The sequence below is a fragment of the Miscanthus floridulus genome, chromosome 8, assembly GCF_019320115.1.
Source record: "Miscanthus floridulus cultivar M001 chromosome 8, ASM1932011v1, whole genome shotgun sequence".
Lineage (NCBI taxonomy): Eukaryota > Viridiplantae > Streptophyta > Magnoliopsida > Poales > Poaceae > Miscanthus > Miscanthus floridulus.
In genome coordinates, this window is record NC_089587.1 from 188858918 (window position 1) to 188924362 (window position 65445).

General features: G+C 44.7%; 2 protein-coding genes, 1 non-coding gene and 2 pseudogenes across 3 annotated transcripts; all 5 read left to right on the plus strand.

The window, feature by feature from the left end:
- Positions 1–2885: 2885 nt before the first annotated feature.
- Positions 2886–5189, plus strand: LOC136474331 (RAN GTPase-activating protein 2-like). Its single transcript, XM_066471924.1, has 2 exons — positions 2886–3049; positions 3255–5189. Exon 2 carries the CDS (start codon positions 3285–3287, stop codon positions 4914–4916), a length of 1632 nt encoding a protein of 543 aa, XP_066328021.1. The 5' UTR covers positions 2886–3049; positions 3255–3284; the 3' UTR covers positions 4917–5189.
- A 32148-nt stretch (positions 5190–37337) lies between these two features.
- Positions 37338–41413, plus strand: LOC136470362 (uncharacterized; annotated as a pseudogene).
- A 480-nt stretch (positions 41414–41893) lies between these two features.
- Positions 41894–45068, plus strand: LOC136470364 (uncharacterized). The gene is made up of 5 exons (XM_066468236.1): positions 41894–42131; positions 42549–43091; positions 43475–44344; positions 44436–44488; positions 44658–45068. The coding sequence occupies exons 1-5, from the start codon at positions 41894–41896 to the stop codon at positions 45066–45068; spliced, it is 2115 nt and encodes a 704-aa protein (XP_066324333.1).
- Positions 45069–47497: 2429 nt separating this feature from the next.
- Positions 47498–47584, plus strand: LOC136478557 (small nucleolar RNA SNORD25; annotated as a pseudogene).
- Positions 47585–47707: 123 nt separating this feature from the next.
- Positions 47708–47849, plus strand: LOC136478929 (small nucleolar RNA snoR136). Its single transcript, XR_010764579.1, has one exon. It is a non-coding gene; the product is annotated as a small nucleolar RNA snoR136 (small nucleolar RNA).
- Positions 47850–65445: the final 17596 nt, after the last annotated feature.

Genomic DNA, 65445 nt, shown 5'->3' on the forward strand with positions numbered 1-65445 from the left:
GATCGAGGCAGTCCCCGAGCGTAGGTCGAGGAGCGAGCGACGAAGTCCCCGAGCCGTGGTCGGAGAGTGATCGAGGCAGTCCCCGAGCACAGGTCGAGGAGCGAGCGACGAAGTCCCCGAGCACAAGTCGAGGAGCGACCGACAAAGTCCCCGAGCCATGGCCGGAGAGTGATCGAGGCAGTCCCCGAGCGTAGGTCAACAAGCGAGCGACGAAGTCCCCGAGCATAGCTCGAAATTACTGCAATATAAACATGTAGAAAGGTAGTACATGATGTACAAAATAATAAATTATGGAGAAAAATCAGCGGTGAAGAAATAGCGTATGACGCTCAGCAGTCATTTGCAAATGAGCATGATGTGATAAAGCAGTTGGTGCTTTGTAAACATCAGTGTTAATGTGAAGTTTGTGTTTATACTTAATATAAACCGTCCGACCAGTTAGTATGTAGCTGAGTCTCCAGCCCTAGCTAGCCCGTTAACCATAACGCGGGGCGCGGAGCCCGTGCACGTGTAGGAAGAACAAAGTGTCGCTAAGGAGCCACTGCCGACCACCCATAACGCAGAGGGCAGACGCTCGTGCACGTGTAGGGAGGAGCCGGAGACAAGGCCGTCTCTGGAGGCGTCCGAGCGTCAACACGACTGGTCGATGATTTGCATTAAGTATAGATGCATGTTATATTCAAGATGGAATACATGGACAAACGTTATTTGAAGAATAATCATGACGAGGACGTTGTGGAGAAACGTCGTAATGAAAATTATATTAAATATAAATATTAGAAGTGTACTTATCTTTGATAGAAATCTGATCGGTGGCGATGAAGCCGTCCGGTCCTCAAGCTTTTCGACCTGTCGTCATGACTGTGGTCGCGATTGTCGTAGCGCCGTTCTTCGCGGCGATCATCATTGCGACGTGGTCTGGTGGTCGAAGCTCGGCGGAGCCGCTCAGGACGTGGTCGATGGCGAGGGACATCGGCGAAGGCCGTCGAGCGGTGACGACGAATCGACGGCGAGGGACGTCGGCGAACGATGTCGGCGAAGGCCATCGAGCGGTGACGACGAGTCGACGGCGAGGGACGTCGGCGAAGGATGTCGGCGAAGGCTATCGGCGAAGGCCGCCGAGGGCGGCGGCGGCGAGTCGTCGACGAGGGCTGATGAGACCAGCAACGGCGAGTCGTCGACGAGGGCTGATGAGGGCAGCGACGGCGAGTCGTCGACGAGGGCTGATGAGGGCAACGATGGCGAGTCGTCGACGAGGGCCAACCAGAGCAGCGGCGGCTAGTCGTCGACGAGGGCTGACGAGAGCATCGGCGGCGAGTCGTCGACGAGGGCCAACCAGAGCAGCGGCGGCTAGTCATCGACGAGGGCTGACGAGAGCAGCGGCGGTGAGTCGTCGACGAGAGCTGACGAGAGCATCGGCGGCGAGTCGTCGACGAGGGCTGACGAGAGCATCGGCGGCGAGTTGTCAACGAGGGCCAACCAGAGCAGCGGCGGCGAGTCGTCGACGAGGGCCAACCAGAGCAGCGGCGGCTAGTCATCGACGAGGGCTGACGAGAGCATCGGCGGCGAGTTGTCAACGAGGGCCAACCAGAGCAGCGGCGGCTAGTCATCGACGAGGGCTGACGAGAGCAGCGACGGTGAGTCGTCGACGAGGGCTGACGAGAGCATCGGCGGCAAGTCGTCGACGAGGGCTGACCAGAGCAGCGGTGGCTAGTCGTCGACGAGGGCTGACGAGAGCAGCGACGGCGAGTTGTTGGTGAAGACGACCTCGGAGGTGGTTCCGAGATCGGATCTGTTGTCGCAGGGGCTGGTGTAGCAGCGATGAATCGTCGTCGTGGACCAGGATGGATCTCCACGAGATTGACGACGAGAACGCGTTGTTGACCTGAGGTCCATGTGGCTCGCCATGGATCAAGCGCACACCCCCTACCTGGCGCGCCACTGTCGACGAAATATGGTCGGCAGTCCACCGAGGGGGGTGCCCGTGGTGGTAGATTATCGGTAGACGGTGCGTGTAATCAGGAACCAGATGGTGACACAAGGCGCAGAGACAGCGATTTAGACAGGTTCGGGCCGTCTGGTCGACGTAATACCCTACGTCCTGTGTCTTTGGTGTATTGTATTGAGATGTATACAGATTGACCTTGTCCTCTAGGGGACCCTTGTCTCTCCTTATATACTCCGAAGAGACAAGGTTACAAGTAAAGTATCCAATTTGGTACTATTACAATATCTAATACGACTTGTAATCTTGATGTGCACGCCTTGATCTTACGGGCCGGGCCACCTCGGATGGTGCGGCCCATGTACCATCTTGTGGTACCCGGGGGTATATCCCCCACACTAGGGGTACGCCATTTTATGGTACCCGACACATAGTAAATCATAGAAAAATCATAAAATAAAAAATACAATTTTGTTAGACTCCACATGAGTAGATCTACACAGTGCTGTATAACTTATTTAGATTTTATTATATGTTCACTGTGTAGATCTATTCATGTGTAGTCCAACAAAATTGAAATTTTCATTTTATGATTTTTCTGTGATTTACTATGATTTTTCAAATATTTAGCCGAAATAAATAAAAAAAGAAAAAGACAAAACCGCCATCAAAACTGCTTATAACAGGGGTCAGGGAGGTAAGATGAATGGTTTTAAAAGTCGAGGAAGGTGATTTGCCTAGTTTTAAAGTTTAGAGAGAAAAAACGGACTTTCGCAAAAATTGAGTGAGGTACCGTGGATTTTTTCCTTTATTTATCTTTCCTATATGTCCGGTGAGCTAAAACCCAGCCCATCCCGTATACCCCGAGTGGCCCAACTAGCCCACGTATATACTCCAAACCTAGCCCTAGCAATACATTTCGCTCTCCATACGGCGGCGGCCACAGCCACACGAGGTCTCGCGCGGGTCCTAATTCCAAACAGCACTGCCCTTTCGTGGCGACGACTGGGCGAGGGCGACCGCTGCCGCTGTCCAGGTGCCCAGGTCTCCATCGGTCCCTCGCCAGGTCTTCTCCGGCCCTTCGCCGCCGACAAGCTCCGCCAGGTACGCCCACCCTTCTCTTCCGTTCCTGCTGTGCGAAGCTGAGCACCCAAACCCTAATTTAAGCGATTTGTATTCGGATCTGATAAAATTAGAAGTGTAATACAGTTTAATTGGTTCATATTGTTGGTTTATTGTTGTGTTTTTTGCTACTGCGATATCTTATGTTATCAAAGCAAGGCTAGTAAAGCATGTTCTACTATTACAGGTTGCTGTGTTAAGTCCAAGCTTGTGTCACATGGATTCAACACAAGATTTCCAACCCAGGACATTCTCTATAAAGTTGTGGCCACCAAGTGAAAGCACACGGCTCATGCTTGTTGAGAGGATGACAGAGAATCTGTCCACAGAGTCCATTTTCTCTCGCAAGTATGGTCTTTTGGGCAAGCAAGAGGCTCATGAGAATGCAAAAAGGATTGAAGAACTTTGCTTTGCCTCGGCTGATGAGCATTTCAAAAGGGAGCCAGATGGCGATGGGAGTTCTGCTGTCCAGCTATATGCAAAGGAAACGAGCAAGCTGATGTTGGAAGTTCTGAAAAAAGGCCCAAGGACTACTGCAGAACTGGAGGCACCTGTAGCTGATACGCCTCCTGTGCCTGCTGATATTGTACTAGATATATCTGGTGGCAAGCGTGCATTTATTGAGGCAGATGAAGCAAAGGAACTGCTGAGTCCACTTACCAAACCAGGAAATTCGTATAAAAGAATTTGCTTTAGCAACAGGAGCTTTGGTATTGGTGCTGCTCATGTTGCTGGGCCAATTCTTGAGGCAGTTAAGAATCAGCTCACAGAGGTTGATATCTCAGATTTTGTGGCAGGAAGGCCTGAGGAGGAAGCCCTTGATGTGATGCGCATATTCTCCAAAGCATTAGAGGGTTCTGTCCTGAGATATCTGAACATCTCTGACAACGCTTTGGGTGAGAAGGGTGTCAGGGCATTCAGTGAGCTCCTGAAATCACAGGAATCCCTGGAAGAACTCTATGTGATGAATGATGGCATATCAGAGGAAGCTGCAAAAGCTCTATTTGAGCTTATTCCTGCAACTGAGAAGCTCAAGGTTCTTCACTTTCACAACAACATGACTGGAGATGAAGGTGCTATGTATATCGCTGAGATGGTTAAGCGTTCTCCAAATGTAGAGAGTTTCAGGTGCTCAGCAACAAGGATAGGATCTGATGGTGGAGTCGCATTGTCTGAGGCATTAGGGACATGCACTCGTCTGAAGAAACTTGATCTCAGGGACAACTTGTTTGGTGTTGATGCAGGGTTAGCTCTCAGCAAAACCCTTCCAAAGCTTCCTGATCTTGTCGAGCTTTATCTCAGTGATCTCAATCTCGAGAACGAGGGTACAATAGCAATTGCCAAAGCCCTCAAACAGTCAGCACCACAGTTGGAGGTCCTTGAAATTGCTGGAAATGAAATAAATGCAAAAGCAGCCCCGGTTTTGGCTGAATGCCTAGCAGCAATGCAGTCACTCAAGAAGCTGACCTTGGCTGAAAATGAACTTAAGGATGATGGTGCTGTGATAATTGCAAAATCATTGGATGATGGCCACACAGATCTCAAGGAACTTGATGTGAGCACAAATATGCTGCAGAGGGTTGGAGCTCGGTGCTTTGCGCGGGCAGTCGCATATAAACCAGCTTTTGTGCAACTGAACATGAATGGAAATTTCATCTCTGATGAAGGGATTGATGAGGTGAAGGACATTCTGAAGGCTGGTAAGAAATCCCTAGATGTGCTGGGCTCACTGGATGAGAATGAACCTGATGGAGAGCCTGATGATGAGGAAGAGGACGAGGATGCTGAGGACAATGAGGACGAGCTGGATTCAAAGCTGCAGAGTGTGAAGGTTGAGCAGGATGATTGACCGTCCTTGAGTTAAGATATAAGCTAGTAGCAGAGTCCTGATTACCGAGTTAATAATTCCTTCTTTCCATGTGTTAGAAATATAGTAGTTTTCTGCACTGCTGTTGATCCTGGGTTCCTTAATCAGTTTTTGTTATGTGAAACCAATTATCTTGTGCAATCTGATTATAGATTAGAACTGCTCTTATTTATTCTGTTATATTCAGGACACTTTTCCATTATAAATGGTCTGATTTATAGATCCTATGTATTTTCCCAACATTTTTTTTGGGTGACTGCGCACTGGTAGTTGACCTACTATTCTGTGACCCCTGCTTTGATCAGTAAATTCACTTGTATGTTCACTCTAATATAAGATTCCACCAGTCACCTGAATTTGACCCAAGGGAAAACATAGCTGCTGCCGACGCCTCATTGGTGACAATGAGCGCTGGAGGAAGCACTGGTAGTTGACCTACTACTATAGGTTGTTTCTGTGACCATGCTTTGATCAGTAAATTCACTTGCTAGGTCTGTAATATGTTCACTCTAATCACAGATTCCACCAGTTACCAGAATTTGACCAAGGGAAAGGGTAGCTGTGCTGATGCCGAAAATATTTGTAAGTTCATCTGTGATGGCATGTAGTCCATGCTTGTAGGTTGATAGTGTTGCTTTTGCTTGACTTTGTTTAATCTGAGTCTGCATCAAGTGTAAAGTATATGGTTACATGGCATATCATAGTCCTAAATGCTGTTGCTTTGTTGCATCTTGAGAGAGGGAGGGCGAGAGGGAGAAGGGAGAGAGGATTAGAAAACTCAGCGTATACTTGCAAGTTCCAATAAAAATGTTAGTTCAGGAGGATTAGAAAACACACCCTTGTATCGACGCAGCTTTTTACATGACATCTGGTTAGCTTTGTATTTTTGTTCATCTAATGCAAGTTGGTATAAGCTAGCAGCAGTCTTGATTACCGTGGTTCCTTAATCAGTTTTTGTTATGTAAAACCAATTATCTTGTTTAATCTCATTTCTAATTATAGATTATAACGCTCTTATTCATTAGGGAAAATTGTGTTCTTGCCCTTATCCAGTACTCCAATTGTGATTTTGGCCTTATTTTTTTTAACTTTGTGTTTTTTACTTTTTGTCCTTGTTATTTTGAACTAAACCGTCCGTCTGCCCCTGCTTTGGATGTCCGTTAGATGCCCATTGAATAGATGAATTAAAAAAATTATAAACCTGAAAAGAAAAGTCCAAATGCCCACACTGCCCCTTATCCCTTTCTGGCTATTTCTTGACTCCACCAAGACACCGACCGCATTGGAGAGGGAGGAAGCGGGCGGTGCGGTTCTAGGCGGCGGAGCGTGCGGCGTGGGTACGGCGGCTCGAAGCAGCGTCGGCATCAAGGCGGGCGGAGCAAGTGCGGCATCGGGGCGACGTGGGCGCGGCCCGGGACGCGGGGGCGGGCGTCGCGGCATCAGGGCGGGCGGCAGCGGTGCCTGGCGACGTGGACGCGGAGCGGGCCGGGGCGCAGGGGCGGGCGGAGCGGCATCAGGGCGGGTGGAGCGGGCGGCTCTGGTGCCTGGACGCGGCTCCTAGTTGCGCCTGGCAGCGGGTCTCCACGGCGCCCGTCCCGCTTCGTCCCTCTACCGCCGCCGGGCCTGGGCCTCGGCTTCTCCGTCGGCGCGGGCAACAGCGAGGACCGGAGCAGCAGATCCTCCATGGCCGCTCCCGCGCCGCGCGTGCCGCTCCCGGGCTGCGACCACGCCTCGGTGGTGCTCTCTCCGCGGGAGCGGGACAGGCTGCGGCCCTGCGCCGCCGCCGCCGCTTCCATTTCCACCGAGGCTGGGTGCTCACGGTCCAGCGTCGAGTCTGGCCTCCGCAGCTCCAACGCCGTCGTGAAGGCCCGGGTGCCGCCGGCCTCAATGGTGTTCGCAAGGTCTTCTCTGGTTGCTGTGGCCACGGTGACGAGGAGCAGCTGAGCCAGGAGGTCCGATCTACGGGTCGCTGCAGAGGGAATGGCAGTAGTGTGGCGGGCAGATCGGTCCGGTCAAGTGCTGGTGAGGAGAGTGTTGGGAACGGTGGCAATGGAAGGATGTATTGGGGTGCTGATCCTTGCAATGAGCCGATTTTGGTACTTCACACAGCACAGGAAGCACTGGAGAATGGTATGGTCAAATTGTCTATGCTTATTAAGTTATTGTTTCCATGAGATGGGACACATGCAGTTTCAGAAACCCGTCTGCGGCTTATTATTTTGTGGAAGAATATGAAGAAAAGTTACCGTGATACTCTTTATGGGAAGAATATGTGGGCAGCTGCCAAGAGCTTCACAACTGACAAGTTCAACTTCTTCGTATTGTTGTCATGATGCTAGCAAAATATAGCAAAGGTGTTGCCAAAATTTTAAATATTTATCAATATTAAATCTGAGTTCAAATAATTACAAGTTGTGTCAAATATGTTTAACCAAATTTAATCAATTGTCAGCATACAATAAAAAAAGTCTAATTTCAAATCAGGGTAAAATCACAATTAGGCATAACAAACAGGGGCAAAAAATCGCACGGGCATTCATGTCCTTTTGTACAAAGTTTAACACCGGGGTGGATGACGGAGGAGGGGCAAACTGATGCTTTGTTTTGAAATCATAGGATAAATTCACAAAGTAAAAAAAAATAGGGGTAAAATCATAATTTCGATACAAAACAGGGGTAAAAACACAATAGCCCCTGTTCATTATGTTATTATGTTCATGACGTTATTCCATTATATATGGTCTGGTTTATAGACGCTACCTATTTTCCCAACAATTTTATTGGGTGACTGCGCACTAATAGTTGACCTACTACTACAGGTTGTCTTTGTGACCCTACTTTGGTCCGTAAATTCACTTGTTAAGTCTGTACTATTACTATGTCATATGTCACTCTAATCACCGATTCCACCAGTTACCTGAATTTGACCAAGGGAAACGTTAGCTGCCGCCGACGCCTCATTGAGCGCCAGAGGAAGCCACCACCTGGACCTCTCACTTCACGACACGGCACCGGCTTGCTGCACCATTTCTGCATCTTGTTACGTAGAGTTGTAGACCCATATACTCTGTTTTCAAATGCATATGCCAATCCGCATCTACTGTTTCTTCGGAGCCTCGAATCTATTGTTTCAGTCTTTCAGATGCATATGCCAATCCCGACTCTGTTGTTTGTTTCTTCAGAGCCTCGAATCTATTGTTTCAAATGCATATGCCAATCCCCAGCAATGTCCGTGGCCAGCACCTTCGAAGGCACCCCTGTGGCGCCGTCCGTCGTGGCGAGCAAGCACCTGGACTGGCTCACGGGACCCTGCCTACGGCGCCAGGAATTTACAGCATCACGATGATGCTCTGCACCTAGTCCATCCAGGCTCGGTCCACCGTCCACGGCGGCCACTTCTCCGGCGAGCTCGAGCTCGCCCTGCAGGGAAGAGTCGCAGGCCGCCAAACTATGCCGATGGCTGTCATTGAGCAAGTCGCAGCGCTCAGCCTTTCTTCTTCACTGGACTCTTCTAATCACAAGAGCTGGGCGTGCTCGGATAAGATGGCAACGACAGTGGTAGCGACATTTTGAAGCACGTGGATTCCAAGGAGGATGGCGATGGGTGGGAGCTTTGCTGAAAATTTTCAGGAATAGCAGGCTTGCCAGAATGCTAGAGGATGCTGAGGTTATACTCTTAGCTCTTTGTATGATGAGCTATGAACAATGAACAAGCATTATGAAACACAGAGGGGGATCTACTTATCATGATTTGTCATATAGGAATGGTGTGGAGCAGGTTCATCAACATCACAAGGAATTTCACCACCTTATTATCATTTTATTATTATTAATGTCTGCAGCCTGCATATTTGTATTTCGAAAATCGGTAATGCTTCAGTTAAAGTGTCCGTCCGTCCGGACGGCTTCTGCATAAAAAAAAACTAGACGCCCGTTCGCTTGTCATGGCCTTATCCACCATGTCTGACTCCACCACGCTCGTCTTCCACGTCCGACTCCACCGCGCTCGTCTTCCTTGCCTCTGCCCGTGCTTCGTGGGCGTCATCCTCCATCCTTGGAAAGCTCCGGCGCCCGGTCCGCCGCCAGCCTGGCCGGTGCGACCTCTCATCGGCCGGATCGGGAGGTCTGCCACTGCCGGGCAGTGCGACCTCCCATCGCCCCCCGCAACCGTCGTCCTCCTCCTGCCTACGCACTCAATTTCCTTGCCTCCACCCGTGTTTCGTGGCTGTTGTCCTCCGTCCTTGGTGGCTCCGGCGCCCGGTCCACCGTCGGCTTGGTCGGCGCGACCTCCCATCGGCCGTCGTCCACCATCCTCAGCTGCTGGCTGGTCAGAACTGGCCGTTCTCTCACTCTACGCCGCGTCGTATGGAAGAAAGGTGAAAAGCATGTTGCAAGCCTATGTTTCAATTGCTTCATATGTATATGTTGCAAGTGTTTCATGTGTATGTTGCAAAAGTATATTGAGATGTTGCATATTTTACAATGGTTGTACATGTATGTTGCAAGCTTCTGTTCCCAATGTTTTATCTGTTTTCCATATGTACGTTGCAAGTGCGTTTATTTGGATGTTGCATATGTTTCACACATATGTTGCAAGTGTTTTATCTGAATATTGCTTATGTTTTTACAATGCTTTCTAGTATTTTTCAGGTGTTTTTGTAAGTGTTTCAGATGCATGTTTAAAGTGTTTTATCTGTCTTTGGATGAAAGTTTTTACAATAATTGGGGAAAAATTCGATGGCTGACATCGACCGAGAGCGGCCAATCCGACGGCAACAAAGGTAGGAGGCAACGGGAGGCAATGGGACGGAGGCAACGGGAGGCGATTGCTGTGTCTATGATCGGTGGGCCATATGCGCAAAAATCGCCTTCCATTGCCTCCGCAAATGTGGGGATTAGGACTGGGCGGTAATTCCATTCTCGTAGTTTTTTTTTGATAAAGGGTAAAACGGTAACTCTATAAATGCAAAAAATAATGTTTTGAGTAATATAGTTAGGATGGATAATACAATTAGTATAGTTAGTTAAATGAATATGTCGTTTACTTCTTCTAGGGTTCCACCGCCGCCGTCCTGCGAGCCGCCGCCGCCGCCGATGGGAGGAGGCCGGGCGCAGGGCAATGGGCCACCCCTACCCCTCGTTCCTCCTCGCCGTCATCGGGCGTCGCCCTCCTCCTCGCCGTACTCTGCTTGGGCGCCGCCCTCGGCGTTCGTCCATGGTGGAGCAAGAGGAGGCAAGAGAGGATGGGGGCCATGAAACCTAGATCCAAGCGCGCCATGAGGAGGAGGCGCCAGTGCCGACACCGACGCTAGTGCTGGCGTGCTGCACACGACCAGGGGTAGGTTTGACACCGCCGCGGTGCTATCTGCGATGGGCAGGTTTGGCGTCACGCGCCTCCTGCTGGCGCCGCCGGTGCTGCTGGCCATCGTGCGCACCGCCGAGGAAGCGGACGCGGGCGCTGCCGCCCACATGGCCACGCTCTTGGCGGTGAACTGCGGCGGCGCCCCCCTCGCGGCTGACCTCATTGCGCGCTTCTCGCGCACTTTACCCGGCGTAGGTGTTACCCAGGTTGGTTTCTCGCTGCTGCAAGTTCATGTCTTTTGATTTGTAGTTCAGATAATATCGTAACTACTAGAGTAGTTCATACAAATCACTTGCAATTGTGTGTTCATCATAGCATACAGTGCTTGTTTCCAATTGGCAAAAGGGGTATGGTCTTACAGGATTGATGATTTTCGTATACTAGGTTAGAAACTGTCAAGTATGCTCTCTTTAGTTAGTGAATTATTTATTAACAAATCTCATTTGTAGATATGAGCTTGAATTAAATGTTCTTGGACTTAGGTTTTTAGTTTGACACAGCCATCATGTGTAATTTTGAGTTTTGTGAAAAGAAGTATGAAGAGCTACTGATACAACTATAGTTCTGTCAGCCAGTTCAACTTTGACTTTCATAGTTTGCAGAATTTCTGGTGGCTTAGTTGGAGCATTTGTAACATTGGGCAGGATTGACATGTCATTCAACACATTAGTGCTTGCATTTCTGTTCTTCTAGGCAAGTTTTTCTCTATATTAGCTTCAAAAGCTTTGGAGCACTACCTGTTTAAGAAGGCTTTGCTTATATTTAACTTAACTAACCTGATGGTATAGTGGCAAAGCTAGTGTGAGTATATGCATTGATGATTTTTATTTGTAAGGATGAATACCTGTTCATATCTGCAACATGCATTTCTTTGGATAGGCAAATGGTTTAGTGCAGCAATTGTCTCGGTTAGATTTTCCTTTCTGGTACATGATGTCTATTATTTGTGTCCTAACAGAACTCACATCCACCATATCTGCTTCAATGGAAGGAGCAGTCAGCTTCTTTTTAATCATTGCAAATTTTAAGAGAAGTTTTCCCTTGCAGAAGGGGCTGATATTTCATCATTTAGTGTCAAGGACATAGGAGTAGTTACTTTGGCATTTCAGAGCTAGTTGCCTTTGCTTAAATGATCGGTGGTGATAGCGATTATAAAACTATAAAGTGAGGCCGGTTTTAGTCTTGTTTTGTCTGGTAACACTTGTACAACATTAAAAGCTAAGCACAACACTTCTACACCACTTTCTATCTCTTTTTTGGGATACTGCATTATAGCTTGCACATGGATAAACACAGAGAATTAAGTGACATCTGCTAATGTTTGTTTATTTTTCAGGTCATCTGAACCAACAGGTACTAGTGCCACTTTCAAGGGCTTGAGGCCATGGCTGCCAACAACATGGCTGCTAGTCTGAACCAACAGATGATAGCAGATGAAGGGAATGCTAAACGCTCACAGAATGAATTATTCTAAATCTTTGCCTAGTAGTTGAGTCATGTTTTGGATTGCAACATGGTTGATCATGGCTATATGGTTGATCATGGCCATGAGCTGGTACTGTGATTGAGGTCACACTTTGTTTCTTTAGGATTGCAACATCTTACTGATCGTGGATATGTGTGACTGCATGTCGACTTATTTAAACTAATCTTACTGATCTTGTTTCTTTAGGATTGCAACATCTCTGCTGATATTTAATTTGTGCTGACAGCACTGCCTGACTGTCTCTTGCTACTACAGGGTTTGGAAAGTGATGAGGCAGAAGATGTGAAGTAGTTGATCTACGCTTTTCACGACTCAGAGAGATGACTACAAAGATAGCGAACGTTAGAGCTCCAAGATGCTTATGTTATCCTTTAATTAGCAACGGCTTCTGAACTTGTGTTATCTCTATGTATACTATGTTAGGTTATCCTTGAATTGAGGTCAGGAATCAAAATGCTTATGTAAAAGTCATTTTTGTTGCTAATTTCTATTTGGGAAGCTAAGGATGATGACCTAGCATTGCTGTGAACAACTCATATGGCGTATCAAAAGCAAATATTTCCTGATATTGCCAGTATTGCAAATATTTTCTGTTATTGCCAGTATCGCCGCAGTGGCCTGGCGTCAATTTAGATGGCTCGCGTCAATTTTAATTTCATGGCTCGCGTCAATTTCAATGCACTAATGGTCTAGTTTACCCTATCAACTTCACTCTAGAACCGATCAGTGACTCATGCAGACACCCCTGGCTGTTCGTGTGCTGCGCTTAGGGGCCAAAATCATCAACGCTATACTCTGGAAGCAAGGAAGTGCAGATATTCAGAAGAATCAGAACCATCATTCAGTTCAGACATCACACTGGCCGAGTCTATGGTCGGTTCAAACAACAATAGAAAGAAAAATTCGGTGCCGGAGCTCTACTCATTTAACTTCTACGTTCTTACAGCTCTTCACATAATAAAGGAGACCATAAGCATAAGATAATTTGGCACAGGATTATTAGCACTGAATTCACATAAAGAAGACCATAAGCTTTAGATGATATTGATAAGATCTCAGGCTGATACGATCTCAGGCTAATACGATCTCATTGGTAATTCAAGTAAAAAATACATAGTGTCGACTTGGCAAAATAGTTCAAGAAATCACTCTATTCGAACTACAATAAAACTACAATATATTGGCATGGTTTTTAAATCTGGCCAAGGTTGGCTTCGACCTTCCTTCTGAGATCCCCGATAATCTTAGGCCTAGTTTAGTTCCCAAAAATTTTCACCCCAAACGATCACATCGAATCTTGCTGCACATGCATGGAGTATTAAATATAGACGAAAAAAAACTAATTGCACAGTTTGGTTGAAAATCGCGAGACAAATGTTTTAAGACTAATTAGTCCATAATTAGCCATAGGTGCTACAGTAACTAACATGCGCTAATAATGGATTAATTAGGCTTAATAAATTTATCTCATAGTTTCCAGGCGAGCTATGTAATTAGTTTTTTTATTAGTATCCGAAAACCCCTTCCGACATCCCCAAAACATCCGATGTGACATCCAAAAATTTTCATTTCGCGAACTAAACACAGCCTTAGACATGTCGTCTATCATCTTTCCTTGGTGCTCGAGGCTGTTTTTCATGGCATCGACCATCTTTTGTCTATTGACAGCCCATACTCAGTAAGACTGATTTTCAATTAAGGGCTATGTCATCGTGTAAGTATGGAATCAGTCAAAAATAATACATGCCAAAAATAATACATGTCAAATGAAGTGGGTTGTGTAGTACAAATTACATGCAGCCGTGCAAGAAGATACCTGGTGGTCTGACACGTCCTCCTCATAACTCCAGTCTTGACACCCATTCAAGCATCTACGGATCTCATGGCTTCAGCAGTTGCAGCACCACGCCAACAGGTCGTCGATGCCACCGACAGGATTTAGGCATGGAGAGACATTGTTCTTGCAGTTGCGGCATAGATACTTATTGCATCGGCCGTCGTCAGGGCATAATTCATGATTGCACACCTGAAATATAATGAATCATATAAAAGAGCTAATGCATCTATCCCTCGTGGAACCAGACCAAACACTCATTAGCACTTGAAAAAAATTGCATAGAAATATGCATGCATGAGCTATGGACTCGATTGTATAGAAACAAACAGGCATAGGTGTTTCCAATTCAACTATAAACAGATCTCTAAAAATTCATCGATCCACAGACAGGCCTTTTGATAGGAAGATCACATCCTCCGTTCACGCAAGCATTGCGACGACCGCAATTCCAGTTCCAGCAGTTGTAGCAGCTAAAGCCGTCTCTCCCTCTCGGGGAGAGGCATGGAGAGACTCCATTCACGCAGTTCACGCAGTCAGGGGCCAAGCACCTTTCGGCGCTCTTCTTCAGAGCCGTGGATTTTCCTGTCTTCATCTTCTTCTCAGCCGATGATTTTCCTGGATTCATCTCTAGACGGCGTGGATGTGGCCAGCGACGCGGTGAAGGCGGAGATCAGCGGTGGCGGCAGGCTAGGGCTAGGGCTAAGGCTACGGCTCCGAGCAACCCCTTTAGGGTTCTAAGGTGGCGGCGTGGTGCTCTGGGCATACTGTTTATAGGGGCGGGCACGAGGAACCTCGGGGGCCACGATCGAGGGGATCAGGCGGCGGTGGCTATGCCCGGTTGATGCGGCGCGGTGGGGCATGTTCGATGGAGGGGAGGGGTAGTGGGCTTTGGCCCAGAGGCATATTGCCGGGAGTTGGGGAGAAGTTGCCGCTCTGTGTCCGTCTCTAGGGAAGGAGGCGACACTGTGCGTGGAGCCGTTGACACGCGGGCCCTGCAGGTCAGCGATAGGGGCGCGGGCACAGGGCGCTAGGCCACGTCGCCTGTTGTTGTGGGGCTGGCCTGTTGTTGCTGATGGGCTGCTGCCTGCTGGGCTTTGGGCCAAGAGAGAGAAAGGGCTTTTGACGAATCAGGTTTTGAAATATTCCTAATAATTTTTGAGTTTTGAAATACAACTTTGAACTTGATTTTGAAATAAAATTTAACAAAATCTAATTATTTTATAAATAGATAAAAAATTTGATTCGAACTTACGTAGAATTTTATAAATTCAATTTTGACAACAATACAAATTTATGCAAAGACATGAATGCAACATCCCTCAATTTAAAATTTTTAAATTTATCTAAAGTTCCCATTTTGCTCATTTTGAAATACTAAACCTCTAACTAAATATTGGAATACTTTAGTAAATTCATAAAAGGCCTAACGTAGGGTTGCGATGAAAAGTTAGTTTGCACGTACTGACTGAGTGGAGTAAAAGGCCTAAAGTGAATGGAAGTGAATCAATCACTCTCATGTCTCGACAGAGTGAACCACTAGCCTTAACATGATACAAACTAATCCGTCACTATCACATGTCGTCGGAGTGGACTAACAGGCTAATAGCACGATAACAAAGTCAACCGATCACTCTCATGTCTCCTCTGAGTAGCTAGACTAGTGCTCGTAGGACGACAAGTACTGAACCTACATTCTCACGGCTCGTTTGCTCAGTGGACTGATAGACCGTTAACCTAACATGATAGGAAGTGAACCGATCACTCTTATATGTCATCCGAGTGCACTTATAGGTTGAACCGATCACTCTATCCACGTGTTTTTTATGTGTGAATCCGAGTTTCTTTATTTTAAGGTCCGGCTTTATATTACAAATCAGTACTGGAAGATACAAAAAAAATTCAATTACAAAATAAATGGTTTGAAAAAAAGGTTTTCAAGAGGGACTTCAATTGCAAAATGGATGGTTTGGAAAAAAAACCAATTAGCACAGGTAACAAACGTTTAAGAGCATGGCAGTGTAGTACAGGTGTTCGAACTGGCTAGTTTGCCTGCGCTTTTAAGCTGTGCTTTAGATTGATATGCAAGCGAGGTGGGACTAAACCAGGCATGTAGCTGACTTCCTTCTCCACCGCTCTCGCACTCCCCTCTATTTTCGTTTTGGGCCACAGCCCACTACCCGGCCCAGCAAACCAACCGTAGCCCTCCCTCTCTCCTTTCCACTGCCACGTGGGGCCGGGTGGTCATTACCTTGTCCGAACTCCCGTTCCTCAGTTGACCGAGCTAGACACCCTCGTCTGATCCGCCATCGCCGGCGCGACCGAGCTTCTCCCTCCCCGTGTCCATCGCCCCCCTTAGATGCACTTCCCAGATCCCACGCCCGCTGGCTGCCAGGCCTAGGCTGCCGCCATCGTGGAGGCCCTAATGCCATCCCCTCCTCCTGCTATGCTGCTTCGCCGCCGCTGCTCCTTGCCTTCGCCCTGTGGGGCTATGTCCCCTTCCCTGCCCTGGTGCGCACCGCTGCCGCCTCCCCAATGATGAACCTAACGCCCACGTAGCCCCATATCCACACCAGAGAAACCCACATGCCCTCGTGCCTCCGCCTCCGACCAGCGGGAATCAGAAGCACCACCTCCAATCTGAGCTCATGCGGGCGAATCAACGGGGCCCCGAAGTGGGCGAATCGAGCTCTGGAGTCGACGAGCTGGGTGAATCCGGCAGTGGTCGTGGGGAGCTGTGACACTGCGAGATCTTCCCTGGAGCCGGAGGTGGCGTCTGGAGCTCTTGACATCAAGGGCATTGGTGAGTTCACTGATATTTTTCATGGGTAAAACTGTTTGGTTGTGTATGTCTTGATTTTGGAAGTAGTTAGTAGTAACTGTTTGGTATTGTGCCTGATTTTGGAAGTAGTTAGTAGTAACTGTTTGTGTATGTCTTGATAAGACATGTGGTTTCAGTTCCCTCTAATAATCCACAAATCAAATGTCACATGCCATGATGCAAACACAGAAGCTCCCTTCTATATCCAATCTGCTCATATGTTGTAGGTACACTACAATTTGTAGTGCGCATAGACAGACATCAAGCACCGTGTCTCAAGGTGAGACATTGGAGAAAAATAAAGCAGGCTAACTTCAGTGACCATGAGTGTTTGGACATGTTTATCCACCAGTTTGCATTTCTCCAACTGTCACTTTCAGTGCCTGATCTGAGAGCCTCATGAAAACCAACAAAGATGAGTGCAAAGGAAACTAAGTAACTATCCACGGTTGGGAGACAAGCTGTTGCTTTCAGCAGGAGTGCATCGGCAAATTTATAGCCATGCTTGGTGCGGAACGGAACCTTATTACAGATTACAAAATAGACAGCACATAGTTCTAACTAGGCTCATATGGGCTGGTTAGATATTTTCCTGGATGCGTATTCCGTTTAATTCGCTTAGTGATAGATTCGATACGGAAATCATCTACGACAGTACGAGGAGCAGTGTCAACATTTCTCTTTGGGGGTCGTCCTCCTTTCCTAGTTGCAGCTCCTGTAACTTTTGCAGATCCTCCTGTTGCTGAATTTTCTTCATCCTGAATCTTTTGTGGTCGTCCTCGTCCTCTTTTCGTTATTACTGATCCCGATACTGTATTTGCTTCCCTTTCTTTCCTTGCATTGCTTTCTTTCATGCTGGGCGACGCAGAGGATGCTGGAGTTCCAGCCGCAGCGGTGGTTGGAGTTCCCGTTGGTGGCGGTATTATCTAAACATCGTCTGCATCTTCATCCTGTCCATTCCCCTCTCGTTCATCCGGATTTGCCACCAAGTACGCTTCCTTCTAAGTATCATCAGCAGAAAATGTTAAACCCGATTATTTTGTGCAGTCTGAAACAACCTGTCTCAACCGAAAGATTTCAAAATGCAATAAAAGCATATACCGTGATAGGTTTTTTGTATGATTCCAGGCGATTTTTATTGCGATCAGAATGTAGCAGCCTCGTGCATATCTTGTAGCAAAAACTCTCCATTGCCTCCTGTACAAGAGAAATGTAGTGCATGTCGTCACATAGCAGTTTTCATTTCATTCTGTACAAATTTGGAATTCACAATAATTCTAAGACTCACACTTGTGAAATCATGAGACATTTTTTCTCCATCCCATGCCAGAATATATTGTATTACAAATGCAGCACATGAAAAACTGCAACGTAGCATAAACATTAGTAACTGAATTACAACATTAATATACAAAAGGAAAAAGAGTACCTGGTTTCTTGTCTCGGTATGCCTTCCACATAGGGAACTATTTCCCAGTCGCGCAAGTTAAATGGTTTTTCAAATTTAACCAAGTCATTGTTGACAGAAAAGTCGATGCAAGACTGTATGGCTTTCACCTATAGGGAACATGTTTTTAGAGATGTACACACAATAGTTGGTACTAGAGGAGGGAAGGCCACAAAAGAAGACTAAAATAATTGGAGATGCAGCTGGAGGTGTGCGTTCCTAGAGCAGGACTCATGGTGATGTTCCTAATGTTATTTCCCAAAGCAGCATGCTGACCCCTCCTGTTAAGAGAAAAAGAAAGTATATCCCCTGCAGGTAACCGCGTTCAGCTCAGACTGCTGTTTATTTTTCCAGGTCCAATCTAGTGCTATGCTAACTGTTTTTTACTGTGTACAATGTAGATGCTGGCATGGTGGGCGTGAGCTACGGCCGGTTGGGGAATGACCTGCCTGACATGGCTTTGGTGGTGCAAGAAACGTGGCGGCGTACTACCCCGCGGCCATGGTGGGTGCAGAGAAATGTGGTGGCGTACTACCCCGCGACGCGGATCCACGGCGTGGCCATGGGGAACGAGGTGTTCGAGGAGGCCAAGAACCTGAGCGGGCAGCTCGTCCCGGCCATGGCCAACGTGCACGACGCGCTGGTGAAGCTTGGCCTAGACACAGCCGTGAAGGTGTCGACGCCGATCGCGTTCACCGCGCTCAAGGAGTCCTGGACGCCGTCCGTGGGCAGGTTCTGGGACGACATCGTGCAATCGGTGATGAAGCCCATGATCGAGTTCCTGGAGCAGACCGGGTCGTACCTCACCATCAACGCATACCCGTACAAAAGAATGCCAAGACCCACACCTCATGACGCAAAAGAATGCCAAGATGCACACCTAAAGACACAAAATAATTCCCCGTACAAAAACCCTGTGCTAATTAAACTGAAGGAGGGATGTATCATTCACGTATACCCATGTTGATCGGAGTACGTGGGGACTGCTCTCCATCTCCTGCCGTGTCCATGGTGCCAGTGCCGATTCCAGGCGATGTTGTCGTTGTTCGCCGGAGAAATCGAGACAGAAATCAAGGATGTAGAGAAAGAGCAACTACGCGCGGGAACGTGGCGGCTACGATCCTATAATTACGCGCGGAGATCGTGGCTTCAAACCCCGTTTCCAGTTACCCCCGTGTTTGGAAGCCGAGCGGCGCAGCTGGGCGCGAGGGCATAGTGGGCCTTGGGCCGCGCGCTCGGGCTCGACCGGGGAGTCAGCTATACACTGGGCTAATTGGGCCGGCACGGCCTGGTAGGGCCCTATTTGTGGTCGAACCTAACCTAGCTGTCGCTGGCCCATGGCACCAATTTTTTTTTTGTTGCAAACCATTGATTTTGATTTTTTTTGCAAACCAATCTCCAAAAAAATAGATAATTTTAGGAAAATTATTAAATACTTTATTTTGTTTAGTTATTCACAACCCAAAATAGGGTACATGTTTTTTACTAACACGTGACATACACACTCATACGGTTCACTTGGTAACATGTGGTTAGAGTGCTCGGTTGAACTTAATTTATTACCATGGTTTACGATTATTACTCCACTCAGACAAGACATGAGAACCATCGGTTCACTTTGTATCATGTTAGGCCTATTAGTACATGTCGGAGTGACCGATTCACTTTCGTTCATGTTAGGCCTATCAGTTCACTGATCAGATGAGGCACGAGAGTGTAGGTTGAGTTGCTGTCGTGGTAGGACTACGACTACACTCAGACAAGACATGAGAGTGAACTGATGGATTTCTTACCATGTTAGCCTATTAGTCCACTCGAACTACACATAAGAAGGACGGCTTAGTTTCTATCATGTTAGGTTGAGTAGCTGTCGTGCTACGAGTACTAGTCTACCTACTCAGACGATACATGAGAGTGGTCGGTTGACTTTGTTAATGTGTTATTAGCCTGTTAGTCCACTCGGACGACACGTGACAGTGGCGGCTTAGTTTCGTAGCATATTATGGCTAGTGGTTCACTCTGGCGAGACTGCGAGTGATCGATTAACTTCCTTTCACGTTAGGCCTTTTACTCCACTCAGTCCATACGTCCAAGCTAACTTTTGCTTTTCAAAAAGTACAGTCAAATTTTGTTTAAGGACAAGTAGTCCACTAGTCTAGCATACCCTATCAAAGCCGTGTTGACTATAGGACATCGAATTTCTATTTTGGGTTGTGAATAGTTTTCATTGAAAAAATAATTGATCTTATGAATTTACTAAAATTTTCCAATATTTAGTTAGAGGTTTAGTATTTCAAAATGTGCAAAATGGGAACTTTAAATAAATTTAAAAATTTTAAATTGAGGGATGTTGCATTCATGCCTTTGCATAAATTTTTATTGTTGTGAAAATTGAATTTATAAAATTCGACATAACTTTGAATCAAATTTTTGATGTATTTATAAAATAAATAGAGTTTTTAAAAGTTTATTTCAAAATCAAGTTCAAAGCTGTATTTCAAAACTCAGAAATGTTAGGAATATGTCAAAACCTGATTCGTCATAAGCCCTTTCCCTCGCTTGGGCCAAAGCCCAGCAGGCAGCAGCCCATCAGCAATAACAGGCCCAGCACCCTGTGCGCGCGCCCCTGCCGCTGACCTACAGGGCCCGCATGTCAGCGGGTCCACGCACAGTGTCACCTCCTTCCCTGGAGACGGACACAGAGCGGTTCTCCCCTACTCCCCTCTATTTTGCCTCTGGGCCAAAGCCCACTACCCCTCCCCTCCTTCGAACGTGCCCCGCCGCACCACATCAACCGGGCGTAGCCACCGCCGCCCGATCCCCTCGAACGTGCCCCCCGAGGTTCCCCACGCCCGCCCCTTATAAAGAGTAGGCTCAGAGCTCTGCGCCGCCACTTTTCATCCCTAAAGGGACCGCCAGGAGACCTAGCCCTAGCTCGCGCACTGCCATAGCCGCTGCCAGGAGGTCGACCCGCCGCCGCCGCCGCTGATCCCGCCTTCACCGCATCGCCGGCCACGAGAACCCTTCCACGACCTTCATTGCGAGGTGAGCAATCTGTTGATTGACATTCTTTCAATTTCATGTAATGGGATTGTCCAGAACATTGTGTTACATGTCCACTCACTTACTTGTGTTCATAGTGATTTTGATCCTGTGGTTTATTCAATCAATATGTCCAATTGTCCAGCAATCCCATTTGGTTGTTCCTTATTTTGCTAAATTCACATATCAAATGGATCTCCGGTAGAAGATCCGCTGCAGCTATAAATGAATTTATTTGAATTTTTTTGCACAGCTCGATCGATCACCACCACGCCCAGCGTCGGCTACCTAGGCCACGTATGGCCTGGCCGTGTTTGTTTGATCTCAACTGACAACTTCAATTTTCTTTAGATCTTGCAATCCAATCCGTATAGTACAGGCATTAAGCATTTAAACAACTGAAGCCAATAGTTGATTGGATTGTTTAATAAATGTTTGCATAGTATATTGTACTATTGCAAGATTGGTTGCTCTCTGCAATTTGGTTTGTAGGTGTTGTATAAAGTTTGCCTAAAGCTGAAATGTTTATAATATCTCTATGGTGGAGCTTGTTTCTGTCACACCTTGGCTGGTTCCTAGTTCCTAAATGCATACAAACATAAGGTTGTTGTTTTAGAACATGTGCTGATGTCCAGGTTAGCTAATAGGTAGGCTAGCCTGTGCAGAACAGTAGAGCAATTGTGAGTCTGGGCTCACTAGCAAGCTTCCTTATGATTACTTGATCCCTCAAGCATCATTTGTCCTTTGATGTGGTTTTTTGCTTAACAAATACTGGTACCTTTTTTGCTTCCTAATGTCTGTTGAACAATCCATGAAATGTTTTGTTGAAATTTCCAGAAACATTTGATTTTGTTCAAATTTCAAACAAGCTACTAATGGGCAAACATGTTACACATCTCAGGAATTAATTTGGTAATTAAACTATTATTAGTTCATCATATATATTTTTGTTGCCCACTACCTTGTTTCATAAAACCTTAGGCACTGCCACAACAGTTTTCAGGTTAGCTCATCTCCTTCAGTTCAGTCTTAGTGAAAATGTTGCTTGCTAATTGATGATCCCTATATGGTAGAGACACTTATGAACAGCTGCTTTTAACTGTATATGCTACACACTACAATTGATCTATTAATCAGCATGTCACTGTTCTACTTCTCAGGACATGCAGGAAAAGCGAAAAGATAAACTTTGGGAATTAAATCATATATGTTGTGCTTTCATGTTTCAAGTTTGCACCGAATACAATACTGATAAATATCTTCAATGATCTGTGGCTATAGCCAAAACTATTAGAAGTAGCAGGTTGCAGGAAAAAAATAGTTGGACTATAAGGAGAAAGCTGCTGAAAGGATATGGTGGTGACAGTTAAGGTTGTCCGGCAGTATAGTATGAAAGTTAAATGGGAATGTACACAGGCTTTTGATTGCCAACATTCTTTTTCTCATTGTCGTTGACTGCTTGTAGAGTTAACAGTAAGAACTTCACCTGTACCTGTAGTATGTAGTGTGTCAAGGAAGGGTAGATATAGTCCAACTAGACTACTATCTCCTTTACTACCTCTCATATATGGGATAATTTTATGAATTGCATTCTTGACTGCTGTGTTTTTCATGTGAAAATGATTTGATTGACTGGTTGCTCAGAACTTACTGCATTGTAAATGTGCAAGTGCAAAGATTGCTTGGATATCTGAAATTGTAAGATTCTAATTATATTTTATTCTCCAACTTACGGCATTTTGACTGGGTGTTACTTTATAAATTCATAGGTGTCATGGAACAAGTTCGGAGGTCCCTACAAGAGTTCGAGGAGAAGGCTACCGAACTTAAGAAGGTCCACAACAATGAGTATTTGAAGATCAAGCTTGACCGTACCAAGCTGACATCAAGAAGATGAAACAGCAACATCAAACTGACATGGACATATCATTTGATCGTGACCAGCTGGACAAAGCGGAAGAGGAAGAGCTTGCTGCCTTTGCCAAAAGAATTGAAAAAGAATAGGTTGCCCAGCTGAAGAAAGCGCTAAATGATCAGCGTGATCTCTTTGCCCACATGATATCAAAAGAACATGCTATTGTAGATGAAGTCTTACAAAAGACCCATCAAGAATATGATGAGAACATGAAGACACAACAACAAACAATTGATTCCTTGAGTAATCAAGCAAGGTCACAATTGGAAGGGTTGCAGAATGACTGCTCAAAGTTGAAGGGTCTGACTGATAACTTGAATGTCGAGGTAACCACGGTACTCTTTTAATTTAAATTTTTACTATATAGACAGTGATCTTAAACCCTCTATTGTTAGGACTTTAAGGTACCAGATGATATGATTTGTATGCCACGTTGGTACTTCGACATGGCAGTGGACAACTACTGTGCACCGGTATATATAATTTTCGTACATTTTTTTGTGTAAGAACTCGTTGTGCTCAAATGATTCTTATTCGTGTAATCCCTACATGCAGTATTTGGCTATGAGATTTAAGGTTTTCGAATTGGAGGAGCTTTATTCTGATCTAGAGAAGTACGACATTCGAGCAGATTTGAGAGGCTTTGCAATTAAAGGCAGATATGTTAAGTTCCACAAATTCATGAGGGCTTTGACCTATAATGGGCACATATTCGACTCAGAGGTATACTACCTCAATCCTGCTCCTTGGAGTAAGCCATCAACTGACCTTGTAAAGATAAGTCGGAGAAGATGACGTGAACCAAATGGTGCGTGCTCATGCTGAACAGGGGACTAAGATTTGTCTTTTGTACCTAGTGAGCAGATATGAAGACCAAGACCTAGATGTGAGTATTGGTTCCTCTTGACAAATACTGCTCCTTGGAGTAAGCCATCAACTGACCTTGTAAAGTACTGATGCTCTAACATCTAATGGACTATAATGCAGGATGTGCCAATGGAATCATCTGATGAGTCCGATGATGAAGCTGATGGAACGTCTAATACGAACATGGTACTGAATAGTACTGAGGGCATAAGGTGAGATATTTGATCTATTTTCAAAGAAATACTAGTTAAAACTTTAGAATCAGTCATGTCCATATAGCAGTATGCAAAGTACAGTAACCTTCCATGCAAGTTTTGACATAGCTATGTCCTATGTGTTGTCCGCTCTGGTGCTGACATTTAAGAAAGCAATCTCTTAGCATAATCGGAAGACATTTAGTTACTTGTCATGTCGGATACTTGTCATTTATGTAAAGATTGCTTGAAACCAATGAATTAAGAATCCATTGATGATTCATCTTTAAGCTGCACTCAATGTGTGACAAGAAGCTGAAATTTTAATTTATGCAGACAATCTGGAGATGATGGACAGCTACCTGGAGCTGGAGACAACCCTTGAGGCAGACCTGAAGGTGAGCGTGACCTTCGTGAACGAGAGCACACTGCAGCCAGAGAGGACCAGCAAGTTATTTTTTACTGAATGAAGCTCCCGCTGAGGTCCTGAATCTGTTGAAGAACGGGGCCAATTTCTGAATTTTGGCACAACCGTTTCTCCCACAGCCTCACCTAGGACATGTGAATCAGTTTCCAACTGAAGTCGTTGCATGCCAAGTTCTTGTGCAAACAACACTCCATCATGGCAAGCCAATGCTTCCGTGGTCAGGACATTCAGGACAATTGTCATACCATTTGGCTCGGCCTGCAATGCATCTCCCAATTGAAGACTTAAGATTGTTTCTTTCTCTTACTTTAGTTATCATTCATGCTTTTACCATGAGATCAAATGATGCACTTACACATGTCTTGATCATATCTGATTTCTGAGGATGCAGGTACCATATATGAATATTTGAGCAAACTAACTGCTCACAATGTCTGACCAATTCTGATTCATAGTTATTGTTCTAAGGGATGTCAAATCGCCACTAAAAACTAGTTTATTCTATGCATCACAGCATGATAACGTTACATTTCTACAACGCCAGATGCAGTGCTTAAAATTTCACATCTTCTTTCAGGTGCTTAAAATTTCATTTTTCTTTTAGGCGATGTTATCAGCCTTTGGATCAAGATCCAACGCCCCAGCTGCACCAGCCGCTGTTCATCTTCTTCCTTAGCTCTCTTCCTCCCCTAAAAGCTATCTATGGTTGAAACGACAATAACAGAAAGCCCCTGCAATCATGAATTTTGCCTGTCAGCTCAATACTCCAAGCATAGAAAATCTTGGATAAGTAGGTTCCGCTAATCAAGTAACTAGTAACTGATAATCTTAATCAATAACCAACAGGCCTCAAATAGGAATACAGAACATGAAAGGAATATGCAAACAAAAGCATGATACAACAATGTGCAGTGTTCAAGTAAACAGATAAGAGCAATCTAGCTTTCACTGAGACCTTTTCTGCTCAAAAGCCAAAAAAGGAGAAAGCAACAGCTAATAATTGCAGTTGCAGATATCGAATACACGTCATATTGCTTTCTAGGTGTATCATGCAGATGCCTAAGAATAGCTATAACATTGAACTTGATAATTCCACCTTTTTAGGTAAAAATGCAGAAAATATTTAGAAACTTGTGAACAAAGAACCATCCAGAAGCAGATGCATCAAATTGAGGTGCTTTTAAGGAATAAGCAGTATAAAGCAATATTCCACAACTTATGGCTTTTTAGATAAAAATGCTTCGTTCGCAGGCAGAGCAGCACACATTTCCTATTGTACAGGATTGTTCCAGAAATCTGTGAGAACAATCAGCAGATATAGGCAGCAAACAGCAAGGGTATGGGTTTCACATGACAAGGAAAGCAAATGTGCTAAACAGTGTAGTGTTTACACAAGACTAGGCCATTTTAGTTACCTTTGGCAAATCATATATCCAGCACATCCTCAGGGAGCATTGTTTCCTACAAATGAAGAGGAACATTACCCATAAGTACACATGCCTCACAGACAGCCAGTTTTCAGCTTTGATGAACATTACACTTAGCTTACCTCTTCTCTCTTGGAGCATGTTCGCCGATTGTGACCCTCACCCTTACACAGGGTACATTTCTTCTTAGATTTATCTGAAACTGACTTCAACTTTTTCTTCAGGGCCCCTCTGCCAGGCACATGTATGGGATCAAAGACATCTACAGAATCAACATCCAGGGCTTGCGGCAGCACAGGACCAAACCTCTTGCCTCCGTTCTCTCCTCCATTTGGAGGGATCATAGCAGCTTCCTCATGAAGAACGTGTTTCAGCCAGCCCATATGCTTCAAGTGATTGAGATGCTACGAAGGATGCCGTTTGACTGATATTGTGTAGCTCATGGTACCTCTGTAGGCTATCAGAATAGTCATACATGGCGCTCTTCCTTATAGGAGGAAATCCACGCTTGGCCCCCCTCGTCCACCTTTCCAAAACACAGCAGTCTGGAAGCTTGTGTTCTCCTCGACGACCCAATACAAAGAAGATGTGTGAGCATGGGGTTCCAAGGGACTGTAACTTTAGACAAGAACAAGAAATTTCCTTCAGCTTGCGTTCAACAACGCATATCTCACATTTCACATAGTATTGTTTGTCTCCTTTATCAACCCTTCCAACAATATACTCAACAATATCATAGCCATCTACAGTCTCAATCCAATAACACTTGTCGGCTGCTTTTACGCTGTACTGCACATCAGCAAAATAAACACTTGGTGTGAACAAATTCGCAGCCTCTTTCTCAATAGTTGAAGCATCTAGGTTGTAAGCATGGCTTAGAACTTGCTTGAAAGTCCAGATACGCTTCATTACTACGCAACTTTGAAAGACAGTGGTCAACGTGCTGTATCAGCTCTAACAGTGTCATTTTCCGATCTAGATTAAACTGAATCCTAGAGTGTAGGCTCTCACTACGCTGGTTGCTCCTCAGTCCTAAGTAGCACTTACCAGCATGATACGCCGCACACCAGATTTCCCTCATCTCATACATCTGGTACAGCCACGAGTCCTTATCTGTAACTTTCTCCTTTGCCAAGAATGCTATCCATTTCCTCTCAATCTTTTCTATGGAGCAACGATCATAAAGAAAACCCCTAACCTTATCCTTCAGATCCTGGGTGTGAAGATTACGCGCAATGCACACCTCAATATGCCATACGCATAGCCTATGCGATGAATTCGGCCACACAATACTAATTGCTTTCTGCATAGCACGGTCTCCATCGGTGATCACAGAAATCGGATGCTTCTGAATCATGGCATCACAGAATGACCTAAGCAGCCACACATATGACTCAGTATCCTCGTGAGAAAGAATTCCACAGGCAAAAAGAACCATGCTTTTATGGTGATTCACCCCAACAAAAGGAACAAGGGTCAGGTTGTATCGATTCGTTTTGTACGTGCCATCAAACACGACGACATCACCAAATGCTCTATAATCCATCTGACATTGAAAGTCACACCAGAGCAGTCCCGTCAGGTGACCTCTCCCATCAGTCTTGTACTAGAAAAAGAAATCAGGACCTCTACGTTTCGATACTATCATGTAACTAATGATTGTTCGAGCATCACCACCAGAAAGTGTCTTCGCCTTGTTGCGATGGCAGAAATTGTAAAGGTCCCTTGATGTAAATCCAACCTTATCATAGCCACCATACCGCTTAACCATAATATCCATTATCTGGTGTTTGCGGATCCCAAAATCTGTAGCCGCATAATCTCGGCTTTCTGATCATCATTGATTCTTCTATGTGAACGCAGAAAGCAAGCAAGGTCTGGTTCCGTCATCGGATGGTTGTGCTCGTCGATGAAATCCTTCACATACCACAGCTCTATGTTCGGATCCTATGCAATCACAAGTTGAGCACGACATCCACAACGAGTGATATTCCGCGGCCTTCGCTTCTTGATCTCCCTCCTCACCTCCTTCTCTGTGCGGAAACCTTCACAGCTACAAACAAACTTCTGAAGGGTCCTCTCATTGTGGCCGTTGTCCCACTCGCAGTATTCCTTTCTCACACTAAATCCTTTCTATAAGCGTAGTTGTTATAAAACTCAAATCCGTCGTCCTCACTGCCAAACATCTTCATAACAATTTCACTGTACTCCAGCAAAGAATCATCATCCGACATTTCCTCCTGAAAAATGAAGCTTTCATTAGGATGCACAGGTTTTCATTATTGAAATTCACTTTGCACTTGAAGTTTCAAATTTCAGCAGCCTGCCATGTTCTAAAACAATAGCCTATGTTTATATGCATTTAGAAACTTGGAACCAGCCAAGGTGTAACAAAAACAAGCTCCACCAAGGTGTAACAGAAACTAGCCAAGGTGCATGAGCAGTGACCTATTATATCCAAAAATAATACAAGACAACCCCGACAAGAGGGAAAGATAATCACATAACTAAAACATCAATAAGCTTCACTAACACCAAGTGAATCCACAACTGGAGGAAAAGCAATAGCTTATGCTAATTAATTGAACACAAATAGATGAAATAACTCTGCCAATTTGTCAAGGATGCAGAACTTATATCACCAGCAGAACAGTTAACAAGTCTGTAGTAGTAGACATATAAACAATAAACTGCTAGTCCTCTAATAAAGAGAGAAACCATGTTAATACTTAGCACAAGTCTCAAGTGTAAATGATTGTGTTGTGTGTTAACTCATTCTTGAACAGTCCCTTGTCATAACAATTTGTGACATATATACCTAGCCTTGCATACCAAGAGAATAGAAGCAGTGTTGATAGTAACTATTGAAGTCATGAAAAAGAAAGCAAAGAAAGAAGTAGCTAGGCTGAACAATTAATGAAGTAGGTAGGTGCATTGTATTACTGAACAAAGAATGCTCTAGCAGTACCAATTTTGAAGTAAATCATGAAAACTGCTAGAGCATTCTATGCCTTCCAAACAGGACTGGAAACTGCTGAGTTTTAATTAGGCCAATGTGCCAAACCAACAGTTTGATCCATGACAAATTTGATCAGGTTAATAAAAAAAATTATACAGATTGATCAACCAATCATTATTATTGGCGCAAAAATGATGTGTAATATTTGAACAACATAGGCTCATGGGACGACCATGAGACACAATTATCAGAGAAACAAGCCCATGGGACGACCAAGAAGTGTGGTAACCGAAATTCAGTGGACAAATGAAGATATGCAGCACATGACATTTCTTTTGTTTTCATCTCAAGCAATATATTATATTAAAATCATTAATGGAGAAACTCTTGATGCATACATGAACAAACTACATATATAGCAAATCAGTTATGTACAATGATTATTATTTTAAAAAAACAAATATTTGACCTATTCATCCAATCCAATCACATACACCTAACAGTGAACTAGAAAAAGTAAGCCATTTTAGTTTTATTTTGTTTTAATTACATCTTGCTAGTTCTCACAACAGAGCTGGCCTGCCTAAAGAAGCAGTAGAAGCATTCTCTGCACATGCTTTGCTAGAATCAAGCTAAATAAACTAGTGCTATTCTCTTGTTGCAGAATTGAACATACAACTCCATTCTACATTAGCCTATACACAAAGGAAATATGCTCGATTTCTCCATATGAAAGAGTAGTGAATGGAATCAGAATGAACACAAACCAAATTGATTCGAGGTTTCATCATGTGATCAGATTATAGGGGAGTTGGTACCTCAAGGCTGGCCTCGGACTGGAGGGCGGCGAGGGCGCGCGGGAATCCGACGGACTCGATGAAGGCAGCGATGGAGGCGACCACCGCGGCCCTCACGCTGGGGGCGGGGGCAGCGGCGCGGCTGGGCCACCATCGCGACGAGGCTCCGGTGGCGGCTAGAGGGAGGGAGAGAGCAGGGCAGCAGTCGCTAGGGTAAGAGCAGGGCAGTGCGGGCGATGGCAGGCCGGCGCGGCACCGTGCGAGGGCGGCAGCGGCGGTGGCGGCTTTGGTGAACGCGACAGCGCGTGCAGGGTCAGGGCGTCGGGCGATGCCGAGTGCGAGGGCGAGTCGGGACGACGGCGTTGGGCGCGGATCGATGAGGGGGCGCGGCGAGTAGTGATAGGCACGTGAAACGACCAACATACCCTTTATGATGATAATTAATATTTTATGGAGGCAATGGGAGGCAACGCGAGGCAATTTCAAGTACTGTAAAAGGGCTCATATTGTAAGTGTCGAAAGTAGATCAGGTCTTGTATCCTTCTCCTCGCCGGCTCGGCATCCACCGCCCCTCCCTCACTTCTCAACGTTTGGGCACGTGAAACGGTGTGGGGAAAGTATTGCAAGTGTGAGCGTTCGAACGTCTCGTTCGTCTGGACGTCCGAGCGGTAACCAGCCCGTTGTAAAATTTATGCATATGAGACTGGCCTAGGATGAACTCATGAACCTATACGACCTCGGTGGCGAAACCCGCCTGAAGGGCTACCCAAATTCAGACCTCCGCCGCACCGAGGTTGTCGTCCTCCACCGCTGCAGCCCTCTCCGCATTCGCAAGCCGGGGCCAGCACGCCGTCCGTGCCTTGCCGCGCCTTACCCGCCGAACCAGCGTGCATCGACGAGCGCCGCCCGCCTGTGGCCATGACCTGCCCGACGCCAAGCTCCCCCGCCCCGCCCCCCTCCCCCCCCCCCCCCCCCACACTAATCCACTGAGGACCATTCCCTAGATCTCCCTCGCCGCCCGGATGTGCTCCCACCTCTCTCTCAGTCAAGCAGCATCGCCTGGATCTTCCTCGCCGCGAAGCCCCTTAACCGATTGCGACCAGGTGCGGCGGCGGTTGTGGACCGACCTCGTCAAGGCGAGGTAATCTCCGAATCCCATGGAGACAATAAATTAGGATGCTCGTCAACTCTGTTAATGTCTATAGTATTAGCGTTAGATTTCATACTCTGAGGGGGGAAGAAATTAGTATCATAGCTACTCGAGTTTGTTTATTTCTGAGCTTGCAACCAATTATAAGCCATGGCTGGCCAACTCCTTCTTAGAATCGATTACAGTTATGATTGCCTATATTCGGCTGATTATTTTTTGTGACTGTACATTTATTCACAAGCATTAAGAAAGCTCTAGCACATCTTAGCTAGATATTTGTGCTTTACTGCTTTTCATTTTCGAAAGACTTGTCCTGTGAGGAAATAAGTATATGGACATAATTTACCTGAATGGTACTCACATTAGAGTAAACGCTCTTTGGATGGTAAAGACTAAAAACACATACGAGGAGCTGAATGATTATTTTTGTACCCACTGTAATAGTATTGTGTTGATCTTACAAGGAACTTGTATTGCCCAATGCTTGCTGGCAAATGGAGAATACTAATAGTGCCAAGTGAAAAGCCAAAGCCACAGCTTATACAATATTGATAACAATCATTTCATTTTTTTATAGTACTCCAACTGTATCCAGGAGTAGTATATGTGTTGGACTTGATGAAATAAGTATGTTATATAATCTTTATACTAGTGTATGCAACATTAATAAGACTTATTTGTTTTTTGTATCATAGTATCCACAACTGTTAACTGTATGAGTATCCAGGGTTTCAAGAATCCTCATACATGATAGCACCACATTAAGAGCCAAATTACAGACTAGTATCTCTGTTGGAGTCTTGAAGAAAGAAAGTGTTATAACTTGAAACTATTTATAATGAAGTCATAACATTAAAGTCAAAATTCTTAAAATATGTCATAAACGTTGTGAGAAATGAGTTGGAGTACATTGGAGTGCATACTGTCGGGTGCCAGTATCATGTCTCAAGAAAAGTAATAAGCACAAATAATGGAAGGAAGTGAGTTAGAATACAACTTTACAAGGGTGAAGGGACATGCTTGAGTGCAGTTGGTGCTTATGGTTATCGACCACGTTTATTACACTAAACACTTTGGACGGTTATCAGGTACGAAAAGGAAATGTCAGTGGAGAACTTTTTTGTCATATCTAACTGATGCAGTTGGTGCTTCTTTCTCTGTCACTCTTATTCAGTTATTCTTATCTCATATTGTAGCAGACTAGGCTAGAAATACTGGCTGTCATCTCACAGTTTTGCTAGAGTTTATCTCCAAGTGGACTTTTGCTCACATTTGCTGATGTAGTGGCGTGAGGCAACTCTGAATTTTCAGCCATGGGCAGTTGATGGGTGACTCGCAAATGATAGAATGACATGTATCTGTTCTGGTTCGTCGCAGCTCGTTGATGACAAGTCCTTAACTCCTTATACTCGCATTCCTGCGAAACTCCTCCGTTAATGTGGATGCACAAACTTGTAAGCCTTTAATGATGGAGCACAAACCAAGGCATTCTGATGTAGACTAGGCCCGATCTTCCGAAAGGTATGATAGCGTCGATTGGTGTAGACTCGACGTTCACGATCTAACGTATGATAGCGTCGATTGGTGGAGACTCGACGTTCACGATCTAGGCTTCGAACCAAGATTGATTCGGACCCCCGCAACCGTTACACCACTGCTCCATTGGTTATCAACCATGCGAACGCGATTGACCTCGCCGAGAAGGTTTTCTTACAAGCGAATCGAGAACACAAGCAAGAACGGGATGAACGCAATCTGAAATTGCAAATAAATATGAAGCTTATGATAATGATAAGGAGTTCAAGTCTTTATTCGAAAGGACTAATCGCCACAGGCGAACAAAATCAAGAACTGGGGCCCTGGTTCAAAGCAGGCAGCCTTGGCGGCACAGTTGGAGCAAAACAATGTCAGTTTCACGAGGAAATCAAGAACTAAATAAAACCCAAACCCTAAGGAGAGCGACGGCTGCTATTTATAGTCTTGGACGTCACCCCCCTGGACACGCCCTCTAATGGGCCCAAACATGATACATGGTCCAACGGAACAAAAGACGGTGTTGCAGCACCATGGCAGATTCTGGACGCTGACTTGTTTCGACGATTCTCGTTAATTCCGAAGGTCTTTTGATGTGAGACCACTTGAATTGGCTTCCTTATCTAATTAGCTTTCCATCCATATGTGGATCGTTGAAAACAGAGTCCGGATGCGTCCTGGGTGACCAGTTTAAGGCAGACTGGTCCTGAAGGCCGAGGCAGACTCGAACTTGAGTTGTTTTGGGCCTCCACCTCGGGGACTCGAACCGAATTAGCCTTGGGACTCCTTCTTGACTTGGACACCCTTGCTGGCCTCCTACCCTTCTATACCATGCACCAAACATGGTCATATGCATGGGTGTCATGTCCTCATCATCCTCCCCTTCTTGACGAAAAGCCGTCATCGACGTCGATTGTGCTTGAAACTGATCCTGCACAACATAAAGGAAAACGGGGTTATGAAGACAAAGGGAACCGAAATAATTGTGAGAAGGGACATGATCATGTTTTCAAGTTTCTAGCATGTCATCTCGCATAAAAATTTCAGCAAGCATGTAGACTCCATGATCCGAATACACACGATGTATGTCAACACTATTCTGCAAAAGATTAGAACTAACCAAAGACAATGCAGGAATAGATGGTCTAGCAGATATAAGTAGCAACCAACAATACTCCCCTTCTTGGAAGTGAACTTATTTCTTTGAGGAACATGAGAAAATGTTTGTATTATTATGGCTGCTCTCTAAATGATCATAATCTTGTACAACAAAAGAAAAAAATTATATTACTACGAATATATACTCGATGTATCATATATTGTCCCTTGTTGTTATATTTGCCAATAACATGATATATGTGTTTAGAAAACCAAGGCAAATCAGCATATTTAAAAAGGCTCTCCTCCAAACAATCTAGGTTACACAAAACATCAAATTCAATGTAACCCAAAGTATGTAAAGAAGACAACAATTTGAACTCATCAGTTTTAGTAGCAATATGAATAACATGTTTATTTTCAGCACAAGTGAGTGATTCCAAAACATGTAAAACTGAAGCATCATCAACCAATTCATCTTTATCACAAGGATCATCAAGCAAATTATCATGGGACAAAGATAAATCAAGAAAGGATTCCACTAACAATTGCTCTATGATAATATGGTTTATGAAAAAATTTAGTGCATTAAAACAATTCTCACATTCCGTGAGTGTAGCACCATGGGCATTACCCGTGTTCTCAGCAGGAGTAATAGGTGCATTGTGAAGTGATGGTTCTGAATTTGCATATGAGGTTGTGAGCTCCTCATTTTCTTCCATGTCATCCTCTCGCTTATGTATATTATCCTGCAGAAGGTTAGTCATAGCAAGAGGAATAACAACAGACACTTCCTCTAAATGGTGCACCTTATCATATGAAGTCAAAACAGGAGGTGGATTAACAAAGGTTTCTTGCATAAGAAGTTTTATATCATTCCAAGTTTGAGGTTTATCAGAAGGATCTAAAGACTCCCACCAAGATAAAGCAGAATGTCGCAAAACACTAGCTGTATTTTTTACCTTCCTCCTTGGACACATAAAGCGAGTAGCAAATATGTTATCTATAACAATTTCTCACTCCATGTACTCATCAGCACCTATACCATCATAAGTCGGTGGATACGAACAACCTGTCATTGTTAGAAGACAGCAAAAGATAACACAAAAGTACTATCTCTACCAACTACTTAGGTTGTGGACAAGGAAAAACAAGGCACACTCAATTCTCAAGCGTCTTACCACGGTCTTACATGTGTTCTTACCAAAGCAGCAGGCGGTGCAATTGGTCGATGACTGTGATACCGTTGTAGCTTGAGTGTAACAGTTGCAAGACAAACATGTACTTGGTTAGAAGAAAGTGGAGCTTGGATAGGCACAATATAGTAGTAAGGAATAGCAAAATTTATAACTAAATAGCAAAGCTAAATAAGTATCTTAAGTACTTGTCTTAGTTGCTGGCCTACTCACGTTCCAAGTACCAGATGTATTAAGTGATGTGAACAGCAGGAATATGATTAGGAACAAGGCAGAAATCAGCACACGCAAACATAGCTCAAATGGCACTCTCTATGTTCTCTAGATATTGTTCCACTTTTGTCCCTCTCTTTTTTCTCTATTGTTGGGCTGTCGTTGTTTTTTAGGATTCTTTGACTTTTTTTATTTTTTTTTATATTTTTTCTTCACTTAGGAGCACAAAAGAAGTAACCACAGAAAATATGAGTCTAAACAAGTGAAAGATGTGATCTATAGAAATTTCGGAAGACGTGCTCAAAATCGACAAAAAGCTTGTGACCACGAAAAGAGGATCTTATGACCAGTTTTTGACCAAAATAAAAATCTCCGACCCCGACAACGCGGGAGATGGACGGATCCGAAATTTTTTTCTAATTGATTTTGATATATTGAACGTCGAAATCCGAGTTCGTATGCGAAAACTAGACCAGTTTTACGAACTGACTTCGAATTAGAGGACAAAACAGGAACAATGCACGCAAAATTGTCACGACAACAATAATTTGATGGAAACAGTGAAGACAAGTATAACAAATTAGATGGCGTGGACTAGGGTTTGATGGATATAAAAGGAAACACAGCAAGATTTGAAGGTGTTCACGGATTATGATGAAAAACAAAGGGAAAAACACAAACTGGACTAAAAATGATCTAAAACCAGCAACCAGAGCTTGACCTAGGGCATAAACTCAACCACGCGACACAGAGACGAAATTGCACGGCACAACGAGGCTATAGGATGGGGAATATGTGGCGGTGTATATTTTTTTTGTCTTTTTATGGACTATAGGTAATGCAAAAACAGTAACAATCTAAAGGGAAAAACAAAGTTATACCTAACGGGCAACAAGGTCTCTGATATCACTTGATGTAGATTAGGCCCAATCTTCTGAAAGGTATGATAGCGTCGATTGATGTAGACTCGATGTTCACGATCTAGGCTTCGAACCAAGATTGATTCGAACCCCCGCAACCATTACACCACTGCTCCGTTGGTAATCAACCACGCGAACGCGATTGATCTCGCCGAGAAGGCTTTTCTGCAAGCGAATCGAGAACACAAGCAAGAACGGGATAAACGCAATCTAAAATTGCAAATAAATATGAGGCTTATGATAATGAGGAGTCAAGTCTTTATTCGATAGGACTAATCGCCACAGGCGAACAAGATCAAAAACTGGGGCCCTGGTTCACAGCAAGCAGCCTTAGCGACACAGTTGCAGCAAAACGATGTTTGTTTCACGAGGAAATCAAGAACTAAACAAAACACAAACCCTAAGGAGAGCGACAGCTGCTATTTATAGAGTCTTGGGCGTCACCCCCCTTGGACGCGCCCTCTAATGGGCCCAAACACGATACACGGTCTAACGGACCAAAAGACGGTGTTGCAGCACCCTGGCAGATTCTGGATGCTGACTTGTTTCGATGATTCCCTTTGATTCTGATGGTCTTTTGACGTGAGACCACTTGAATTGGCTTCCTTATCTAATTAGCTTTCCAGCCATATGTGGATCGTTGAAAACGGAGTCCGGATGCGTCCTGGGTGACCAGTTTAAGGCAGACTTGTCCTGAAGGCTGAGGCAGACTCGAACTTGAGTTGCTTTGGGCCTCCACCTTGGGGACTCGAACCGAATTAGCCTTGGACCTCCTTCTTGACTTGGACACCCTTGCTGGCCTCCCACCCTTCCATACCATGCACCAAACATGATCATATGCATGGGTGTCATGTCCTCATCACATTCTTTTTGGGAAAAAACGAGAGTTGTTTGTCATAGATGGCCAATCCCTTTTAATAACTAGAATTGTCATGATATGTTTGATTGTAAATGAAGTAATCAAAACTTGTTTCTGCTGCAAATATGGCAGTGGTAGTGCTTTCTTCCCCTTCTTTTGTCTATCTCTTGATTTCTACAGGATAATTCAATCTCTTCAATTTTACTGTAAGCATCTTGATTTGGTGAAACAATTGGTCTGCTATCTAATTAACGTGTATAACAACAATTCTGTGCCCATTCTTTGTACACAGTAGCTCATTTCTTATTATCGTAGAGAATACCTTTTGGATTCTTTATAGGCTGCAGAATGGGGCTCCTCTTTTTCAAATATACATTTTTGTTGTCTTTTATTTCAACTTTTGTGCCTCCAACTCATATTGTTTCTTCTTGTTGATCCCTGCTTCACACATTATGCAAACCATATATGTATTAAATTATGCAAATGGCAACTTTTGAGATATTTTTTCTTATGCAAATGCCTTGTGATATCTCGATTGTAGGTCAACAAGTCAAGGTGTCGTCTCTAGAAACCAGATCGAGGTGAGAGTTCCATATACATAGATTTTTTTGCTTCTCTATTGTTGTTATGGGATTAGTTGTATAGAAAATTTGAGAAACATCACATATTTATGAGATTATTTGAGAAAAATTGAGCCACACCATGTATGAGAATTCTATGTATATGTAATTAACTTTGCAACGTCTAAATATAATTTTGAAAGAATTCTTGTTATACTCTAGATATATGTGGCATGAAACATTTGTGAGAAATCTTTGACAAAGTTAGGACTCTATTTCTGTTATCGAAGCATAAGATGGAGAAGGAACTCAACACTCAAGGTGGGGAAGAACAACCTTCACCCCCGTTCGACAAATTTATTACACCGAGCCCTAGTGCAAGTGAGGGTTGGGAAACCGAGTATGAGAGAGGTGAGAGGAACTTACCTCGAGAGTGAAGAAGAAACCTCATGGAGAGGGAGCAGATTTCAATCCTAAGGATGATGAAGAACACCAAAGTAACGAGGTATGGTAGTGCAAGTTTAGGTCCGATTCAATCCTCATGGGCTTAGCCAATAAGATTTAATGTTCTTATTAGGTCAAGTTATTTGATTTGTCACCTTCTAATTAATGTTCTTATCCTCGCTAGATCCCACTAAGACCCTGTCTATTGGAATTCAACGAGGAAGAGGGAACCTCTGCACCTAAGTTGATGCCTACAACGTCCTCAGAAAAGTCTAAGAGGAAACGAGGCCAGCACGGCAGACACCAGCTACCTACCAAGGTGTTTGCAATACACGAGGTCGGCAAAAAAGGGGAATCCCTCGAGCCAGTATCGGTGATTTCCAAGTTTAGTAATGCTTGCGGAGTGTTGGTCAGGGAAAGGGTGGACTTCAACATAGACGAATGGAAGAAGGTTGATGTTTTACTTAAGAATTCCCTGTGTGAAGAGATTAAGAGGACATTCACATACCCACTGGGCACCAATGAAGAGCTCAACATGACGTTGGCGAACGAGAAGGTGAGGTGGCGCAGGTCCTCCTAGGACGGTCGGGTCCCAGGAAGGCGCCGAGCTGACGCTCTAGCCTCTCGTAATCGAAGCCGAGGAGCTGGTCGCTCCCGGGGGCGCGGGCCTCCGGTGCGTGTAGCTGCAGCTCCTCAAGCGCCTTGGCGATCGCGTCGAGGCCGGCGAAGTGGAGAGGTTGGTCGGTGGCGGGAACTTGCGCCAACTCTCCCTCCGTCGTGACGATGAAGTCCAGGTTCTCGAAGCGCACGTGCGCGCCCGGGACCCAGCTAACACCGTGACTAGCCATCTGAGGCCTGATGTGGACGTCGAGACGCGCAAAAAGCCCCAACCTAGCGCGCCAACTGTCGATGTCTCGAGTTACCAACTAGTAAATTTCTAGTATTGCGCGCCTGGCTCGGATGATATGCTTAGAGGATACGAGGTTTATACTGGTTCAGGCAGAAAGTCCCTACATCCAGTTCGTCGTTGCTGCTCGCATTACTTGCACTGAAAGTTTGTAGTAGGGGTTACAAACGAGCGAGAGAGGTACATGTCCCAACTCTTTGATGTGCGTGTGCTCCTAAGACGTGTTAGGGCGTGTGTTTTGATGTCTATAGCCGTGTGGAGTGGTGAACCACCCTCCTCTCTCCTGGGGCGTCCTGCTTTCCCTTTTATAGACGAATGGGAAGAGCAGGTTACACAGAGAGAAAGAGGGAGGGAGCCAAGGAGAGGAAGGCTTCCAGGACCGTCGGGCCTTTTTCTCCTTTATGCGGGTCCCACCGACACTACAGATGGTGACAGGGACGACTCCACGCCGGACGTCTGTTCACCGTAGATGCCACGCCCCGGTGTTGTCAGCGAATCGTGACGTCCCATTCCGTCCCGACGGGCGACGCGGCGAACCAGCGTGCTGGTCAGCGGCCGTACATGGAGTAGGCGGCATAGTGACCACATGTCCGTCACCGTTGGTGATGTGAGTTCCCTGGAGTGACATGTCGCGGGCACGGGTCATGTTGAGATGTGCCCGCTCCCTACACGGTGACAGAAGTTTGACCTTGGGTTGTACTTTCTGGCCCGTAGTGGTTGGCGGCGGTACGGGCTTCCGTTAGGAGCCGCACCTGAGGGGGTGGGCGAGACGGAGCCCCCGACCCAGAGGGCGGGCGAGGCGAGGCCTGTCCCTAGAGGTTGGGCGAGGCAGAGCCCACGACCCAGAGGTCGGACGAGGCGAAGCCCACCCCCAGAAGCCGGGCGAGGCGGAGCCCCCGACCCAGAGGTCGGGCGAGGCGGGGCCCGCCCCCAGTGGTCGGGCGAGGCGGAACCTGCACACTTGGGGGTCGGTTGGAGCTATAGTCGCGCTCTTGACTGCTCGGATGAATCAATGTTGATGACCATTAGCTCCTCCTCTTCGGGTACCTAGTATTGGTCCCCGACAGTAATGTTTTGACGAGTGGTGACCCTAAGATGGTGCAACTGAGGTCACAGTTTTTGGGCAAGGATAGCTCGATGGAACTAATGCAACGAACGCAACCGGACCAAGGCCTGTCAGTTCCTAACAGCTCGGCATCGACTGTGAACGAACCAGCTGATGATATCGTCTCATGTATGCCGTGCTCATTGCATATCCCGGTCGGCAGGAAGAAGCGGATGATGGAGGTGGCCACAGGCATGGCAATCCCGGGCCGCACGTTTCAGTGCCAACCCATCCCGATCGACTACGCCAAGGTCCTGGTGGTCGATGTCCATCCTAATCACCAGAGGCTTGAGATCGACTTGCCCACCAAGGAAGGCATCCGGTACTTGGGAGATGCTAAAGACAACTTAATACTTTGGAATAGGTACGACATCGTCCTTACTACTGCATCGCCGCCACTGCTTCCCGTGCAGCTGGAGAGCGACAACGATCCTCCCCAAGGTGAGGCGTCGGCGTCTGGAAACGTGACAGTCGAGGGAGAAGCAGCAACCCCGTCATGAGACATCTCACTGTAAAGGATGGAGCAGGCACATCTGTACAGGCAATCAGGCATGTTCTTCCTCGCAATCAAATATCTTTCTGCCAGCTCTAGGAGAGTATCTGATAGATGCGGAAGAAATCCAATCGATCTTACAAATACAAGCACAAAAACAAAATAAAAAAGAATGGGCAATTTTTTAATTTGAAAATTATTAATAGAGGCGGCAACCTTCGGCCGGCGGCTGCCTTCAATCGTCTGGCTCTATTAACGAAGCGGCCTGCCCGACCGCCTCTGAAAATAAAAAGACCATTTCATAGAGTCAGTCGACTGCCTCTGTTAATGGAAAACACCTGCCTCCGCTAATGGAAATATGTGCCTCTGAAAGTGCATTTTGTAGTAGTAACAACATAGTTCTACCGACATCATCATTTAGACAATTCCAAGTAAGTATATTCTAGTTTCGGTTGAGGCTTCAAGCTTGTGTAGGCATTGGGGTTTCAGCAGGTAGTTATGCTATTATTAGAATCCAGAGGTGTTGATAAATCATCTGAGATAGTGCACCACATTCAGTTAACGGGGTAATGGAATTTTCATTAATTATGGACAAGGTATATGTAGAAGTAGAAGTTTACACTAAAATGTCAGTACTGAGTACCTTTAGAACTGGATTAGATGTTATATTCTTTTCTGAGATACATGGTGTGACCTGTGGCATTCTGCCTTAATCCTTGCAATCTTTTAACACTTTCCAAGTTCCAACATTGGTATGTTCAGATCTTTAGATGCACAAGAAGTTTGGCCTTGAATCATGGGAATAATAGAAATTGGGGTTTACTCCATAGTAATTTTTCACAATCAGATTATACAATGCCACACTGACACTATTGTATCTTTGAAGGCAAAATAAGGGAGTGAAACACTCCAAAAAAAAACTTTTCTCAGATCGTGCTCTCTTATGACCCAATTTGGTTGCTTGTACACCATCTTCTGTCAGTAGCATATAATAATACAAGAACCACACTAATGAATACCATGCTTGTGGTAGAGATTCAATTACCAGTCTTGATCTTGGTTTGTTCTGTTCTAGGCCCATTACTGAGTGTCTGTTTTCAGTTGCCTCACTGCATGCTCTGTATGTATGAACTGTCTATACACCGCTTGACAGTATGCAGCTAGATCTGACTAGATTATTGAGTGATTTATAGGAAAGACATACGTGGTAACTGAAATAAATTGGTTTTGGCAGGTTAAGGTACATCTATGGTCAAAAGAATAGCAAAAGGTAAATGGTATTCAAACTACCTGACAAGTATGGTGGATCCATTGGTGAGAAAAATGTCTATATTATATTAAGGGGTCTGATTTCTATGTGCATCGATGTGTCTCGTCATCAAGACCTTATGCTTCTTTCTGTAATGTATGTATCAGAGTTGGACTCAGATGTATCAGAGTTGGACTCAGAACTACTCCTTACATTTCAAATTCTAAAGATGTTTTGGCTTTTTCAGATCCATAGTTTTCCTATACATTTTAGATATACACTATGTCTAGATCCACGAAAAAATAGCGCGCTATTTCGACGCTATAGCGGCCCACAGGAACTGGCGCGACGCAATTGCTCATTTTTGCGCTATGCGCGCTATTGCCACTATTGCGCACTAAAGCGCCGCTAAGTGCGTTTAGCGCCATAGCGCCGCTAACCAGCCGCTATTGCTGGATGTCCCAAAATTGCCAAATTGAACAGCCCGGCCCGGTCATTACCAAAAAAAAAAGAACAGCCCGGCCCGGTCCAATTTGGCTTGACCCCTTGAACCCTAGCATCCAGCTTCACGGGTCATGGCACTCACTACACTCGTATCGTATCCCAGCTTCACGGGTCACGACGGCGGCGGCAAAGGAGCGCTGCGGCTAGGCGATGGCGGCGGTAGGCGAGCGCGGCGGCTGCGCGACGGCGGACGCGGGCAGCGGCTGGGCGCCGGCGCCGGCTGGGCGACCGCAGCGGCCAGGGGAGAGCGAGCGCGCGCAGTCACTTGAGGCCGCCAACGAGCTCTTGCAGTTGCTGCGACGGACGAGCGACCTCGCGCAGTCACGCCCAACAATGGCTTCTCCAAGTGACATCAATCCAAGTCCAGTTGGCAGTGCGCCAACAATAGGCAAGTTCTTTTCCCCTATGGCCCTGTTCTTCTCCAATCTCTAGTTCTCCACAGTAGTGACTAGTGACTGAGATTTGATACTGTGATTTCAGTTATACACAAGTTAGTGATTCTGAATTTCTGATTTCTGAGCTATCAGCTATGTCTATGTGTTGAATTTTGTAGCTGAGCTGAGGCCGTGAGACTAAGTGCAGAAACTATTTGAAGAGTGTCCACTAGTTACAGTCCATGATAATTACCTACATACAAGTGAATTTTGTAGCTATGTCTATGTGTTGAATTTCTGATTTCGATTGATTCATCATTAATGCAATCAGTGATTATCTACAAAGTTAATGATTTCAGTTATAAACTTATAATTCTCAATGAAAAAATCTTATACAGTCAGTGATTTGAATCTGTGTGTGTCTACTGTAGGCTTATCTAGCACTGCATCCACAGGCCAGCAATCAAATGACACTATTGCTGAAGCATCTGACCCAGCTTGGAAGCACTGCACAATGCCAGATGTGAACAAGAAAAATTCTCTCAAGTGCAACTACTGTGGCAAAACTTATCATGGTGGAATAACCAGAATCAAATACCACCTTGGTAAAGTTCCTAAATGTGGTGCTGCAAAGTGTACTAAAGTTCCATCTGATGTGCAAGAAGAAATGATTAAGTTGCTGTCAAAGAAGTTGGATAACAAGCAAAGGAAGAATAGGAAAAAAGAAGAGGATAGAGCTGAAGTTGATTTGAGCCATTCTGAAGGAGAGGAACGCAGTGATGCAGATGGCAATTCAGTTATTGTGTTGAAGAAGGTGACAAGCAAAGGTGCTTCTTCAGGTGGTCCTATGGATAAGTACCGTAAACTGACACCAGAAGAAATAGTGGCTGTAAGGAAGGGCAAATCTGGTGTTGCTGAAAAGGTCCAATCCAAGCTATCAACTGAAAAAAGGGAAGAGAAAAGGGACAGAACATGTGAGTATATATGCCAATTTTTTTATGAAGCAGGTATCCCACACAACACAGTTACACTTCCTAGCTTTGATCTTATGCTTGAGGCTATTGGAGACTTTGGCAGGAACTTGAGAGGGCCAACTCCATATGAGATGATTGGGAAATTCTTACAAAAAAGGAAGAGGAAAGTGCAGGAGTCATTGAAGTCTCACCAAGAGTCTTAGGAGCTAAATGGATGCATAGTAATGACAGATGCTTGGACAGATAAGAGAGGTAGAGGTGTGATGAATTTGGTAGTTCATAGTGCATATGGTGTTTGTTTTCTTGATTCAGTGGATTGCTCAGCTGTGAAGAAAGATGGTAGGTACATTTTTGAACTGGTTGATAGATGTATTGAGGAATAGGGGTGCAAAATATAGTTCAAGTTGTAACTGACAATGCAAGACCCAATGAGGCAGCAGCAAGTTTGTTGAAAGCAAAGCATCCCTCTATTTTTTGGAATGGTTGTGCTGCCCATACCATTGATCTAATGCTGGAAGATATAGGAAAGATGCCAAGAGTTGCAGCAACAATTAGCAAAGCAAAGTGCTTGACTATTTTTCTATATGCCCATACTAGAGTTTTGAGCCTGACGAGGAAGTTTCTTTCTAGAGATTTGGTAAGGTGTGGTGTTACAAGGTTTGCAACTGCTTATCTCAACTTGAAGAGCTTGCTAGAAAACAAGAAGCAATTACAGATGCTTTTTAGGGAGGATGAGCTCAATGAACTCGGCTACCTAAATAGTGTCAAAGGGAAGAAAGCAAACAAGGTTATGAGATCTGAAACTTTCTGGAAAGGAGTTGAGACTGTTGTTAATTACTTTGAGCCATTAGCTACTGTGTTGAGGAGAATGGACAGTGATGTTCCAGCAATGGGGTTCTTGTATGGGAGTCTAGTAGAAGCTAAGAATGAGATTTCTAGGAGGTTCAACAATGACAGGAACAAGTTTGAGGAAGTTTTTCACGTCATTGACAAAAGGTGGGACAGTAAGCTAAAGACACCTTTGCATAGGGCTGGTTACTACTTGAACCCTTTCTATTATTATCAAAACAAGTTGGCTATAGAGGAGAATGAATCATTTAGAGATGGTGTAATAACTTGCATTACGAAGCTTGTTCCAAATGAAGACACGCAGGACAAGATTATTGAAGAGCTTCAACTGTTTCAGGATGCTGAAGGATCCTTTGGCAAAGAAATTGCTAAAAGGCAGTGCAAAAATATCAATTTTGATCCAGGTATGAAAAATTGAAAATTTAAAACTTTTGAGTTTTCTGTTGGCCTTGGTACCTTATATGTTACGTTGTACTATGTTTTTTTGTAATTTAGCTAAGTGGTGGCTGAATCATGGAAGTAGTACACCAAACCTCAGAAAGTTAGCTGTGAGAATTCTAAGTTTGACATGCAGTTCATTAGTTTGTGAGAGATGCTGGAGTTCGTATGAACAATTATGAATCTGAATTACTAATTAGTAATTTCTATGTTCATTTATGCAATTCTTCAAGTTCAATCCTCTTTTGTTATTGAAATAACAAAATTAAACCTATGCAGGTCCACACAAAGAGACGCAACAGGCTGCTTCATGATAGAATGAGGGATCTTATGTTTGTCAAGTTCAACTCAAAGCTGAGGCAAAAGAAGGACAAGGATAAAGATCCCATTGAGAAACATATTGTTGATGCTTTAGAAGATGAAGATAATGAGTGGATCACTAGCATTGAGCCAACAGAAGTAGATCCAGAGCAGGAAGGAGAAGAAACTGGAGCATCATCACAGGGAGTTGCAGCTGCACCTCAAGGACAAGAAAAAAGGAAGGGAGGTAACCTGCAGAAACATAGGGACATGAAGAGAAAGAGGTTGATCCCTACTATTGAGGATGGGGAGTTATCTGCTTCATCTTCTGATGGAGAAGATGACAATGATATGCCTTCTGATGATAGTTCTGATTCTGAGGCTAAATGATCAAGATCATTGCTCTGCCTGTGCTGTGGATGTGGAATGCAAAGTGGGTACTTCATGAGTTTATGGCTTTATGCATTTAAACTTTAAAGTTTAATCCCTTTATGATTGTTTGGCTTTGCATGTATGAACCTCATGTGGTTATGTTGCCTGTTTGGCTATCTGCTACTTTGCTCTTATGATTATTATAATGGATGTTATCAGTTATCACTTATGACTTATGAGTTATCAAATTGAGACATTGAGTAATTGTGGATTGAGTGATTGACAGATTTTTATGTTTTCTGGAATTGTAAACAAATAGCGCGCTATAGCGTGCAAATAGCGGCGCTATAGCGTGAGCAGTCAGTTGACGCTACTGCATTTAGCTGCCGCTATAGCGGAGCCATAGCGCCGCTATAGCGTTCGCTATAGCGCCAATAGCGCCCAGGACAGCCTCACGCTAAAATTGATAGCTCGCGATTTAAAACGTTGGTCTAGATACATATTAGAAGTAATGTATCTAGAAAAGCTAAAACGTTTTATAAATTGAAAGAGAGAGAGTACATTCTATCATATCATATATAAATAATCATTGGTTAAAGTAATGAATGATTGTGAATCGTTATAAGAAATGATTTGTGGTTATATGTTGTTGATCTAGATTAAGAACATTTGTTTTATGAAATAAGAATCGATAACTTATCCAACATTTGATTGTCATATTCACACAATATGAAGGGTCTTTTTAGACACGTGTGCCGCTGTCTACTAGTAGTTAGTTATAATTTTCGCAGTGTATGAAGACTTGAGGAGACGACAAACTAGAACCATTATATATTAAATATTCTCTCCATTTCAAATAATAAGTCGTTGTGGTTTCTTAGGTGCATTTTACACGGCTACCTATATACTATGTTTTAAATACATAATTTTTGCTATGTATTCGTAATGTAGAAAAATCAGAATCAAAATCATAATGGCTTATAATTTAGAACAACGGGAGTAAATAAACTAGCAAATTTGTTCGGGCGCACAGTCATCGGTAACAGCCGCTGCATCCATATGTTCATGGCGCGTCTTGGTGCGATGGATCCTGAGGCAATGAGCTCCATACAACAACACGTAGTAGCTCTATTTTTCAACACTACTGTAGCAGTAATTTTCAGCGAACGAATACTGTTTTTCTCTCACAACAAATCAGCATAAGCATCAGCAGCAGCTAAATTTCAGTGAAACAAACAGGGCAGCATCTAACTGATCATAACACTGACCTCCGAATTTGTAATGATGGTGGGATATTGAGTAGCACCATCGTTAGTCCCCCCATACGTTGCAACGGTCTCTTAGCCTGTTGAGCAAGCTCAATAATAGAGCTAAGTAGTTGACTAAATCAAATCATAGGAGTCAAGTTGTACAACAGATGTCTCCTATTTATCTTAAAAAAGTTTCTCTTTCCTATTCATTCTTATAACATTTGATACTTAGACCTACTAATGCATATGCTTCTGTGTCCAGCTTATTGATTGTACAAGCTCTCTCATCTCTCTCCTCTACATCAGCATTAGCTTGGCTATAAATCCATTATTATATTTACTCGTAGCCGTAGCTAATGTCGGCGAGCAGGTCGAGGTCGGATATGCCGTGGATGTGCTCTTCGTCTCTCACTCAGCTAGTCAGCTATGCTCGCGGGAAGCAACAGCGACTTTGCTCTGCCTCTACTGCTCATGGTAGGCAGGACGCAGGAGAGAGAATTTTTGTTTTGTTTTTTGAGAGGGAGAAAAGGTTGTTTGTTCCTTGTGGGCGCTCGAGTACCAAATTTGCTTAGCAGGCCCAAAGGCTGAATCCCAGAGCCTGTTAACGTGGGGCTGAATCCCATAGCCCATTAACGTATCTTTCAGCCCATTAGGGTTTGAGAAGGTAACCTAACAAACCGCTAGGCAAACACCCACGGCGGCTATAAATTGCTCCCCCCTCCGCATCATTCCAGCACCGCCGCCGCCGCCGCCGCCGTCTTCGTTAGGTTCTTCCCTTTCTCGTCACATTGGAGTCCTGCTCGTTTCCTTCCGATTTTGATCGCAGCGCTGCTCGTTTCCTTCGATTTTGATCGCTGCGCTGCTCGTTTCTTTCGATTTTGATTTAATATTTTGATAGTTTGCCTTCGATATCGTCGATATTGCGGTTGGCTTCGTCATCTGGTCGCTGGGATTTTCGGTCTCCGACCGGTTGGTTCCCAGTAGACTCGTTCCCTTGAAGCAACATAACCCTGTTGTATCCTGAGCTCGCTTTCACCTTGTGCCCTCGTATTTTGCCGGCGCCGCAGGGCACGCGGCGACTCTTACATACATTACTAATCCAAAACCGCTTCAAATCATCGATCTTGTAGTTCTAAATTTTGATTCCCGACTCGAATTCTTTTGTGAAAAGGGGAAAGATATTTTGGGGTTCGTGCTGACAACGGTGATGAGTCCTACAGACCTGTAATGACTCATGCGGAGATGATCGCATGGTCTTAAGAACATCTAAGGGACTGAGTTGTCTTTGTAGGAATCCATCACTAGGTTTTCTTTAGTGTTTGCTCGTCTTTGTAGGAATCCATCACTAGGTTTTCTTCAGTGTTTGCTCTTGTTGTCAGTGAATTGTTACAGATCCCTCTTTTTTGTATGGCTTCTCTTGATTTCATTGTGCATGTGAGCCTTTTATGGTTTGTGGGCAGTGTCAACAATGTGAAGCAAAAATGATTGTTCCTCTCGCTATCCAGCGCGGAATTCTTTTGATGCGATTGGACGTCGAGGAACTACACTCAGTTTTTTGGGTTTTTTTTATCCCCGCCGTTATAATTTATAAAGTTTTGAGATCTGTCATTACAATTTATATCTATGTTGAAATTAGAGGCGCGTTTGCACCCTTATTTTGAATCGAAATTGTGATTTTGTTCCCTTTTTTTTTTTTGACTTTGTGAATTTATTCCTAGTGTGCTATTCAACAGTTTATCCCTGCACCATCATCCACCATTAACGGTGTTAAACTTTGTAAAAAAGAATATGAATGTCTATACGATTTTGCCCCTATTTATTATGTCTAATTGTGATTTTACCCTGATTGAAAATTAGACTTTTTTACTGAATGTTGACAATTGATATAATCTTTTGTATGGGACCAAAAATCTTCAATGTATAAGAATGCATGTAGAACATCGGTTAACAAACTGTATAAGTAGATGCATGCACTGATAACCTTAGTATCTTACCACATGAATGTCATACAATACATGTTTTTTCAGCAAAAGTAATCGCCATACAAGTTGGTTCATGTAACACTACAAGCACTAAAACTACATCATGTATTTACTAACTAAATTGGAAAAAAGAATGACATGAATAAAAAGATATTCAACATCGGATTAATATAACCAAATTGAAACAGATGGCACTTTAATCTTACGAAAAATCTTCTGCACAACAGCTTCTGCATCACCTTCTTGCTGTGGAGCTTCAGCTGCTGCTTCAAGTGGCTTCTCATCGGTGGGAGCAACCTTATCCTCCACAGCTACGGCCTCCTCCACATTCACGGAGGCCTATTCACATTTATAGCATGGGTATCAGTATGTCCTTGAAGTGATATCCATTGAGCAATCTTCCAAAGATCAGCGAATGATATGTTATCAAATGGCAATAGTTCTCCGTCCGATGAAAGGGCCTCCAAAATCCATGACTCAAATGCCAAAGTAGAGATATACTGATTTGTCTGAGTGAAATGCCAAAGCTGATGCTGATTGGTTTCATTAGCAATCACTCTGTGACTCATACTGTACCAACATAAATTGATATGAAGATGGTAGTAGAGACATCTCCAGAACCTTCGCTGCCATATTGCCTTGCATACTGTACCAACATAAATTGATACTGAAATAGCAAGTGTTGATCCGATGCATGTTTTTCTCATCTCTAGCCATGCACCATTACCTTGGACCCTTTGTTGAGCTGCTGGCCGAACAGTTAGATTGCAGACAAATACCATGGCGACACCTCAAGCAGAAACCCACTGACCAATTGCATTTTCTCAGACCATGAACTAAACACTGTTGTGCATAGAAGCCATAGAGGTTTTGGTGTCTTGCTACTGTGCCTATGGTTGGTTCTACTAATATTGTTAAGATTATTGCCCATATTTGAGATGCAATGGTAGCACAACTCCACTAGCTTCGAGTCGTAGGCAGCACCAGCACGACATAACAAGCTAAATGTATCCTCGGTTGCATCAATCAGCAAACATGTAGAAGCTAACAAGAATCACAAGGACATGAGACTGGCCATGCTTACCTCTCTCTTGAACAACACCTCCTGTATTTTTCCTACTTGCTGCAGGACCAATACGCATAAGCCTGGAAGAACAAGGCATTCCATTCATTTCAGTCATTGCACGAGCTTGCTCTGTAGGATCACTAAATTTCACAAACCCATTTCCCTTCATGCGCATTGTCAATTTATCAGTCAACTTTTGCACCCTTCAACGAGGGATAATGAACCCTGAATGTATCTTGTAACAAGTAATCTATAACATAGCCAAATCCCCAACAAAAATAGTATAGTCAGGAGTATCATCACGCTTTTCACCAGCATTGGCCCAGTTCAGCCAAAATGTCAACTCAACATTTGGCATCATCTGTCCATTGTATGTCTGAAGAACTCGCTCTGCAGCTGCACAACTTGTAAATTCAACAAAACCATAGCCCTGAAGCTGTCCTGAATTCTGAAGCTGTCCTGAATTCTTGTCACGGATGAGCTTCACATTTTGAACCTAAAAAATCATGTAAATGTGAAGTAAAGGGTCAGAAAATCATGAATGCATGGGCAGCATACATCTATAAACACCAATCAGGAAATTCAAACTGAAGCATATAAATAGTCTTGGTAAAAAAACATGGCTCAATGGCTGCTAATCATGCTAACAATTCATGAAACAAAATTTAAAATTAACAATTCAATCACAAATATAGCCCAGAGCTTGATCATTACAATAGGTTCTAGAATCACTACAAACTAACTTAGCCTAGAGCTTCAATCGTCAGCAGTCGTACGAAATTCACAACGAAACTAGTAAACAATCAAAATCTTTATAAACCTTAAAGCAAGACCTATTAGCAGCAGCAAAGGGCGCGGGCGCATCATATATTCAGTGAAGAGCAACAATCGAAATCACACGCATCCACCGCCAGCATCAATCAGATCGGGTGACATACCTCCCCAGTGTTCGCGAAGCATCCGAAGACGTAGTTCTCGTCCATCTAGTACTGCAGGTCCCTAATCCAGAGTGTCCTGACCTCGTCTGTCGCAGCGGGGGTGGCCGCCGTCGGCGCCGGCGCCTGCGGTGCGGCCACGACCCTGTGGGGTAGGGGACGGGGCGGTGGCCGATGTAACACCCCGGTGTTATGCAAGCATTTAGGCACTGCAAATCATGCATATTGTGCATCATCAAGCATCCTAATCATACATGCCTAATCATGTAAATAATAACTGAAACCATGCTTCGAAACATATGAAACATGCTCGTGAAATATGAATGTTGCATACACTTATTTAGAGTTGCTTTTGCATTAATTATGCTTGCTAGGTTAGTAAAACATGTTTGACTATAATTGTAAATTATCTAGAATTATTTAGCACAGTTTTTGGAGCAAAGTTGTATTCAAACTTTTGACAAAATATACATTTGAAATCTTTATTGAAAATGGTCAAAAATCCTCCCTATTTAGCTTTTACTTCCCAATTCAAAATCTATGCAAAATTTTTAGTTGGTCCCTAAAGCAAAGTCGTAGAGGATTAAATTCTAAGCAACTTTTATTTTTGGGCCATTTTCAAAAGAAGTCATTTTCTTGCTCAAAAGGGTATTTAAAAACTGATATTTGGAAATTCCTTGAAAATAGAATTTGAAAAAGGGTTTCTCTCCTTTACTGGGCCGTCGCCTCCCTTTTGGCCCGCCAGCCGAAGTCAGCCCAGCCCACCTCGCTCCCTCGGTCTGCCCCTGCGCCGCGCCCGCTCGCTTGGCATGCCTCCGCGCTGGCCCGCTCGCTGGCTCGCCTACGCCGCGCCTGTTCCCGCGCGCCGTGTCCGACCGCGTTAGGGCGCGCTCGCCGCGTGGCCGCCATGCGCCGGCGACGCACGCCGCGCGGCAGCCCCGGCCTGCCTCGCCCTCCAAGCGCTCGCCTTCATCTGCTGCCCCGCTGCGCTCCCCACTTCACTCTCCCGCTCGCTCAGAAGCAGCGACAGCAGCAGCGCGCGCCCGCCCTCTCCACCGCGCGCCGTGCCTCGCCAGAGCTAGCTCGCCCGGCCATCCTAGCTCGCCGTTGAACCCTCCATCTCGCCCGCAGCTCTGCCTCCTCCTCGCGCACCCCGTGCTCGCGTCGCTTCGCCGTGGTAAGCGTCCCTTCCACGGGAATCGCTCGCCGGAGCACGACCGAGCTCGCCGATGACCTCCGCTCCCATGGACTCCCCCGCTCCGCTTCCCTTCCCACCTTTCTTTCTCGCGCACGAGCACCGCACTGCACCGTGGAGTCTCCCGAGCACCTCCTCTCGCCCTACCATGGCCGGAGACGCTCCACCGACGACGAACCGCGCCGTCGCTCCGCCGTTGCCGCCGACAAGCCTCACTCCGATGAACCGCCCCTCCCTATTCACCTCTATCCGATGCGGTTTGACGTGGGGAGCACGTTGGTGCCCTCCATTTCGTCGGGGAACCTCGCCGTCGACGAGAACGCGCCGATCAGCGTCGCCCCTGCTTCGGTCTGAACGACAGGTGGGGCCGTTGAACCACGAGGGCCCGCTCGTCAGCGCCCTGGCTCGGGTCTGGGTGCACAGCACCGGGTGCACCCAGCATTTTCGTCGACTGGTTTTAAAAAGGATTTAAGAAATGCTTTTTCAGAATTCTGTTAAATGCTTTGGAAATTTATAACTTGCTCAAATTTGCTCCAAATTTGTTGAAATAAATTTTGCTAGGTTCCTTGTCACCAGATCTACATGATAAAAATATTGCATGTCATTTTTTAGATACTTTTTTGTAGAGCTTGATTTAATCCTTGATATTGCTAATATCTTGTAAAATGTGTAGTAAAACCTATATGTTTCAGAAAAATATGCTTCCAAGTTTGTTACTCTTCTTGTGTAATGTACTTCCTAGGAAAAATATATGCCATGCATGTCCTGTAGAAAAATTGTGAGATGTAGTTCAAGTGCCTTTAATGACTGATTTTTATTATTTTTGCTAGAGAGCAAAATTTCTATAAAACATGCATGTGATAATTTTTGTACAGTGATTATTTGTTGTGTAGAACATAGGAAAAATATTTTATCTGTTGTTTGACACTTTTCACGGTACAAAGTATTTTCATGTTCATGATCATGCCATAGCTTGTTATTTTTGTGTGGGCTAATCCACTCATCCAAATGCCATAAAAATCTGATGGTAGACTACTTAGGGTAGTACTGTGCTATGGTAATTTTCTAAGATTTTTCTAAGCTATAAAAATAGATGTTGCTATTCAAATCTATTATTAATTAAGGTTTAATCAAATGTTGCTTTATGCATGATTAAGAAATTAGTGAAGCTTTGGTGTATCTTTGAAGCATTTAATGAGATGTGTTGACTTAGCATATTAGTAGTAGAAGAGAATGCAGTAGATGACATGTGCTTATAGTACATGTTCTTGGATGATGTTGACTACCTTGCATTCAAGCATATCTATTGTGTTCATCTCATCCGATGCATCTTTTTGCATAAGCACTTACGCACATGCATCATACAGGATCACAAACCAAGAGCCTAGTCGTCATACTCGAGGAGCCCAAGGAGCAGCTCGAGGTGCAGCCGCAAGATGTGACCGAAGCAGACGAGGAGGACGTTGAGGAACTTCCGGAGTGCCCCGATCACCGCCCGAGCTCCTTCGAGAGAGGCAAGCCCCGAAGCATTTTCTCTCTGATTTGCAATTATTAATTAAATGCTTTACTTTAATTGATGCATTACGTTCAAGAGTTGTTTGCAACCGTTGCTACATTATACCTTGTCTATCTTTGTTATACTATATCCTTGTTACCCTGGTATCCACAGTCGAGTCAATGCTTAGCTGGCTTAGACCGATAGAAGTCAGGTGATTTCCTGTCACCTGCGAGCTATAGGTGGTTATCTGGATCTGCTTGGATAACTATGTAGTCATGGTATAACTAAGTGTTAAATAAAGTTGAGACCGGACGGAGACTTACAGAGTTTTGGACTGTAGTGTTTTCCGTCTGTGTCGATTAAGGACCGACCGTTGTTAGGCCTCGAGTCATGTTAAACGCATGCCTTATATTTAGCTGGCCGAATAAAGTACCTTTCAACTGCGAAGCTAGGAGATTATTCGGGTCGAGTAGATTACCCGCAGCGCACTATGCCGGAGCAGGTGTGGTAGGACACGGGGGCGAGATGATAAGACCAAAGTGCAGTCGGTCGGCCCCCGGGTACATGTGGTTCCTAGCAAACTCAAGATTCCTGGATAGTTGACTCGGTGACTGATACCTCACTTTAGCGGGTGAGTGAGGTTTGTGTAAGGAATAAATCACCAGCTGGTTAGGAATCGATTCAAATCGCCATCGCTCCTGGATAGTGAGCACTTGACTTGAGTTACTTCATCGTAGTAATGTTGATGGAACACTTGGATAGTTATAATGAATATGACATTATAAAAATTATTGATGATCATGGGTTATCATTATTTGCTTAATCACATATTTGCTCTAGTATAGGTGCAAATGTAGTCGACAGGTTAATAATAATTAACTTGACAATAATGCTTTTGGAAAGGTTCTTGAAATGCTAAAATGCCTCCTTTTGCAAATGAGTCAGCTACCCTACTATAAAGCCCTTCATAATCCTTGGTGTCACTTATTTTTGGTTATGTCGGGTAAGTCTAGCTGAGTACCTTCTCGTACTTAGGGTTTTATTCTCACTTGTTGTAGATGGACAGATGTATTACAGCTACTGTATCAACTGCCTTTATCCTGCGATGGGTGATGCTTAGGACCATAGGCATGGTCATTCCTTACGTCTCGTCTGATGCTTTTGTTGGAGATGATCAATAGCTGGCACTGTATTTAAACTCCGTGTGAGTGTGTGTGGTTTGAACAAATGGCTTCCGCTACTCTATTTGAACTTGTTTTTTAATAACTATGTTTAAACTCTGATGTATCTGTGATGCAAACTTTTATGTAATATGTGATTGTGACCGCTAAACTTATTACGATCTTGGCTGGTATGTGAGTTGGTTTGAAATCCTTCGTGATTTCATGGACTATCGGGTTATACGGGCTTAAGTTTGCTAAACCGTCTGCCCTGGCGGATGATTTTTTTACTTAATTTCGTATAATTGGTCGGTTCTGTTACAGCCGAGGCCCCTAGCCGCGCCGTAGCGGGCGCGAGCCGGGGGAGGGGTCGGGGCGGAGCCCACCGCAGGCCACACGACGCCCCAGCCACTGCGGGCGCGAGCCTGGGGAGGAGCGGGGCGGAGTGAGGATGAGCTGCGCCGCCGCCAGTAGTCGCATCGCCGCCGGTACTCCCCAAACCCTAACACGCGAGCCGCGCTGCCAGAGTGTGGCGAAGGGAGGAGACGCGCCGGGGGGAGCGGGAAGGAGGGAGGATGAGCCACGTTGGGGGGGAAGCGGGAAGGAGGGAGGAGGAGCTGCGCCGCCGCCGGTAGTTACGCCGCTGCCAGGCCGCAAAACCTTCTGCGAGCCACGACTTCTCGTCGGGAACTGGTCGAGCGAACGGGTGAGAAAGGAGAAAGGGACCGAGGGGTATCACTGTCTTTTGATGTAGGTATCTTTTCTTTTTCTTTTTCTTTTTCTTTTACCATTTAATCCTAGCATTTTAGACGGTGTTACAAAGTAGGGGTAGACGGGAGCTTCGTTTGAAAAAAGCGAGGGTAAAATTACAAAGTTAAAAAAGGGGGGGGGGGCAAAATCACAATTGGAGCACCGGACAAGGGCAAGAACACCATTTTCCCTTTGAAATTTGACATTAAAATTCTTCGTCAACGGTGCCTAGACCCACTGTCAGGCCACTATACTCATACGTATTTTTCGTATGGACCAAAATACCTCTGCTATTTCCCTTCCTCCACTTGCTGACGTGTAGGCCTCACATGCCAGCTTCTTCAACCTTCAGCCGGTGCACGGTGCTGCTGCAATAGCACAGGAGGCCAGGAGCAGTTACGGCTGGCCGCTGCCTGGCGACACCGACCACATGCCCCGGAGACTTCTCGATCTGGCATCGCGCTTCCCCCAATGGCCCTCTTCTCGATGTGGTTGGGGCCTGGTTGGGCCACTGCCTGAGCCCCCGATGTGGCTGCACCTACATCGCCGCTCGATTTGGCCGGAGGCCGGTAATAGGGTCTGATTTGGCTGGCCCCCGCGCGAACCCTGCGGCCGCACGCGTCCCTAGCCCGCGCAGCGTGCGGACGCGCCCGCACGACGCGCGCGGCCAGCTTACGTGGTGATGAATAGGCGCCCCACCCGATCCTTCGGATGCGTGCCACTCGCGCCTACGGATGCATCGCCCTGGGTCCGCGCGGCCTTGCCGGACCTTGCCTGAGGGAGGTCGGACACGGGGAGGCAAGTGGGCCGAGGAAGGTGGAGGGAGAGGAGACTGAAGGAGGAAGAACAGCTCCCAAATGTCAGCGAGTGGAGGAAGGGAAGTAGCAGGGGTATTTTGGTCCAAATGGAAAATATGTACGCCTAAGGATGTAGGCACCAGGAGACGTAGAAATGGGCAAGGAATAGCAAGTTTGGAAATGCGTGAATTGTAATGGTAGATTTTAAAATTTAGAAAATTGTAATAGCGAATGCTTTTCTGCATACAAAAAATTCTTGATGCCCTCGTCATTTCTTTAGGAGAAATGACGCTAGCAAAACAGCAAATTGCCTCAATATCTTAATAATTGAACAGAACAAACATATTGAACATGATAGGCCAAATAATAGAGAAAATTGTATATTTAGGACTTCAATCCTCGCGCTCTACAGTTTTGGGAATTCAAACGTTGACTTCGTAAAAATAGGACTCCAAATGTTTTTCCTTGATTTTTAGCCATTTGGTATATTTTCTATAATTTTTAATCTTTATACATGTATTTTGGCACATGAATTGTATCCTTCACAGATCGTATCCGCTTCACCGCCACGATGCTTCGTTCGGGGAGCTCGTCGCGGAACACTGAGCCGAACCCGTCGGAGACGATATGCCACCTGAAGCCGTTCGTCGCGGCGTCCAGGTCGTCGTACGTGAACCGGGTCGGTAGGCCGGGGATGAGCACGTCCTCGTCCACATGGGTGGCGCCAGGGGTATTCCCCTGAATGCCATGGAATACCTAAGATTTTGGTAAGAAAAAATAAATATACATAATATATATGTACATTCTGCTGTCTAATTGGACCAAAAGCCCATGGATGATCAGCCCACAAGGCCATAAGAAACAGACCTATAGTGGCCAGCGTTGCTCCCTTCGCTGCTTGTTCAGCACCTCGCGTACCGTGTCCCGAGCTAGCGGCGGCAGTGGCCTGAGCGGCGGCGCATCTGCATCCCGAAGAGCGGATGCTACTGCAGACTGCGGTGCTGCCTTGAGGCGGTAGCGGCCGGTGGCCAGTAGCAGTAAGCAGACAAGCAGCGCATCTCCTCTAATTTAGAATGAATCACAATTCACAATCTTAATTGATGAAATTTAGAATGAGTGAAGCAATATATGTCTATGTGTTTGCTGCAATTTAAACAAATTTATTTGTCCATGCTATTGGGTGCTACTTTGTTTAGTATCGTGATGAAATTCTAAAAATAATTTTATTATTTCTTTTTACATTCTGTTTGTAAATTGTAATGCACATGAAAAAGAAATGTGTTAGCACTAGCATATTTGTATTGTGGAAGAAAGCTAGCACTTGTATGGACGAGTTAAGACGTTAATGTCTTCCTCCTCACGCGCTGTTCTTTCTCTCCGCGTGCCCTAGCTTTCTCCCCCACCTCGCCTCCTCCCTAGGCGCCCTGGCCAGCAGCGGCCTCGCCGCCAGCCGCGCCGCCCACCTCCCACCCCCGCCACTCCGCCCCGCCATCTACTAACCACAGGGTGGCGCACCGGCGGCCTCCTCGTCTTCGCCCTTGCCGCCGCCCACCCTAATCCCAGGGTAGGGCGCCGACGAGCTTTGCCGCGACGCCCCGCCGTCGGCCCCGCCCATCCGCCTTCTCCCGTCGCCTCAGAACCCTAGGCGCCTTTTTCTTCCTCTCCGACGCCGGCGTGGGTGCTCCACGCGTCGCGCGACCATCGTGTAATAACTTTTTTCTACATGGAATACCCTGCTGCAAGATCCTAGCTCCGCCACTGTCGTCCAAGCCCTCGCTGTCGGATGGGACGGAGGACGCCGCCTGCGATGACGAGAGCATCGCCCGCAGCTTGAACCTGCTGCTGCGGTGACGGGAGCGTCTTGATGAAGCCGACGGCGACGTTGGCGCCGGCGCGGAAGACAGAGCCGATCCGGTTGCGCAGGAGGAAGCAGGACCTGGATGTGTTCTCCGACCTAACCGAGCTGGGGAACGATCGGCAAAGGATACGGTCCATGTGCCAAAATACATGTATAAAGATTAAAAATAGAGAAAATACACCAAATAGATAAAAAAACCAAGTGTCCATTTGGAGTCCTAAATATGTAATTTTCTCCAAATAGTAGTAGTATTATACTGAACACAGCAAATGTATACATGAAAGTGAACAGAGAATCGCACAACAAAACCAGATGCGAACAAGGCATTTTTTCTGTTATAAATAAATACTAGGATGATAGGCGCGCTCCGCCTCGCCCGCTGGTGTGGACACGCGTGTTTTGTTAGCGCAAAATGGAACAAAGTCTTCTAACACAGGAGAGCTGGCAGCAGGTTAGATTATGGCCCGTTCGCTGGCAGGAATTTTAGAGAAATTTAGAGGAATCTGGATAAATTTGTGAGAAAAACAAAAAAAAAGCGGATTAAGCCGGATTTAAGGACACGCGAACAGGCCTGTACACTAATAAGGCCTAATCTGGATAGTACATCACTTTAGTTTCTTGTACGTAGTACTCATGTATGCCAAAAATAAATAAATAAAGATGGTCCATCAATCCGATTGTCACGGTATGTACATGAGGATAACAATCTATTTTCAAGTCCAAGCCGAAGGCAGCAAACTTCATTTGTCTTTCATAATAATACAATGACCTGCCAAGTATTTGTCTGAAGATAGAGAACACCAAACCCACATGAACCGTTGTTGTGTATCACCTTGTGCAATGCGTCAGCAAACAATAACAATGAATGTAAGGACTAACGTGAAGAGAGAAGGAAACACAAAGAAACACAAATTGCATATGGAAGAAAGGTACAAAAGATATGCCTTGATTTTTTTTTGGGTAAATGTAACCACACATTATATTTTTTTTCATGCCTCCAGTATTCATATTAGACATCCAGATTAAAATTTGAGACCTGGAGGCCTAAGATTGTCAACATAAGGAAGCATGCACAAATATAGAACAAAAATGACCTACAGCCTCTCCTATTCTGTATCAGGGCCTCCTCAAGGTTGGAGAAACTGGAGGAGCATAAAGAGGCAGTCCAAAGACAGCACAGGAGGGCGCAGAGCGCAGATGTGCATAGAGAAGTTCTACTTAGTTGACCTGCAGTTATAGGAGGCAAACCAAGGAACTATCAGAAAGATCCTTTTTAACATCTGGGGATGGCTGAAGACATAAGCCTGTTCGGTTGGCTGGTTCGTATCGTTGCTGGTTCGTGAAGAAGTACTGCTGGCTGATTTGTGTGAGAGAAAAATACTGTTCCGGCTGAAAATTTACGATCGTTTACGACAAGCCACAGCCAAACGAACAGGCTATAGCAATCTAGAAATACAGATGTTTAAAACCAATTTCAATTTTAGCATAGGCATGAAAGGAAAAAAATACTTAAGGTAACATGTATGAACACTTTCCCTCTTTTGACTGCGCATAAATCAACAAACCTAAGTGTCTATATACTGTTCCATCCCTTTCATTGATGCCTTGGATTTCCGTTGCAACGTCTAGTGCAGCAGGTATACTATTAGGTACATCACTACAGGCTTGCTAATTCTCATTGCAGCCATATGGTGTTGAAGTGAAGTGTTGATGATAAATGCGATATGGTGTCTTTGATACATCACTTTCCATGGTTCGTGTCTTTGAAAACATTCGTTCATGCATCCCAAGGTGTGATGGGATGATGCAACTCTGAAACGATGAAGAATCGGGTGGCTGACCACAGAAGAGTACCTAACCGGCCTGTAGTGATGATAAATGCCTAAAACAAAATAGGATTTAGACAAAGATCGAAGTGAAGTAAACTGGGATTCAATAGATCATCGAACTAAACAATGGTGAGATTAGCAAGAAATATTGTTTTGGCACATAAAGGGGGAAAAGGAGTAGAATTGGTTTATAAGCAAGGCTCTGACTTAAAACCTAAAAGGGATTCATAACAGCTGGTTCTTTGGAACATTGATTAAAATACACGGGCTGCTGGCCATCAGGTTTAATCCCACATTTGTCAGATGAGTGACCTACCACTTATGTATACCATTCAATTTCATTTTCAATTTTTCTGATGAAACAATTTCAATTTCATTTTCATTGTCTGAACTGTAAATAAATCTCCGTAGAGTGAAATATTCTTTATTGTTGATTGACACATTAGGAAATCAAATGCAACCTGAGGTAATGTTTACTCTTGAGCATGGTTCTCACTGTCCTGAATATATGGGAATTCCAATCATCAGTCTCAAATGGCCGAGAAATATTGACCAGAAACCCACTGAATACAAAATTAAGAAATAACTCATCAATGCCATGGCATGAAGCAGATACCTACTCTGAACTAAAAACCAAAGACTTTTTGGTAGAAGAAGCCCAGTGTGCAAAAGTAGATATTTTCAGAGGGCTATACAGTATATGAGAATATAGGAAGAACCAACTATTCCATAATCATGAACGGCATGAACAAAACCTGATGTATCTGAACCTAAGGCATAGAACAAATGTTTTTTTTTTCTTCTAAAAATCAAATAGTTTTGTATTCCAGCCTCTAGAAATCTACAGCATGTACCGATACATTTACGTACATTGGCGACACAAATGTTAAGGAACCTTTCGAGGATACTATCCCAACAGCCAACACAACAGTTGCAGGCCCATGCACATTTGAGAGGCTATATACAAATCAAACCAATTTGGGGAGCCAGATCAGGAGGAGGAGAACACAAAACGGGTACGGCTTACTACACCAAAGGAGTTGGGGGGCCCTGCACGTTGCACCCGCCAAGTGCTATAGGCCCTGTGCTGCTCACCCGCTTGCACCAGTCACAGGCTGTGCAGAAGGAGTCTCGTGATGGTTTCAGGCCACGAGTCACCCTCCAGCACGACAGGAACTGTAGAAGAAGAATCTGGTGGGAGAAATCAGAGGGGGAGGGAGAGATCGCATATACCTCATTTTTAGGACGGCCAATGTGGAGGCCACTGCCCCCTACCACGGCTGGAGCCATAGAAGATGCAGATCGGGAGAAATAAAGAGAGGGAGAAAGGGCCCTTACCTTGGTGAAGGACGCCGGATGGTGGAGGGCACCATGGTCCGCCGGCGGGCGGCGGCTAGACCAGAAAAGCAAATGCGCAGACTCTTGTTTTGTGTGCGATCCTCTGAGGTCTCTCATTTTGTGTGCGAGAGAAGGCTTGGGTTAGAACTTAGAAGGAGAGCAGTGACTCTTGTTCTTGAGTTTTTTTTGCCATCTATAAAGGCCTCTTTGGCGGCGCTCCGGCTGTCACTGTTCACACACTGCCGCGAGAGCTGGAAAAAACGAACTCCGCCGGCTCCTTGAACGGTGCTCCTATGAACAGTGAGACAAAAAGTAGGAGGGAGGAAAACAACTTCAGTGAACATGCTGCTACAGTGTAGGAGAGAGAAAAACGGTTTCATAAATAGCCCGGTGTCAGTGGAAGCCGGAGCTGCGGGAGCCGAAACTGTTGTGATTCTGTGGATCGACTAGGGTAGATCTAGACGGATGAACACTTAGATCCGTGAAACACATGCACATTTAGATCTAGAACACTACACCGAGAGGGAGATATGGTAGAGAGGGGCTGGTGATGAACCTGAGCCTCTGGATGAAGTCGCGGTTGTGCTGGCCATCGCTGGTTCGGTGATGGAGGCAGCACACGGGCAGCGACGGGTGGAGTAGAGGTTGCACGGACGTCGATGCAGTGCGGTCGGGCGTAGCAGTGACGATGGCGAGGATCAGCGGAGCTTCCCGTCGCTGGCTGCGCGCCCTCTTAGATCGGAATTAGGGTTTGTCGGTGGGGTTTGCGGCTCACAGCGAACCTCGTGCTTTGAGCCGCCGGCCCCCACCTCTGTATATAGCGCAGTGCGACGGGGGCCCACCAACCATGTAGGGTTGGGCGCCCCCGATCAGGGCGCGAGACCAAGGCCCAATAGGCCGTTGGGCTTATTGGTCAGGAGATCAATCTAACATTCTCCCACTTGATCTCACTATTACTTTTATCTTTAAACTTTAAACTTCAATCCTTTTATCCTTACTCATTTCTTCACAGATGATGCATAGAGTATGTCTCATCGTCACGGTCAATCGCCGATAGATTTAACAGCTACAATGCACGTCTCTGATCTGAAATAGTTACTTTAACTTTTGGGCCCTTTATAGTCCAGGAATTATAGGCTTTCCCTTAAACCCATGCCGGCTACATGTTCTCTGAACACGTTGGGTGGTAAGCCTTTTTGTAAGCGGATCCGCGAGCATCTTTTCGGTACTTATATGCTCAAGACTTATCATTTGATCCCGGACTTTATCCTTCACAACATAATACTTTATGTCAATGTGTTTGGCAGCACCACTTGACCTATTGTTGTGAGCATACTGTACTGCTAGATTATTATCGTAGTATAATTTCAGTGGTCTATTGATGTCGTCAACCACCTTCAAACCGGGTATGAACTTCTTTAGCCAGTTCATCTGCCCCGTTGCCTCATAACACACTACAAACTCGGCATACATTGTGGACGATATAGTGACGGTTTGTTTTGAGCTTTTCTATGAAATAGCTCCCCCTGTGAGAGTAAACACATATCCAGACGTGGATTTTCTATTATCTCCCGCATAATTAGAATCTGAATATCCCACTATATTGAGTGAATCAGATCTTCTATACGTCATCATAAGGCCTTTCGTTCCTTGCAAATAACGCAAGACTTTCTTTACCAATTTCCAGTGTTCTATTCCAGGATTGCTCTGGAATCTGTCAAGTAACCCGGTAACAAATGCCAAGTCAGGGCGTGTACACACTTGAGCATATTGCAAGCTTCCGACAGCTGAAGCATATGGAACCACTTTCATTTAATCGGTATCATATTGGTTCCTGGGGCATTGAAAATCCCCATATCTGTCGCCCTTGACTATAGGAGCAGGTGAGAGACTACATTTGTGCATACTGAATTTCTTTAAGACTTTTTCTATGTATGTCTTTTGTGATAGTCCTAATACCCCTTTACTTCTATCTCGGTGAATCTCGATCCCTAGAACGAACGAAGCTTCACCAAGATCTTTCATATCAAATTTTGAGGACAAAAACTTCTTTGTTTCCAGTAGTAGACTGACATCACTACTAGCAAATAAAATATCATCCACATACAGGACAAGGAAGATAAACTTCCCATTCTTAAACTTTGCGTAGACACAATTGTCCTCAACATTATATTTAAACCCAAAATTTTTTATTGTCTAATCAAACTTCAAGTACCACTGTCTTGAAGCTTGTTTTAATCCATAAATAAATTTCTTTAGGCGGCATCTCAAACGTTCTTTTCCTTCCATGACAAAACCTTTCGGTTGTGCCATGTAAACATTTTCCTCTAAGTCTCCGTTAAGAAATGTCGTCTTTACATCCATCTGATGTAATTCCAAATCGTAATGTGCCACTAATGCCATTATGATTCTGAAGGAATCCTTACATGAGACTGGAGAAAAGGTCTCATTGTAATCAATCCATTCTCTTTGTGTAAAGCCTTTTGCCACAAGTTGGGCTTTATATCTCTCTATATTCCCTTGAGAGTCAAGTTTTGTTTTATAGACCCATTTACAGCCTACTATTTTGGCTCCTTTAGGAATTATCTCTAAATCCCAAACTTTATTTGCATTCATTGATCTCATCTCATCTTCCATGGCCTCAAGCCACTTTGATGAATGATCACTTTTCATGGCTTCTTCAAATAAGGTGGGATCATCATCCATTTGAAATTCTTCAGTGTTGTACACTTCATAATCAGCAGGAATAGCTAATTTTCTAACTCTTTGAGACCTTCTAGGGGCCTCCTCAATTGGCACATTTTCTGTTTGAGGCTGTTGTTGCTCCCCTTTATGTGTGGCAATAGGTTCTATAGGATCCTAAGGCACATGTTCCTCATCATCATTCATTGTTGCCACAGGCGGGATAACAACAGGTGCTGGCACCACAGTGTCTTGTACTGTTGGTGCAGCAACAGTAGGTAGTGAGAAAAATGGCTCATGAATGATCGGAGTGGGTGCATACACCCGCTTCTCTTCAAGGTCAATTTCTCGAGCTACCATGCTCCCCCTAATCATTTCATCCTCTAGGAAGACAGCGTGCCTCGTTTCCACAAACTTTGTATGTCTGTTAGGACAGTAGAAACGAAAATCTTTTGACTTTTCTGGGTAGCCAATGAAATGGCAACTCACTGTTTTGAGATCTAGCTTCCCAATATTTAGGTTAAAAACTTTAGCCTCAGCAGGGCTCCCCCACATACGCAAGTGGTTAAGTGAGGGTACTCTTTCTGTCCACAACTCATATGGTGTTTTGGGCACCGACTTACTTGGTACTCTATTGAGAATATGAATGGCGGTTTTTAACGCCTCCATCCACAGACTCGTGGGTAAAGTGGAGTAACTTATCATACTACGCATCATATCCATCAGGGTACGGTTACACCTTTCAGCTACTCCATTCTGCTGAGGTTCGCCCGGTGTTGAATACTGGGCGACTATACCATTCTCCTGTAAGAACCTTGCAAAAGGTCCAGGAACTTGTCCATATGGGGTATGCCGACCGTAGTACTCTCCTCTATGGTCAGACCTGACTATCTTAATCTTTAAATCATGCTGATTTTCAACTTCTACTTTAAATATTTTAAATTTATCCAATGCTTCTGTTCTTTCTTTAATTGGATAAATGTAGCCAAACCGAGAGTAATCGTCTGTGAATGTTATGAATGAATCATAACCATCCACACTTTTCACAGGAAAAGGACCACATATGTCTGTGTGAATAATCTGTAGAATTCCTGCGTTTCGTTTGGCATCTTTCTTAATTTTCTTTACATACTTTCTTTTTATGCAATCTCTACATTGTTCTAACTCTGAGAGCTCTAATGGAGGAAGAATATCATTCCTCACTAGTCTTTCTATTCTCCCCCTTGAAATATGGCCTAAACGACAGTGCCATAATTTCGACAATGCATCATGAGCTCTCTTTCATTTTCTGTTTCCATTGTTCGATGAGGATACATTTTCATTCACATCACATACGGAATTCACATTTTTACGAAGTGATAACAAATAAAGCTTGTCTTGTCGGAAGGCAAGACCAACACATTTATTATTAAACAATATCCGACATTTGCCATTTCCAAAATGGCAATCATAACCATCATGGTCCAACTTTGATACACTAATAAGGTTTCTTTGCAAATAAGGTACATAAAGAACATCTCTAAGAAAAAGTATGAAGCCATCTAGAAGCTCTAGAGGAAGATCTCCAACGGCCTCAACATCTGCTTGTACTCCATTTGCGACTTTAATGAAACTTTCGCTTCTTTGCAAAGTTCTCATTGAACGGAATCCCTGTAATAAATTAGCAACATCAATAGTTACACCTGAATCAATCCACCAAGTAGATTTTGAAAACTTTACATACAAGGATTCATTTACGAATGTAATAATGTTTTCACCTTTATTCTTCATAATCATCTTTAAGAAATCAGGACAATTCTTTTTATAATATCCCGTCTTCTTGCAGTGGAGACACTGGTCTTTAGCCACTGGGAATTATTGGTTCTGAGACTGTTGCATGGGACCTTTTCCAGATGACTTGGAGGAAGAGCTGTTATTATAGTTCTTTTTCTTATCTTTTAGGTAGTTGACAGAACCACCTTGTGAAACTTTTATTCTTTCCTCCTGCACACACATGGCTATGAGTTTTTCCAAATCCCATTTTTCAGGCTGTATGTTGTAATTAACAACAAAGGT

Excerpts from the sequence above, each read along its gene's own strand:
- LOC136470364 (XM_066468236.1), top strand. The coding sequence starts at position 41,894 with ATGGCGGCGGTAGGCGAGCGCGGCGGCTGCGCGACGGCGGACGCGGGC. Across the intron at positions 43,092-43,474 it reads AGAGAAAAGGGACAGAACAT|GGGTGCAAAATATAGTTCAA; the intron begins GTGAGTATATAT and ends ATTGAGGAATAG. Across the intron at positions 44,489-44,657 it reads CAAACCTCAGAAAGTTAGCT|GTCCACACAAAGAGACGCAA; the intron begins GTGAGAATTCTA and ends AAACCTATGCAG.
- LOC136474331 (XM_066471924.1), top strand. The coding sequence starts at position 3,285 with ATGGATTCAACACAAGATTTCCAACCCAGGACATTCTCTATAAAGTTG.